This window comes from Suncus etruscus, chromosome 6 (genome assembly GCF_024139225.1).
Source record: "Suncus etruscus isolate mSunEtr1 chromosome 6, mSunEtr1.pri.cur, whole genome shotgun sequence".
Taxonomy (NCBI): Eukaryota; Metazoa; Chordata; class Mammalia; order Eulipotyphla; family Soricidae; genus Suncus; species Suncus etruscus.
Genome location: NC_064853.1, coordinates 67,541,366 through 67,613,454, shown reverse-complemented (window position 1 = coordinate 67,613,454; position 72,089 = coordinate 67,541,366). Strand labels below are relative to the sequence as shown.

The following is a 72,089-nucleotide window of genomic DNA, read 5'->3' as shown; positions in this document are numbered from 1 at the left end:
GAATTGTCCTCTTCATTCTCTATGTCTGATGCTGGCCTGCGTTGTTTCCCCATTGTCACACTTGTATTTTGGGTTTTTCTACGTGTTGTGGTGGTATTCATTGGCTATATGATGTGGGCAGCACCCTTCTCTGGCTCCGCCCTTTCTGGATGGGCGGACTTGTCTCTAAGGGAGGGGAGTCCTCTGTGGGTGAAGCCTCACACTGGATCAAATCTTAGGCCCAAGCATTCAACGGAGAAGACAGTTCGAAGAGGAATGCTTGTTTCTGTGTTATAGCTCAGTTCTTAGTGTGATTTTTTCTTTTTGTTACAATGGTGTTCTTTTCTTAGAAAAAGCGCACAGCTGCGTAGCGAAGCGGAGCGGCCGTGCTCTACTGGAGCCTCTTTTGCCCCACTCCCAAGAGTTTCACACAAGAGGACAGTAGAGAAACATTTACAAGGAGCACTCAATCTGCGGGCGCAGATTCGTGGCTTTTCCCTGCCTGATGTCCCAAACAGGGCAGCTTGCTTCTGCGAAAGCCCGCCGGTTTTCACGTTCTGGAGACCCGCCCTGGAAATGGCGTCTGGGAGAGCAGGTTTCTGGAGCCTCTTTGGCCCCACTCCCAAGAGTTTCATGCAAGAGGACAGTAGAGAAACATTTACAAGGAGCACTCACAGTTAGGCTCCACTGGGCGGGCGCAGATTCGTGGCTTTTCCCTGCCTGATGTCCCAAACAGGGCAGCTGGCTTCTGCGAAAGCCCGCCAGTTTTCACGTTCTGGAGACCCGCCCTGGAAATGGCCGAATAATATTCTATTGTGTATATATACCACAGTTTCTTTTGCCTTTCATCTGTTGAAGGGCATATTGATTGTTTCCAGAGTCTGGCTACTGTAAATAGTGCTGAAATAAATAATGGTGTGAGGAAAGGATTTTTTAGTTGTATTTTTGTGTTCCTAGGTTATATCCCTAGGAGTGGTATAGCTGAACCATATGGGAGCTCAATTTCCAGTTTGTTTGTTTTTTTTTTTTGAAGAATCTCCATATTGTTTTTCTTAAAGGCTGGACTAGACAGCATTCCTACCAGCAACGAATAAGAGTTCCTTTCTTTCCACATCCCTATCAGCACTATTGCTTTTGTTCTTTGTAATGTGTGCCAGTCTCTGTGCCATGAGATGGTACCTCACTGCTGTTTTGATTTGCATCTCCCTGATGATTAGTGGTGTGGAATAATTTTTCATGTGCCTTTTGGCCATTTGTATTTATTCTTTGAGAATTTCTGTTCATTTCTTCTCCCCATTTATTGATAGTATTAGATGTCTTTTTTTTCCTGTTAAGTTCTATCAGTGTCCTGTATATTTTCAATATTAGCCCCTTATCTGATGAGTTTTGGGTAAATAGTTTCTCCCATTCTGTAGGTGGCTTTTGTATCATGGGCACTATTTTCTTTGAGGTGCAGAAGCTTCTTAGCTTAATATAGTCCCATTGGTTTATCTCCTCTTCCAGTTGTTTGGAGAGTGTGATTTCCTCCTTAAAGATGCCTTTAGTTTCAATGTCATAGAGTGTTTTACTTATGTATTGTTCTATACAACATATGGTTTCAGGCCTGATATCAAGATCTTTAATCCATTTGGATTTGACCTTTATGCATGGTGTTAGGTGGAGGTCTGAGTTCGCTTTTTGCAAGTGGCTGACCAGTTATGCCAACACCACTTGTTGAAAAGACTTTCCTTCTTCTGTTTTTCATTTCTTGCCCCTTTATCAAAAATTAATTGATTGTATGTCTTGGGAACTTTCTCTGAATACTCAAGTGTATTCCACTGAGCTAAGAGTCTGTCTTTATTCTAATATTATGCTGTTTTAATGACTATAGCTTTGTAATACAATTTAAAGTTGGGGAGAGGATATCTCTCATGTTCCTTTGCCCTAGGGTTGCTCTAGCTATTCATGGGTGTTTATTGTTCCAAATGAATTTCAGGAGTGTTTGATCCACTTCTTTGAAAAATGTCATGGGTATCTTTATAGAGATTGCATTAAATCTGTACAATGTTTTGGGGAGTATTGCTATTTTAATTATGTTAATCCTACCAGTTCATGTGCAGAGTATATGTCTCCATTACTGTGTGTCCTAATTTATTTTATTTATTTATTTATTTTATTTTTATTTTTTTGGTTTTTGGGCCACACCCGGTAACGCTCAGGGGTTACTCCTGGCTATGCATTCAGAAGTTGCTCCTGGCTTGGGGGACCATAAGGGACGCCAGGGGATCGAACCACAGTCTGTCCAAGGCTAGCGCAGGCAAGTCAGGTACCTTACCTCTAGCACCACCACCCGGCCCCGTAATTTATTTCTTGAAGTAGAGTTTTGTGGGGTTTTTTGTATAGGTCCTTCACCTCTTTAGTTAAGTTGACTCCAAGATATTTGAGTTTATGTGACACTAATGTGATTGGGATTTGTTTTTAATGTCCATTTCTTCTATATCATTATTGGTCTATAAGAAGGCCATTGAGTTTGCATGTTAATTTTGTAGCCTGCCACATTGCTATATGAATCTATTGTTTCTAGAAGCTTTGTGGTAGAGTCTTTAGGGTTTTCTAAATATAGTGTCATGTCATCTGCAATCATTGAGAGTTTGACTTCTTCCTTTCTTATCTGGATGTTCTTGATACCTTTTTCTAATTGCTATGCCAAGAACTTCCAGCACTATGGTAAATAGGAGTGCTGAGAGAGGCAGCCTTGTCTTGTATCAGATATTAGAGGAAAGGCTTTTAGTTTATCTCCATTGAGAATAATATTTGCCATTGGCTTGTGATAAATGGCCTTGATATATTGGGAAAAGTTCCTTTCATTCCCATCTTGATTAGACTTTTTATTAAGAATGGATGTTGGTCCTTATCAAATGCTTTCTCCCCATCTACTGATATAATCATGTATATTTTATTTTTCTTTTTATTGATATGGTGCATTATGTTTATTAATTTACATATGTTAAACATCCTTTCATTCCTGGAATGAATCCTACTTGGTTGTGGTGTATGAACTTGTTAATGAGGCTTTGGATCCTATTAGCTAGAATTTTGTTGAGGATCTTTAAATCTGTGTTCATCAGGGATATTGGTCTGTAGTTTTCTTTTTTGCACCACCTCTCCCTGGTTTTGGTTTCAAGGTGATGTTAGCTTCATAAAAACCATTTGTGAGTGTTCCTGATTCTTCAATTTCATAAAAGAGCCTGGAAGGATTGGTAGTAGTTCCTCTTGAAAAGTCTGAAAGAATTCATTAGTGAATCTATCTGGACCTGGGCTTTTGCTTTTGGGAAGACTCTTGATGACCATTTTAATTTCCTTAGTAGTGATGGGCCTATTTAGATATACTGCATCATCCTTATTCAACCTTGGAAGGTTATAAGAGGCCAAGAATTTATTTATTTCTTCTTCCAGGTTCTCATGTTTTGTGGCATAGGGTTTCTCAAAGTAGTCTCTGATTACCCTTTGAATCTCTGCAGTATCTGTAGTGATCTTTCTCTTTTCATTTTTAATTCAGCTTGTTAAGTTTTTCTCTCTTTCCATTTCTTTGTGAGCTTTGCTAGTGGTTTATCAATCTTTTTTATTTTTTTCAAAAAACCAACTTTTGCTTTCGTTGATCTTTTGGATTATTTTATTGATTTCCATTTCATTGATTTCTGCTCTAAGCTTTGTTATTTCCTCTGCCTGTGTATTTTTGGTTCCTTTTGTTGATCATTTTCTAATTTTATAAGCTGTGTCATTAAGCTTTTCATATAGGCCCCTTCTTTCTGATGTGTGCTTGCAAAGCAATAATTTTTTTTAATACCACTTTTGCTGTGTTCCATAAATTCTAGTAATTTGTGTATTCATTGTCATTTGTTTCCAGAAATGTTTTGATTTTCTCTTTGACTTGATCTCTGACCCACTGGTAGTGAGCTGTTCAGTAGTGAGCTGTTTAATTTTCAGGTGTTAAAGTTTTTCTTCTGTGTCCCTTTGTAATCACTTTTTTTTGTTTTGTTTTTTTGTTTTTTGTTTTGTTTGTTTGTTTTTTGGGTCACACCAGGCAGCACTCAGGGTTTTTTCCTGGCTCTATGCTCAGAAATCACTCCTGGCAGGCTCAGGGGACTATATGAGATGACAGGATTCAAACCACCGACTTTCTGCATGAAAGGCAAAAGCCTTACCTACATGCTATCTCTCCAGCCCCATTTTGTAGTCACTTTTAATTTCATTAGTATTTATACTATTCTAAGCCATGATATCTAAACTACTTAATTCAAAATAAGTAACAAGCCATAGGCAAACTTCTCTCCTTTGATCTGTTCTATGTATTCTATGTTACTATAATTTGGAATATATTGATTTGTATATTTTCTTCTGACATGTCTTCCTTTTATTTTTTCCCTCATATGCTAAGGATAAGCCTCAGGCTTCCTTACTATACCTATGGAGTTTTATGGCTAAGGGGAAAAAATTGTCTTCAAGAGACTGCAGTTGCCAAACCTCAACAAGTTATAGATTGTGCCCAGTGTCTGAAATATTAAAGAGGAGTTGTGCATAGTGTGTGGTATGAGTTGGTGGAAAGGCATTGGGAAGTATGGGCTTCTGGGAGCAAGACTGACCATGCAAGGAAGAAAGACATGTAAGATGGAGACAGAACCAGAAAGTGACATGTGGTGTAGTCCTGAAAGTCAGTGTGACTTCACTTTCAGGTGCAATACCCGCCCTCGCTGCCTCACGCACACACATCCCAGTACACTCCACAGGGGAGGTCTTAATGAGTCTAAGAGGCCATGTCAAGATTAATTTAGGCACCATGTGGGGGAGAATTGGGGTTTTTTGAGTAAGAATTATGTTAATATGGGGAAATCAAGATACATTTATATCTTACACCCCTATGTATGTGGGCTATAATTTCCAGCAGTCACTGACAGCTCTCCAAGAACTGTTTCAGAACAAATCTGGTAACCTCTTGCACACTTGCTCTGACAAAAAGGAATTAAGAATTCTGAAGACTTGAGCATGAAGAAACTTCTCTTTGCCTGCTGCTCGACATATTTTCACAACAAAAAAGACAGCCATGCCATGGGTCAAGTCTACATTCTATAGGCTGCCTCCACTCTCACCATAGCTTTTTGTTCCATTTGTGGCTGCCCTGGTTTTTGCTTTTGAGAGAAATAGTTGAAGTTTTGAGGCAGAGAAAGTAAGAGCTGCAAGAGCATTCTGAATGCCTAAAGGAAAAATTCTTGTCTCGCCCTATGTATCCTTCATTCTTAAGTTCAGGGTAGAACTGCCTTCTTGGGGGAGAACTAGCATCTGTTTTCCCACAAACTATCCATGTATTTTGTCTGCTTAGACTATATTAGTTTTCATGGAAGCAGATAAGCCCAACCACTCAAGAAAGTTGAACTGTCTCAGAGATTTGTTCTGTGCATTTATATGAAGGGGAAAGTGGGGAAAGTCACCTCTTCCAAGCAATAAACAGTTATCAATACATAGATTTTTCATAAACAGGTCTCTCACAGCATGTATGAAAGGAGTTGGGGAAGATGAGAGAGAATAATGTTCAGGGACCAGGGAATTCCTGCCTACAACTCTGAACTATTCTCAAGAGTATACAGGGTAAATACTGAATAACATTTTTAGAGATAAAAGCTACAGAAAAAATAATGGCTTCGCATTGTCACCCCATCCTTATAGAAATAGCATGGGGGCAATAAGGGGGCTGGCTGATACAAGCAGAAGTTAGATATTAACTATTTCCTTATTAGAGATAAAAGAAAGTTTGCCATCAACTCCAAAAATGACTTTATAGAAGTGAATGGCATTAGGAGGATTCTGGGTGCAACTGGGCTAGAGATGGGAATAGTATCACAAACTAATAACTATAACCTTTTGGTCTGATGGGAGTATAATATTGATGTCAGCCATCAGAGGAACTGCTAACCCAGCTTCCTAACCCCTAACCCCTAACCCAGCCTCCCAGAATGAGTCAGAACCAGGAAGGCTGCTTCTGAGAAAATGAAGAAGGGATCATCATAAACTCCCTTGGCCCTGGTTACCCTCCTATCTCTCTTCAGCCTCATAGCAAGGCACACAATGGGCAAATCTATAGCTATGATTAAACATCACTAAAAGATACGGTTTGCTTAGTCTTCACATGGATTATTTTCTGAATAACTATCAAATGATTTCTCATGAAATGTAAATTTTGGGCAAATTAAAAAATTCAGCAAAATATGATTCATACCATCAGTTGCTCACAACCAGATGAGGTTCAAAGGCTACTTCCGCTTTAAAACATAAATCAGTTGTCCATAGTTTCCATCATACCCTGCTAGGTGAATAGCCCTGCTAGTTAAATCTATCCTGTTTACTTCTATTATTGTCTGATCCCCATATACTTTTGAGGCTCTGGCCTATGGGAAAAATCATACCTTTCATCAGAGTTTGCTATATTCTGGCTAGATATTTCTCTATAATATAGTTAACAACTCTAATCTACAGGTTTCTCATATCTAAAGGTATCATCATTTCCTCTATTAGCACATTCAGAGTAGGAGTTTGAAGTGATTTTTATGACTAAATGTAGTAGATAAAGCCAAAGAAATAGTATAAGAGTCAAGAACTTGCCTTTTATGTGGCCAACCCCTGTTCAATCCTAGCTCTGCTTATGATACCTTGAGCACTCCCAGAAGTGATCTCTGAGCATAAAGCCAGAAATAGCCTTGAGAACCTTCCAATGTGATCCCTCAAGTGATCAAGATTTTTAAAAAAGTAAAAGATAGATCTGGAGTAGAGAAAAGAACAAGAATTTTATTAGGGTCTATTAGATGTTCCAATGGATTAGATTTACTGAATTGCAATGTATATTTTCTACCCTTAATTAGAAATGTTTGTGCAACAAAGGCAGGACAGTCAAAACTGAAGTCTTCTTCAAGATGTTGATCCGAAGAGAACATAGAACGCCTAGTGAGAAGTCCTTGATAAAGGTCCTTTCTTCAGCCCTCCCTCACTGAAGTTCGTAATAAACACCTAGTCCTGAGAATAAACTATTGTCATTTGAAGCCTTTTAAATAAGTGAATCTATAACTGTGTTTTGGAGCTCATAAACTACAACCTTAATATGCCAGACTCCGTAAAGTCTGGTCTAGAGCACACTAGAATTTTACATAATCTTCTCCACATATTTTAATTCTCAAAGGAAATGTTGGTGCTTCCATTAAAATGACTGAACTTCTCAAGCCCAGACTGGGATTCTCTGAGATAGATAGGAGAGTGTCTCGCCCATACCAACTGTCTGTCTCTCAAGTGCATGTGCATAAACAAAATTTAGCTGAGCCCATCATTTTATCACCACAAAATAAACACTTACAGAAATAAACATATAATAGCTCTTCCCCCAATTCCCACCCCAGAAAGGAAAAGTTCAACAGAAGTAGCAACAAGATGGTAGATGACTTTGTTTAGCAGACACTGCTAGAGAATACATTAGGTTCTAGTAGGTAGTGGTAATAAAGGTCCCACATGGAAAGGAAGTACTACATGCTTTGTGCTTCATGAAAATGGGAATGTGGGACACTAACTTTTAAAACTATCTCTTAACTCTAGCTATCAAAGTTATTCTACTTTGGGATATATTCATGGTTAGGTCAGATATCAGCTCATTTTTATTTATTTAATTTAATCACCATGAAATAATACAGTTAAGAAGTTATTCATGATGGAGTTTCAGCCATATATTCTATCCCTTCACCAGTGCACATTTCCTGCCACCAGTGTCCCTAATTTCTCTCCCATCCACCTTCCTCCCCAGCCTGCCTCTATTGCAAAATTTTTCCTCTCTCTTTTTCTTTCTTGTTCCTTTCCTTTTTTTCCATTTTAAGCACTGTGATTTATAATATTGTTACCATAAGGGTAGCATGCATAGAACTTAATTTCCATTTAGTTTTTCTGCTTGAAGATATCCAGAAATTGTTCATTCAATCTCTTCCCTGACATGTGAAATCCATGATTTTCTCAAGACTTTTACAAAGATCTATGAATTAAAATTCTCACAAACACCTAGATTTAGAAGTGAATATTTCCCAATCTTCACTTGTTTATAGTTGGTCTTAATTTCATCTCTCCTTTTGGAAAAACTCAAATCTACATCAATTTCACTAACACACATTTATGCTGGTGAGAAACTCTAATAAAATTATGCTGGGGGAAGATCTGGGTGAGGGAATAAAATGAAAAAAAAACTTAAAATTCAATATTCCATGGACCTGCTCCTTAGAGTCTCCATTACCAAACCAGCCTGTTGCTGAAGCTGTTTATACTTTCTCTTCATCCATTTATTTCTGCTCATTTTTCTTCCTTTTTCAAAGTTAAGGTTATAATTATTTTAACTAGTATATAATTCATGCTTAGTAACATACACAAATCTTAAGTGTGTAGTTCAGTAGAGTTGGTTAAATGGACCCTTCTAAATAACCAAAACACAAGTTAAAATAATAACAATTTGGGGCCGGAGAGATAGCATGGAGGTAAGGTGTTTGCGTTTCATGCAGAAGGTTGGTGGTTCAAATCCCAGCATCTCTGAGCCTGCCAGGAGCGATTTCTGAGCATAGAGCCAGGAGTAACCCCTGAGCACTGCTGTGTGTAAGAAAGAAAAGAAAGAAAGAAAGAAAGAAAGAAAGAAAGAAAGAAAGAAAGAAAGAAAGAAAGAAAGAAAGAAAGAAAGAAAGAAAGAAAGAAGGAAGGAAGGAAGGAAGGAAGGAAGGAAGGAAGGAAGGAAGGAAGGAAGGAAGGAAGGAAGGAAGGAAGGAAGGAAGGAAGGAAGGAAGGAAGGAAGGAAGGAAGGAAGGAAGGAAGGAAGGAAGGAAGGAAGGAAGGAAGAAGAAAGAAAGAAAGAAAGAAAGAAAGAAAGAAAGAAAGAAAGAAAGAAAGAAAGAAAGAAAGAAAGAAAGAAAGAAAGAAAGAAAGAAAGAAAGAAAGAAAGAAAGAAAGAAAGAAAGAAAGAAAGAAAGAAAGAAAGAAGAAAGAAAGAAGAAAGAAAGAAGAAAGAAAGAAAGAAAGAAAGAAAGAAAGAAAGAAAGAAAGAAAGGAAAGAAAGAAGAAAGAAAGAAAGAAAGAAAGAAAGAAAGAAAGAAAGAAAGAAAGAAAGAAAGAAAGAAAGAAGAAAGAAAGAAGAAAGAAAGAAAGAAAGAAGAAAGAAAGAAAGAAAGAAAGAAAGAAAGAAAGAAAGAAAGAAAGAAAGAAAGAAAGAAAGAAAGAAAGAAAGAAAGAAAGAAAGAAAGAAAGAATATATCTGTAAGTCTGAGTATGAACCAATGAGAGGTTAAGGCAAAAAACAAGGCTTAAGAGATAGGACAAGTTTTCTCAGAACCTTGGAATACCTCAGAGTTCTGAGGTTGGACTTGCATTTTTCAATGTTTTAAAAACAATGGAGTTGCATGACTGAAACTCAATCATTAACAACTTTGTAACCACAGTATTTAAATAAAGTGATATTTTTTTAATGGAGTTAAAGCAGTTTACTTACACCCACCAGGGGGCAGCACTTCACTATGGGTATACTGAAGTGGTTGGGAATGGGTTCACCCAGAGCACAGCAAGTGCTATGTGGTAGGCCCTGGGCGTGTCAGGTCTATATAATCTTCTCAGAAGCTGCTAAATTAAATTCAGAGTTTCTGAGTTGTTTACAAAATATAGAGGAGATAATGGCCATTCTGGTGCCTATCATAGGTTCCCAGGGTGAGCTCTTGTCCTCAGTCCTACCTGAATCTAACAGAATTCATACCCAAGGTGACTGCTCCAGAATCTTTTCCTTCCACTCTTAAAATCTCCAGCATTTGCTTATCAATCTGTCCAAAGTTTGACTTCTTGTCCAAGGGCCTGAACCTTTCTTGGTGTGAAGGCCAAACAGCTCTGTGCTACAAAGACCAATGAAGACTCAGCCCATATGTCCTATGGAAATATTTCTAAGACATACAGACCCAGTTAAGGCCAGGAGACTCAACAAACCTCTACAAAGGAATTCCAGACATGCAAGTTAAAAGACGCCCTTGCTTTCAATTCCACAGACAAATGGAGTGATATTAAGTAATAGGTTTTTACATGGAATGCATGTTTATATCAAATTACTATAACTACCGTATAAGCATAACTTTAAAAATCTACTTTAAAAGTAGGCACGAAATTACAAAATGTTATGGCCTGATTCACAGATTAAAGACCACTGATATAAGAACCAACATCTCTGGGGCCAGAGAGATAGTACAGGAGTGGGGCGCTTGTCTTGCATGCAGCAGACCTGGGAGGGACCCAGTTCAATTCCGCATCCCATATGGTCCCTCTGAGTCTGCCAGGGGCGATTTCTGAGTGCACAGCCAGAAGTAACCTTTTGTGTTGCAGGATGTGGCCTAAAAACCAATCAATAAATAAATAAAGTTAAAAAAAAAAAGAACAAACATCACCTTCTGAAGTTCATATTCTTTTTTGGGGGGGGGTGGGGACCACACACAGCAGCATTCAGAGATTACTCCTGGCTCTGCGGGGTTACTTTTGGCTCTCAGCTCAGAAATCATTCCTGGCAAGCTTGGGGAATCAAATGGGATCCTGGGGATCAAACCCAGGTCAGCCTTGTGCAAGGCAAACACCCTATTACTGTGCTATCGCTATGACCCCCAGAAGTCCATATTCTTTCAATATACCATGTTGCTACAAAAACAAGCAAGCAAATAAAAGCAAGAATCTAAATCTCATTTCTCCTCATCCCTCCTGCTCCCTCTATACACCAACACATACTACTTAGTAAGCCAGCAGATTTCAAGAAGCTAATATAGTACAGTTGCTCAAAGTTTCCTTAATATATCATTCAGGAGGAATTAAAGCTTCACAGAGCAGACTCTGCCATAATCAATGCTATCCAAATAACACTCACTTTTATCTTTAAGTATATTGCATTCTGTTGTAGCTCAGGTCTGATAAAATGGACAATTTTTCTGTCTCTGTCTTTATTATGCATTAATGTGTTGAGTATCTCCCATTATGCTAAGTTATTCCAAACACGTATTTTCACCTCTACAATTTCCACTTTTAATTATTTTCACTTTCCTTCGGGGAAATTCTTTTTACTTTTATTTTGTTTTGCTTTGTTTTGTTTTTGTGAGTGGATTTTACCTTCTTTGGGATAGTGAATAAAATTCCTCTAAAATCATTGTTGATTTTAAATCTTCAAATTGGTTTCTATTGCATTTTCTTAGTACTTACTGTTAGGGTCCGGAGTCAAAGGTCAAGACCACACAATTGAAATAAAGTGAAGTAAAGCTTTATTCTACCTACCAACAAGCTACAAATTGATTACTTGGAGCTACCTCCCAGAGGAAGTGATGCCCCCGGGGTCACAAACCAGGTTATATAGGGTTAGAAGCAAGAAGTCTTGACATTTAAGTTGATTGGCTATTGTCTAGGGTGTTACTAGACATGTTTCATCATGTCCTTTTATGACTAGATATTAAGGTTGGTATATTGTAGTTTATAGGGCCTTTGGATCTGCTTCATTATTGTTGGGGATGATATATTGTGGATTATAAACCCTTAGGATCTGTGTCATTACTGTTGGAGAGAAACATAATCTTTAAATGGAAACTTAACCTTGTTAGCCTTAGATGGAAACTTAAATTTAGGTTGACAAAATGGAGTCTATTCTGCTCCAGGCACTTAATACCCTGAGTCATTTTAGGTGCCATTCAGGCATTGAGACTATCATACTGTCAAATTTATTATTTTACAAGAAAGGAGAGTGCTAATGTGTCCTGTGGAAATTCCTTAATCTGTTGGTTTTAGGCAAAAAGTAACTCTGTGGGACTCTAACCAAAATATCTTTTCCTGGCAGCAGAGAAGCCCCAGGACTGCTTTGTGATTCCCCCTCTGGGATGCCTGAAGCTGTGCCAAGGGATCAGTCTGAAAGGAAGGGACAGCGTATCACAGAATGTAGGGGCCCTTTCTGAACTTGGCAATTCTGACTTCCCAGCAACTGCAATTTCCTTGATCTTTAACCTCTGACTCTTCAAGCCAATAAGAAATGAATAATTTTTTGAGTGTTATCTGCTAAAATGGCAGTTATTTTCTTCAACGAGGAGCCTGAACAAAATGACTAATTCATAATATACCAGGTCCTCCCAAATAACTCCCATCCAAAACCTCCGAAAGCACTCCAGAAAGCATTTTTCAAACAGTCATGTTCCACTTCATGACATTTGGACTAATGGTGAATCATATGTGAAATGATAATCCAAACAGCTTTTGTGTATACTAGGTTGTATCACCTCTATTGCACTATCACACTCTGTGGTGTTCACATCATGTACAATAGAATCACCTATTGGTGCATTTCTCAGAGTATATCCATGTATTAAGCAGTACATCACTATATACTTCTCAGTTTAGCATTCTCCTCAGAGACAATGAGAGGAGGGCTGGAACTTCCAGCTCACTTCATGAAGTTCACCACAAAGAGTGGTGAGTGCAGTTATAGAAATAACTACACAGAGAACTACCATAATCATGTGAATGAATGAGGAAACTGAAAGCCTGTCTAGAGTACAGGTGGGGGTGGGATGGGATGGAGGGAGATTTGGGACATTGGTGGTGGGAATGTTGCACTGGTGAAGGGAGGTGTTCTTTACATGACTGAAACCTAATCACAATCATATTTGTAAACAAGATGTTTAAATAAAGAAAAAATTAAGATAAAATAAAAAAGAGAAGATTTTCTTTAAAAATCATCCCTCATATCACATAACAGGAAGCATCTTCTTAAAGATTATGGTTTCAAGATCAACTACAAAGTCAAAAATGAAACCTGAAGTTTTTTGGCCTCTCAGGCCCAGTTCTTGCTTTTCAATCATTGACACTATTTCTATTCAGCAATAATACATTTTCTCAGTGATGGTTGATAGGATAAACATCAGTGTAAATTCCATTTCTAGATTCAGAGACAAAGGTAGAGAGATGAACTTAGAAATGAGAGTTATAGAGCTGCTGCAGGAAGATTTCTGTGCCCTGCTTACACCCCTCAAAAAATAAATAAAAAAACAGATGTCAGTGCATGTGGCTATGGCTCTTACCCTTTCATTCTAACTGGAATAAAAACAGGTGTGAGGCTAAAGCAAACTAATTTTTCAGGGAAAGGTACATCAAGATTTGCAGAAATATTCTTCAGAGTCCTTGGAAGAAGAATGGGAAATCTCCTTACCTTGAGAACTCAAGAATAAGAAATCTTTCTGGTACCAGATGGAAAACCATCATCTGAGACATAGTTCAAAAGCTGCCATTTCCTAACCACATAATCCCCAGTTGCTTAACTTATCCATGTGTAATTGCCTGAGAAGTGGGTCCAATACTGTATATAGGAGAAGAAAGAAGACTGTATGAAGTATTTTGAGCTCAGCATAAGATCAGCAGAAGAATGGCTAGCCTTCCATTTGCATGCCTCATGTTTCAAAAGTTTCCTAAGCCTCAGTTAGAAATAATTGTATTGTTTTTAGGACTTCCTATAAGTCTGCCAGATCTAATTGGTGTAGTGGTTAAAATCATAAACTCTGAACTACCCAGCTACTTACTATCAGGCTTTGGATGAGTCACATTACTCCAAATGCCTTTTATCATCTGCAAAATATGAACCATAATACATACCCTGAAAAGTAGGGATATGAAGTAAATTAATGTGTATGACACACTTGAATAATTCATAGAATGCAATATGTACTGGATATATGTTGGTTTCTAATTTAGTATCTCTCCTAAGGCAGCTGCCACTGTCATTACAGCGATTACAACTGACTATTATTCTCATTGAAGCCGAGTTGTAGCAAATGTGTCCTCAAACTTTCCAACAGTTCAGCACAGAGCCAACAGGGAGTTGTGAGTAAATTGTCAGATTAGATAAGGAAAATTGCAGGATTCCAGTGAAACGAGAATATTGGAAAATAAGAAATCATTTTTAGTGATAATATGTCCCATGCAATATGGTAGGCTTGATTATCTTAAAACAATCCATTGCTCATCTGGATATCAAATTTAACAGAGTGCCTCTTATTTTGTGTAATTGGCTTGTTTTTCCCTCCTTTTCTTGATTTTCTGGACACATGAAATCTCTCTCACACACACACAAACACACACACACAGACACACACACAGACACACACAGACACACACACACTGACACAGACACACACACACACACACTGGAAATCACTATTCTCACTCCTAGTCTTCAGCAGGTCCTTATTTCTAGGAGCAGAACCCAGGACTTGAATTCTTACTTTGCTAAGGAGACCTGACCTTCTTAACCTAAATATTGGATTAACAGTCAAGTGCTTGGGGTTATAAGAAGAAAAGAAATATATGAATGCACACATACTTTTATCTACATACATAAATGTGCATGCATGCACATAAAAGATAAATAGGGGCCAGAGCGGTGGCACAAGCCATAAGGTATCTGCCTTGCGTGTGCTAGCCTAGGACTAACTGCAGTTCGGTCCCCCGACATCCCATATGGTCTCCCAAGTCAGGGGCGATTTCTGAGTGCATTGCCAGGAGTAACCTCTGAGCATCACTGGTTGTGGCCAAAAACAAACAAACAGAAGATAAATATGCACAGTCATGCATGTACACACACTCCTGTATAATGCCTAGTTTAGTGTTTACTTCAGAATCGGGCTACAATATCTATGTATTCTTTCTTCTAACAGGAAATTTTACTAGACATTATCTAATAATGTCCTTCTTAAATCAATTTAAAGGGGACATAAGATAAAAATGACTTCTAGAGGTACATTTGCTTCTCCTCTGAGAAGTCTTCTAATTCTCACCCTTTGGGGAAGAGATGTCTCCACCTCACCATCACTGATGGGGATGAGTCTTTTTTCATGAACCAATCTCTCATTCACTGGGATATCTGTAAATGATCTAGAAGTTCTAATCTAGAAGTTTCCTGGTGAACTTTGAACCTGACTAGATCCCATGTGGCAGGGACCTTCACTATCCCAGGTAATCCTTGAATTCCAGCTTGGCCAAAGGAAACTCAGCCAAAAAGAATAGCATCAAACATTCAATTATCTGTTCAACAGATTCTATTAAACAAATGTGCTAGGAGTTCAGATTTATTTTAGATACTGTCTCCTTTATAGTGAATCTATTAACCAGCTGGCAGCTGTTACTATTTAGAACCTTAAGCACATTCAATAAAGTTCTGAAAAGTTCCTAACAATAGGCATTTCTAAAAAAATTGTGAACTATTTCTAAGAGCTGAAGAAATGGGTACCAATATGACTCAAAGAATATGCACCTCTAAGAAATCTTTCATGGGCCAGGAGAGGCACTTAGTTCTTTAGAGACAGGACAGGGCATTCACTCAGCAGCAAGCTTCGTGGGAGGCACATCCTTGAGGCTCACCACCCCATTGTATGGAAGGAAAACCAAGCACCTTTAAATCCACTGAGATCTTGAGTTCTGATTTCACCCTGAGGACTTCAAGCAAATCCAAAGACTCATATATTACACTGTTTATGTGTTCAGAAAGCCAAGTCCATTGTGGTGAAGTGGTCTGTGATGTGTGTGTGTGTGTGTGTGTGTTATCTTAGTGACTTTGTTTGAAGAGGAGGAAGATCTTTAAAATAACAGCTGTTATCTTGGGTATTTGGAGTCTGCCAAGTATTGTCCAGATCTTCACATGGTAACAATGCAAAAATTACCAGAAAAGATCATTATCTCCCTAATATTGCTGAGATGTTTAGCAAGGCAGGATAAGGAAAAGGAAAAGGAAGATAATTTAGTACCTCCCTAAAGACCTGCCAGCCCTTCCTTTCCCCACCCAAGACCTGAAAGACAGGGAAGCATGCAAAGGGGCAGATAGACAGAAGGAGAAGTCACTTTCCCACAGCAAAACTCCACTGGCAACATGCAAATTATGCACCTGGGGTGCATAATAATAGACTGGGGTTTAGAAAATGTAGTTTCCAAGAGGAAGGGCAGGAATACAAAAGAAATAGATTCTTCAATCTCTGAATGAGTTTCTTTCTCTTCCTTATGGATTTGTCAATAGGGTTTTGATCCTCTTTTTTCCCTGGCATTTTTTTCTGACTCAGCTATCTCAAATTTTAGAGAAATAAATTTCCCTACTAAAAAATTAAATAAAATAAAGTCTCTCTCTTTTGGGGGGCACACCTAAACTCAGGAATCACTGGCAGACTTGGGGGACCATATGGGGTGCCAGGGATCAAATCAGGGCCAGCAGAGTGCAAGACAAATGCCCTTCCCACTGTGCAATTGCTTCAGCTCCAGCATAATTTTTTTTAAAAAGCACCATGATAGTTCTGAGCCAACAGCTAGAAAGAAAGGGTCAGTTAGAGAGAAAAAACTAATTTTTTATGTAAAGTTATTCTGTTTTGACTTCAAGATGATTAATGTTTACTATAACCTTTGGAGGGAAACAAATTTAAGGGGATAAAAATGGCCCTTATAATCCCACACAGAGGCAACCATGATAGGTATGAAGAATGCCTATTTATACACATTAAAATAAATAGTTCCACTGAAAAGTTGTAAGAATCGTTTACAGAATAGTCCTCCTTACTGAACTCAATCAGATGTCTACATTTTGCTGTGTAATCATTACTAGTGAACACTCAAATTGTTCTACTTGCTCCCTAAATACTTTAGTTGGATTTTCTTAAAAACGCATCCTCTTAGAGAACCACAGTACAATAATTGCAACAGATCAGTCAGTGCTACAGAGATAGCTCAATAGGCAACTCCCCCATCTGTTTTCCCCTAATATTGAGCTAGGAATAACCCTGGAGCATCATCTGGTGTGTCGCCCATAGATAAACCAGGTTAGTTAACATTGGAGACTACTAATATCCAATTCCAAGCTACCTCTGAGGTTAGCAACTGATACATTTATAGTCTTTCTTCATTTTCAGAATCCAGTACAGAATCATATACTTTTACTGTTCTTGATCTAAACAATCTCTCATCCCTCATATTGTTTGAGACCTTAAATGTTTGACTAATTGTAGCTATTAAGCTTTATGAAAAAGTTTTCACTGACATTTCCTGTTAAATTCAGGCTGGGCCTTCTGAGCAGTGTGGGCACACACATTCTGAGTGTTCAATCTCTGGTGCTATATCTCTGGGGTTTTTTTGGGAGGGACAGTTTTAGTCTGTCCAATGTGCTGATATGAGCTTCTTTTCATTGGTTAAGATGTTGTTTACCATGACTTTCTACAGAAAAGTATAATTTTCCTTCACATATACCACTTTTAATTATAGTTAAGATATGTTTTTTTAAAGTAGTATTAGTGTTTACAGTACTGATATATTATTTCACCACCACTATAGTGACACAGACCATTCAATGTCATTTTATCCACTTTATTACCTTCCTCACACACCCACTAGCTTAACAATCTTAATTCTATGATCTCAAAGGATTATTATTCTTTGATACTATCTATGCCCTATTGTTTCTATATATACCTTACATGAGTGCTATCTTCTGGTTATTTTTCCTTCTCCCTCTGGCTTATTTTACTTAACATGACACATTTTAATTCCTTCAAGTTTCATCAAACTGCATTATTTGATATTTTCTTACATTGTATGTAATATATGTGCATAGGTAAGTGTGTACTGTACATAGATATGTATATACATATACCACAACTTGTTTACCCATTTATTTGTTGTTAGACATTTGAGTTGCTTCCAATTCCAATAGTTATGGAACATTCTAAACTGAATATTTCAATACTAGAGTCCAAGAATACATTGTGGCTTTGACCCTACCATGCCAAGGATCTCTAGATATATCTCAAGCATGTTTGAGAGTCACATCCTGTGATACTCAGAAAAATATAGTGCCAAAGATCAAACAAGGGTTGTGCATGTGCAAAACATGTGACTCTGTACCCAGTAAGTTTAGAAGTGAAAATTAGTTTAAAAAATATTCTTGTTGTTTTTTTGGGGCCACACCAGTTTGATGCTCAGGGGATACTCCTGGCTAAGTGCTCAGAAATTGCCCCTGGCTTGGGGGGACCATATGGGACGCCGGGAGATCGAACCGCAGTCCTTCCTTGGCTAGCGCTTGCAAGGCAGACACCTTATCTCTAGCGCCACCTCACTGGCCCCAGTTTTAAAATTTTTAATGTATAATTGTTATATAAACATCAGCCAACAATATTAGTAAGGCTATAAACAATTTTGGTCCATAGAAACTATGTATTTTCCTTAATCTTTCAAATAAAGATGGCCATAGAAAAGAGGTGGCATTTGAGTATGATTTGCTCCAGTGTATATGCAGTGCAGGAGGAAAATAGCAGGACTCCATGCTACTTCTCCCAGTTGATCAGGCAGTTTCATGAAAGTGAGCAAACATAAACACAGTGGGAACACCTAAAAGACAAAATGTTTCTCAAAGGCTAGAGTTCTGACCTTTAAATTAGACCTTAACCATAATAGTTCCTAAAGCTGGTAAAAGCATGAATTTCTGGGTCCTCATGTGTATGATTCAGAACAACTGCAGTGAGTTCAGAAATTACATTTCTAAGTTCAGAATAGTCTGATACTGCTGTTTAGGAAATCTCACTGCCAAGAACTACTGGTGAAGATTTCTAGATTTCTTTAAAATGACAACAATTAGAAGTTGCTAAACAAATAGAGATCTATTCCTTTCAAGTTACCCTGCTCTAAACTCACAGGAAATACCATTGGCCACCACATTAAAACATGTGGCTTCAGGGCCTCTCACCATTTTTGTTTCCTATCAGTTCTAAAAAGTAACTCTTTCTAGTCATGAGATGAGATTTAGAAGAAAAAGGATCTATGATGTTAGAAACATACATAAAAAAAAAAAGTCTTCTACTTTCTGTACTTAAATTTAAAACTTTCCACGGTCATGAATTATTCCAAGTATTAACAAAATTGGTAGGCCCAAGGTACCAGGAATTCTGCCCCTGGAACAAGAGCCCCAGAAAGTATCACTCTATAAAATCTCAAAAACACATCAGCTAAACTCTTCTTAGGAGTTCACATGTTTTTGTTACAGGAATTCTTATTTGTCTGACAAGATTCTTTATTTCATTATCCAGAGTGTGGCTCTGAATTGGTGTTTATCAGGGTCACCTGGGGAATGTGTAAAATGCTGGCCTCAGGATTTCTCTCTTTCTCACATACCAAGATCTTAGGTCAACTGTGAGTCTGCACTATAGGTAATGTGAAAAATCTCTGTCCTAGAAAAATGATAGCTCTGCAAGATAAGGGTCAGGTCTTTACTCACAAATATTGACTTTCCGCATGCATTGTTAATCAAACAGAGAAGCTGGAACTTTCAGTGTAATTATGCCTAATACTATAAAAACACCTCTCCCAGGGCTGTTCCAGATGCTGCCTTTGAAGATGACTTTTGTCTGGCTTCTAGGAGATCAACAGAGATGAGCAGTGAGTTTGAGTGAACCTCAAATCACCTCCTTTTATTCTGTGTGAGATTCTATGTACAGTTTAATTGTATTAAACTATTTAGGGCATGTCAAAATTCAAAGGCCTTCCAGTGCAGCCACTACCCAGAATTTATTGCTAGCTGCTGAGGTGATGAGAAGCCATGTTGAGTGATTAAATAAATGAAATAAAGGAATGAGTGAGTGATTAAATAAACAAGCTAATACTTCCCACTCGGAAAGAGAAGGAGAAAAACTACTGAATAGCCAAGATGTAGAAAGTATCCAGGTCCACATAGCAGAACTGTGAGGTAGATAAGAGACAATAGGTCTAAACAAGAGGTTGGTTTTCGTGTATGATTGGAGGAAGGCAGACTCGAGCTTAGTAACAGACACAGAAATATTGAAAATAATGAGAAATAGGTAAATAGGTAAGTAGCAGGTAGCTATCTACTGCTGGAACACAGGGCAGAAGCTTCTCTGGTCCCAGAATTCCCAAAGTCTGGCTCCCCCAGTCCTACTCTTAAATGCTTGTTTTTGACATTTTCTAAATAAACTCTAATGCTTACCAAGTGCACCACTGACCATTTCTTACCCTCTGCTTTATCTTGGCCATCTTTTAATTTTAATCTCTCTTCATGGAGCTTTCATTTTGAGAAAATAGTTAAAATGCAAATGAGTTCACAGAGCATCCTGCAGGATGAAAATATATATGGCACTGAAGATAGTGTTGACAAACTCAGAGCCCTTTGTTTTTTATAAAACCAGCAGCAATCAGAAACCTGAAGGATTTCTGATGATAAAAAGATGCAAAGCAAGAAGAGGACAAAAATTCCCTTTTACATTCAGCAGGACAGAGCAGAGTGTTCTGGAAAGGCAACCCCCTTGTTATAAAGGTCCTGGGGATCTGACTTCCTTGTCAATATTGCCACAATTTTCTTGCTGGAGAACCAATTTAAACTCTTAAAGGGATTTCTTAAATCTCTTAAAGGGAGCACTTCTCTTTAATCTTTTTCATGGGGCTGCCTTTTCTCTGACTGCTGGGATAATTTGCAACTGCATCTCAGTTTTTCTGAGTAGGATTTACATCAACAATACATTTCAGTGACAATGCAAATGATTCTGGCACCTTCCAAAGAGCATTAACCCAGGAAGTCATTAGCAATAAAAGAAACTGTCAAGCATTGCTCTCAGGATACTCAGCAGGATAGCATAATTCGGTTTTTTGAATATTCAAAAATACATGTCATATAACTAAATGACTATTATGATGATTGTTTTCTATAGTTGACATTTGAGTCATATTTGATGACTCTTTTGAATATAAGTGATTTTTCAAGATAGCTAGCAATGATTTAACAGTTAAACAATAAATGTTGGTTGGATAAGTCTAAAATGAAGATTAAAACTATTTCCCTATCCTTTCTCATAAGTGATTCTACCCACTCCTGCTTAGCTATAAAGGCTGAACAAAGTGTGGGTGACAAATGACTCTCCTTTCTTGGATATGGCTAATGATGAATGATAAGATACAGAACCCAAGGCAGGCCAATCAAATTCAGTTTCCTGATAAACTAAAAATCTACTACAGGAAACCATTTTTAAGAGATTGAGGTGGAGAAAGCCCATACTACTCCCTGCACTATGCTCTAACTGTATGTGTCAACAATTGCACTCTTTCTTTCTATACTGAAAATAAATTATTTAGAAATTTATGGGCCGGGAGAGATAGCACAGTGGCGTTTGCCTTGCAAGCAGCTGATCCAGGACCAAAGGTGGTTGGTTCGAATCCCGGTGTCCCATATGGTTCCCCGTGCCTGCCAGAAGCTATTTCTGAGCAGACAGCCAGGAGTAATCCCTGAGCACCGCCGGGTGTGGCCCAAAAACAAAAACAAAAAAAAGAAAGAAATTTATGGGCCATCAAAAGATAAAACTTGGATGTAGACAGCTGAGAGTCAAAGAAAAATTAAGGCAAGAACTCTATTGAGATACAAATAAGCTACATGCAGAAAGTGGTAAAGATCAGAGATAAAGTTTTCCATCCTTCCTCATGTGACAATTCTCTGCTAAGCATTTCTGCATATGCACAAAGGCCATGGAAGGCCAAACTATATTTGCAAGACTGTTAGATTAGCAATAAGAGAAACTATGCCTCTTTAGAGGAAAGAGTGAATTGTTTTCTGGACAGAATAATACTTTTGTGTCAAAGGTATTTTATAGCCTATAACAAGATAAGATTTCTCAGAATTCCTCAACTCCACTGTAAAATTACTGTGTGTATTATATCCTCCTGTCCACTTATCTGGACAGAAAAATGGTCCATCTTCAGGATAAAGATCCACCTTCATCCTTGACAGGAAGCATTGGGGGACTAGGCTAGGGGAACTGACAGTAGCAAACTCAAGCCTTTGGTGTTTGAAAAAATAAATTCTTCTCTCTGACCCAGGAACCTGTCTCTTGACAGTTTCCATGGAATTCTGGCAAACTAGTTAATTTTCAAGTAGGATAAATCTCTATAACATTCTAGTTCTTGACAGAACTCTAAAAGTGGAGTACCTAATTAAGTACTCACTCTGAGCTTAAAATAATGACAGGTAGTGGGGTTGTATATAACAAAACAAAAATTCTATTACAAAACGTGGTAACTTTGGAATCCACATAGAATCAGACTTACAACGAGCTCTTTCAGCTTCCAAAGAAACTTGCAGAAATTTTTATCCTGTCTATTTTTAGGTATCTAAATTATTACTGGGAGAAGACAGTTTTCTGTATTGATACCCATATTATTCAGTTATGAAAGAAATTGAATTTTTACAACTGACATTGGGCTAAAATCATTCATGGATTCTCATAGTCTCCCTTGCATTTTGGTGGGGTGAGGACTAGAAAGGTCATATTTTTCCACAGTGCATGATAGGATAGAATGCCTAAATTATCAGCGCTTTTCCTGAAACCACAATGATTGCAATATAGATGCTTAAAATAGAAGATTCAGGATTCTATGATAAATATGTTATATACACATTCTGCAAGAGCTGTTGTCTGGACGTGTCTAACACATTGTTCTTACAATGTTTTTCTGACCATGGCACCTTACACTCTCATTTTTTTCATGTATTTTCACATTCATTCCACTGGTTGGCCTCTGGTCATATACCTTAATGCCTCCCTATACCCTTTTATATTGTTTTTACCTAGGGACATTTCTGGATATCTTGTCATATTTCCCTTAGTAGAAAAATGCTGCTCTAGTTCATTGTTTTCACATTATTTCCACATATACCACTCAATGAGAAACCCAGAAGGACAAGCTTAATTGTTCTCACTTATCTGTGAAAAGGACAATTGTTCTCACATACCTGCAAAAAAAAAAAAAAACCTGACTCTAGTTCACAGAAACAAAAAATGCCAAGAAAAAGGAGTGGGGGGGCCAAGAAGATATCACTGCAAGTAATATAGAGGCAAGAGTGAGGGTCTTCAAGCCTTTCTTTAGTGTAGAGGATAAGTATCTATATATTTGAAATCATACTAGATACAAGACTACATAATCAACAATTAATCTTTTAAAATGTTCTGTTTTAGAGTCAGATTGGGGGGTGGATTGGGAAGGGATCTAGAGAAGAAATGGAGAAGTGAGAATATTAGGTGTTTGGCTAGAAAGTAGGAGCATTATATGCCAGAAATCAATCTGTGAACTATTATGTATATTATGGTGTCTAAATAAAAAGGAAAACATTAAAAATATGGTGTATTAATCACTGAGCTGAGAACAAGGTTTGAAAAGATCAGAGGACTAGAGTGTACTCTGTGGAAAGCAACAAAAACCTGAAAATACTAAGATAAGAGTGAATCATCTCATTGCACTGAAGTTCAGTGGGGCCAGTGCCAGAGTTGGCCACCTTATCAGCTCTCTTACCAAATAGACCAGTTCCTTCCTGACTTCTGCCCTCCTATCTTCAATATATTTACTATCATATATTACAAACTATTTACTTCAGTGTAACAAGGTAACTGAACTCCCTTCTAAAAATCAGATCCCCACAGATAAAGATGCAAACCTTTTTTATAAATTTCCCTGAACTTCAGTATTCTCTTTTCTTATCTTATTGGCCAGAGTTGAGCCATATGCCCAGCCCTACAACAATCTATACTACTAAAAAAAAGGAGTTCAACTGGAGCCCATGGGTTCATTTAAAATGAAGATTTTAGAAAAATAATATTTGGGGGATATGTAAGCATGAATAAAACTTGTCAACAACACACCAGAATCTCAGAATACAAAAAATCTATTCTTCTTGGATACTTGGGTTGTTTCCAGATTTTACAATGAACACAGAAGAATACATATCTTTTCTGAGTAGAGGTTTTGGATCCTTGGGATAAATACTAAGAAGTGGAATTGCCAGATCAGATGGAAGCTCAATTCCTAAGTTTATTATTTTTTAGAACTGCTGTGAGAAAAGGTAAAATCATGTAAGTTGTAGCTACATGAAAAGATCTGAAGAGTATCATGTTGTTTGAAATCAGTCAGAAGGAGAGGGTTAGACTAAGAATGTTATTTCTCTTAAATGGTATATAAAAAAGCATAGTAGGGGAATAAAAAATGGTCAAAGTCCACAAACTAAGAACTGGTCTTCAGTAGGTTGCATATCACAGAGGAGGGAAGTTGGGAATGGGATGGAGAGGAGGAACCTGAGACAATGGTAGATGGAAGTCGACACTCTGTTGAAGGATGTTATCCTAGAATCTGTTCCACATAAACGCTATCAGTTACAGTATTTTAAACCACTATAACTAAAATTAAATTAAATTTTTAAGTTTAATTTGAAATGAAGTATAAAATTAAATTAAAAATCTTAACTTCTAGGGTCTGCAGTGATAGCACAGGAGGTAGGGCATTTGCCTTGCATGTGGCCAACCCAGGAACGACCCTGGTTCAATCTCAGTGTCCCCTATGGTTATTCGAGCATGACAGGAGCGATTTCTGCGCACAGAACCAGGAGTAATCCTTGAGCACCATGGGGTGTGGCCCCAAAACTAAAAAAATGAACAAATAACTTCTGAGATCCAAAGTGATAACACAGCAGGTAGGGCATTTGCCTTGCACATGGCCCACCTGTGTTTAATCCCAGGCATCCCATACAGTCCCCTGAGCACTGCCAGGAATGACCCCTGAGCACAGAACAAGGAGTAACCCCTAAGCACATCCAGGTTTGGCCAAAAAAGAAAATTAACTTCATTGCAGTCCCCTAGAGAACTCATGAGCACATATGTCCTACCCCCAAAGTCTATGTTTCTGATTCATGGAATGAATGTATATTTCCAAGAGGTGATAATAATGCTGCTAGACAGAGCTGCCTTGGAGCACCTAAACAAGTTCATACTCTGGAGCCACAGAAGTCAGAATTAAACTGTTTTCTTGTCTCCCAGCTTATTCTTTATTACAGGAAAAGTGAGGAAATCAGGATGCAGTGACAACCTGAGACCCTATTCCAATGATTCCAATGGGCTGAGTGATCTAACTCCAAGGAAAAAAAGCAGAATCCTCAGAATCTGAATTTCTCTGAACATTGTACCCACATCAGACCTGTGCCTTTTACATACTGACGTTTCTTCTCATGTGCCTTTTTGATTTCGTTTCTTTCAAGAAAACCATTTTGTAAGAGATTAATTCGGAAACCCTTGCTCTACTATTAAGATGTCACCTGGGACTTTGGGGGTAGATTGAAGTTGCATTATCATTGCATTGTCTACATATCACTAGAGCTCAGATAGGAATATAAAGGGGTGATTACATAAATTACTTTGACAATGCTATGCACTTGGCCCTGGGAAAATTATGCCTTCAGTATGCTAGAGGACAGAACTGATCAAAACCAAGCTGAGCTTCTGTTAGCAGCATAATGAACAGGGGATATGAGCTGCTCTCAGAACTATTGTAACATGTTGCTGAAGACCATTTCTCCTTGGATTACAGATTTACAGAAAATTCTCCCTTACTTCCCACCTCCTCCATTCCTGCCCCTAGTTGCTCTATGACCAGCTGCTCTAAAAGCATATCTAAAGTGTGGAAATGGATAAGATGTTTATGTATCCAATCCTGACTCACTCTTCAGTCATTTGTCAGCTGGGGAAATTCTGCAATGCCTCCTGCTCAGCAGCTGTTCCCAGCTGTGCTATGAGCAGATTATAGTCCCCATATCCACCACTCTATAGAGAATAAATTCTAGCTTGATGCCAGATGTTTAATGAGAAAATTCCCACAATCCCCAATATGCACACCCTGTACTGAAGGGTGAGATGAAACTACTTTATAATTTGTGTTCCTCTATATTTATACAGCAAGAATGTTTCACATAGAGAACCATGAAGGAGAACAGCTATGGGAGCCAATCGCCCAGCTTGTTTCCATGTAGGAGACACAATTCTTTCTTCGCTTTAATCAAGCTTTATAGTTTCCTGAAAAGATTCTCTAACTTACCTAATACTCTTCTTCTAACTCTTCTGAAAGGCATGAAGATTTCCATACACATGGTCTTATGCTGCCTGACTCTAGGTAATTCCACTGAATTAAATGTACCTTTGGTTTATCCCCTAAAGTACAAGGTCCATAATTCTCAGAGAATTAGGTTCTTGGTAGCCCAAGTTATGTTAGAGCCGCCCCCTTCCCTTGGTTTCTGAGACATGATTCTTCTTTTCTGTAATCAATTTTGGCAACACATTTCCTGGGCTTCTTATATCCAAGCAACACACACTTGTCACAGGACCAACACCTGCTCTTTCTGGCTAACTAATTCTGACAAAAAGCTTTACTGCTTTTTTTTTTTTTTTTTTTGCCAGTGTACTTAAGGCAAAGACCAGCTGTGACCAGATTAGAGATATAAGCACCAGAGAGCCTAGTTTAGAATGTTTATGATAATAAGTACATTGTGTTCAGTGCCAAACATAGTTTTGCTTCATATATGTCAACTTGTTCAATCAATACATCAGCCTACTTTTGATAAGACCAAGATTTATGATATTTTGTGAAGAGGAGGTGGTGTACCAAAAACCTATATCAACATGTACTAATATCACATACTGGTAAGCCCTCCAACTGGGATTCAGACCAAAGTCATGTCCTGTGACCTCCTAAATGCCTAGTTTTCAAAATGTGTTTCTTCATTTCACACTTTCAGCTATAGTAAAACTCCTAGTTTGTCAGCCTTATATATTTTCTTTATTTGTTTTTTATTTAAAGATTCAAATAATTTTGCTATTATCTTAATACAGGACATTTATTAATTTATTCTGATAACATACTGTTACTGTTCCCTTTACTGAGTTTAAAATTACACTATACAACTAAATATATATTGAGTGTTTATTTTATTCTCTACATAGTTGGTTCACCAATGATTATTGAATTTTTACGCTCTAGGCCTTTCATGGAGTTTCTTAGATGTAGTTTAGGAACTATTATTACAAGTTATGATAATTTCTTTGGATTTTCTGTATAAAATAAAAATATCTACCTTTCCTAAGTATTTAGTCAGTCATGGTTATTTGCAGTGCTTGTATAGCATTAAGAAACATGGTATGAGTAGTATTCATAAAGGAGTTCCTTATGTCTACAAGAGATGATCAGAAGAACACTCAGTGGCTGTCCATTGCAAAAATTAACTTTTAGAATTTTGTTTAACTCAAAGCAAATTTAAGTAACTAATTCTGTAGTTAAATGATTCTAATCTGTGAAAGGTCAACTTCCATAAAATTTTCTTGACTCTGAGGAAGAACCCCCACATCAGATCTGAATTTTTCCACTTCTTGGTCATGATGTCAACATGGCATCACAAAGTTGTCATAGAAAAAGAGACTCTTCTTATTGAGTCAACTTGTTTTCCTTGTGTCTCCACAAGAAGGATTAGTTATAGTAAAGTGGGTATGAAACTTTCTTTGTACACAGCCAATCTGAGTTCCATATAATCCCCTGAATAGTGTGCCAGGATTGACTCCTGGGAATAGGACCAGAAATAAGTCCTGAACAATGTCAGGTGTGCCCAAAATGAATTGACTTGGCCCACATTTCAGTTTCTCACATTCCTCTCAAGTATGGAAATATTGGAAGTGTGTTTCTGAACTGAGACTGATTGCCTTATCTGGACCTTGAATTTACTTTGAAATTTACCTTCACTATTGAGAAAGACAATAAAATTCACAAACTTTTTTTTTTCAACAGACCCTATTTCTGGAAACAGCCAATGGTGAACTCCTTGAAAATTAACCTGTTGCTTAAAATGTTCAACTTTTTTAAAACAGAGATAACATATTCTCAGTTTACTTGATGTGGTAATGAATAAAATGAAATTGGAAGCCCCCCATCATTAAAGCATCCATGTGGTCTAATTTGCATAAAACTTGGAATCTATGATGCAAACTATCTAACAGAAGTGAATTTGACTCCCCATAGAATTTGAGTATAAACCATCATCAAAGTGTAGGTCAAGTCAGAAGAAAGAGTCAGGTTATGTGAGTGAAACTTGCTTTAAATTGGCTGTATATAAATAAAATAGTAGCAATACTTCCCCCTCATATCTCAGGATTGTATTTTTCTTTGTTTTTGGGGGGGTTATACCCAGCAGCACTCAGGGTTTACTCCTGGCTCTATGCTCAGAAATCGCTCCTGGCAGGTTCGGGGGACCACATGGGATGCCAGGATTCGAACCACTGTCCTTCTGCATGCAAGACAAACACGCTACCTCTATGCTATCTCTCCAACCCCTCAGGATTGTATTTTAAATACAAGATATATATGAAAACATCATAGGTAAAACCTTATTTAATGCTAACAGTATATATGATAACGATAATGCAATCTTTGCTCTTAAGAGGCTACCTTTATTTTTTTGACACCTGAAAGTTGCTGTGAGTGTAAGACTATCTAGGCCCCAGTTGGCCACTTCTCTAGTTCCATCCTTCTAGTAGTTCTCTTCACAACTACCCAGAAAAGAATAAAGAACTGTTGGAATTCACAGAGCTGTTTTTGGGCAGAGAAGGGCTGTGCATCCTCTCAAACTACTACAGTTTGCCCTGATGAAGACTCTGGAGAGAACTAGTAGAAAGCTACTATGCTCAAGCCCATCTTGAATTTGTGGAAACAGTAGCATCGAGAAACCTATTCAACTCAGGTGATATACCTGGGTAAAGGTGGAGCTGGATTTGAAACAAGCAACTTAGTTTCAAGACCATGAAGTTACATGGGCCCCATAGGTACCTATCCTGTATACATCCAGAATGCTCTCAAGCACCCTGGTCTCTCCTTGATGCCACAGTTCTGTTAGAACTGGAGCCTGCCAGCAATTAGGAAACCAAATACATGTCACTTCTCTGGACTGTATATGTTTCCTGCTGCTTTGAAGTTTGAGGTAAGTACTCTAGGTTGCAGAAGAAATAAAAGCACTCCCAGAAGTTAGCAGTGTTAGGTATGTTGTCATTACCTGTGACATCCTACTGTCCTGCTTTGTTTGCCACATTTAAGCTCAATCCTCAATCCCCTGCAAAACCTGCTCTCTGTAAATCACCTTCCTCCCATCTTCTCTTTGTCACATAGGTAAAGCCTTTCAAAGCCCCCCAATGCTGCCACCATGGTCTCTGAGCACTTGCTTCTTTAAGATGGGGCAGTGGTGACAATTTAAGGTTCTTTCAGTCCTGCACATCACCTCAAAATGAAGGAGTAAGTGCAGCCATGTTGGCAAGGGATCTTCATTAAAATGTGTTGACTGAGTAAATTCATGAATACTGTAATACTGACTCCCTGCCCCCTCTAGGACTCAAAGATTGCTGGATTGTAATTCTTCCAATGATATTAATATGCACTCACTCATTATATTAAGCGATTCGTTGTGAATAATCATGGAAAACAGCCTTTTGAATCTTTTTTATTAAATGCTAGCTTAATTTGCTGTAAGGAAGCATTAGGAATGGATTTTATAACTGGATGCTAACACTTCTCAAGGTTCACAGGAAAGATGGGACTATAGAAAATACATTTGAGGGAAATTCTTATTTTGGTTTTCAGGAAAAAATAAATCCAACTGTACCCAGGGTTTACTCCTAGCTCTAGATTCAGGAATCATTCCTGGTGGGCCCAGAGAATTGTATATGGTTTTGTAAACTCAATCTGTGTCAATCACTTGCAAAGAAAGTGCCCTACCGGGGCCGGAGAGATAGCATGGAGGTAAGGCGTTTGCCTTTCATGCAGGAGGTTATCGGTTCGAATCCCGGCGTCCCATATGGTCCCCCGTGCCTGCCAGGAGCAATTTCTGAGCCTGGAGCCAGGAATAACCCCTGAGCACTGCCAGGTGTGACCCCAAAACCACAAAAAAAATGCCCTACCCACTGGATTATGATTCTGTCCACATTTTAAGAGAAGAGTGGAAACTATCACTAAGAGGCAGAACAGAGGACAGAAGATGGGAATCTCTAAGCATCATTCCTTCTATTCAGAAGAGGCTTTCTGTAGAGACCATAACCAGTTCTCTTCTAGATCAGGCTAGAGAATAATCTGCCTCCTATTCCAGCCATATCTCCTTGTCTCCCACCCTCTTCTAACACTGGCATCACTAAAATGACAGTGGTCTCACTCCCTTCTTCATACTAGTTTTTCTCATGGATCAAAACGAGAAGAAGCTTTTGATCATAAGAGAATGAAGAAAAGAACGACATAAAGAAGTCTGCATAAAGATCTGCTATAAATCTTATAAATGAGTCCCTTTGGAGAACAGATACCCAGTCCAAAAAATGGGTCAACTCTCTTATTACCAAGTGCCAATCACTTATATACATGCTGCTTTCCACTCCACCTTCAATTTAAAGGAAAAAAAAAAAAACTTAGATCAATATATTTGAAAAGCTAGAGTCTTCCTTTGAAAAGTCATTTACAGTTGGCGTCAAACAGTCAAAGATCTCAGGACTAAGGATCTCCTCTGATTCCCTGACCCCACACAGAATAGTGTGACTTCATGCTCTTGCCATGTGTGTTTAGTCTCTGACCGGATTCCCAGCAGATCACCTTCAGCTCTAGACTTAACTGCTAGAGTTAATTCTGTATCTCCACAACTGCCACAGAGGGGCTGTGACCCCATTACACACACACTTTTGTGTGTGTGTGCTCAAGGTTTACTTTTAACTCTGCTCAGAGATCACTTCTGGAGATGCTCTCCTTGAACTATATAGAATGCCAAGGATAAAGAATTCTGGTTGGCCACTTGCAAGGCAAACACCCCCACCTCCTGGGAGCCTCTTCTATACCCCTCAAAATGATGCTGGCACTTTGCCAGGGATTTTGTTTAACCTGGGCACAAAATCAGCTGTTAAGGCTAGAGATGGAGGCCATCTGTTGGAATCCAGTCTGAGCCCAGAAGGCACATGGCAAGAGCATGAAGTCACACTAAGCTGTGTGATGTCAGGACATTTAGAGGGTTCCTTAGTCATTCGAGTTACAGAAATGTCCCGGCCCTGCTCAGAGGCATCTGCTTTGGGTATCTGCCTGAGCACATCCATCTCCCTTCCCTGGGCCTATCCCCCACCTCACCACATCCAAATCCAACTGAAAAATTTCACGATCAAAAAGTGATGGGGTTCAGGGAAGGGCTACCTGAAATCCGGGAGCTGGAGCACTCAGCGTGATGCCTGTAGGAGTCCAGGCTCCGCTGGCTGCGTGAAATGGGGCTAGTGAGGAGACAGACGCCGCAAGTCTTCAGAGAACTAGGAGGGGCGCGCGGGGGAAGGGGGTGCAGGCTCAGAGACTGGCTGGAAGCTGAGTTCGCTCAGGCTAGTCGCCTTCATTGCCTGGTGCCTCACCCAGAACGCAGGACTCTACGGACTCTAATCCCCATCCAAGGCAGCTGGGGGTCGGCCAGAAGGATAAATGCAAGTAATTGATCTGCCAGGGCGCAAAATCAGGATCGGAAATGAAGGACTGCGGAGGGGGATGCCCGAGGAGCACCGGGTAGGACCAGAGGCGGAGCTGGATCCCCCCTAAGGTGGCTCGGGAGGGGGAGGAGTAGGCAGCGGAGGTGGGAAAACAAGGCGACCTCCCCCACGCCCCCTGGCACTGGGGTACCCAGATCAAGAGCTCTGAATGACGAGGGCGAGGTAGTGCGACCCAGCCGGGCGTTCTCAGCAGCCTAGGGGCGCAGGGTGAGTGAACTGGGGTGCGCCCCCGCGCCAGCCTGTGCACACAATTGGGGCTGGCACCGAGCTGTGCGCGTCTGCGCCAGAGCTGATCCGGCGGGCAGCCCTAGATCTGCACCTGCCCTGCCGCTTGGCTCCGGCTCCTGCAGCCCGCCGAGAGGCCTCTGGCCATGAGCCGCGGCCCGACGCTGGCCCCCTGGGGCGAGGAAGGGCTGGACATCGACCGGCCCTTGGAGACCAATGCCAGCCTGGCCCCGCAGGACCAGCAAGAGCCGGAGGCAGGGTCCGAGGGCGAAGGGGAGGCTGGCATGATCGCCATCCAGTGCATTTATGCGCTCGTGTGCCTCGTGGGACTGGTAGGCAACGCCCTGGTCATCTTCGTGATTCTGCGCTATGCCAAGATGAAAACCGCCACCAACATCTACTTGCTCAACCTGGCCGTGGCAGACGAGCTCTTCATGCTCAGCGTGCCCTTCGTGGCTTCGTCGGCCGCCCTGCGCCACTGGCCCTTTGGCTCGGTTCTCTGCCGCGCAGTGCTCAGCGTGGACGGCCTGAACATGTTCACCAGCGTCTTCTGCCTCACGGTGCTCAGTGTGGACCGCTATGTGGCCGTGGTGCACCCGCTGCGCGCTGCCACTTATCGGAGGCCCCGAGTGGCCAAGCTCATCAACCTGGGCGTGTGGCTGGCGTCCTTGCTGGTCACTCTGCCCATTGCCATCTTCGCCGACACCAGGCCGGCTCGGGGTGGCCAGGCCGTGGCTTGCAACCTGCACTGGCCACACCCGGCCTGGTCTGCTGTCTTCGTTGTCTACACTTTCCTGCTGGGCTTCCTGCTGCCCGTCCTCGCCATCGGCCTGTGTTACCTGCTGATCGTGGGCAAGATGCGAGCCGTGGCCCTGAGGGCGGGCTGGCAGCAACGAAGGCGATCGGAGAAGAAAATCACGCGGCTGGTGCTCATGGTGGTGGCCGTATTCGTGCTCTGCTGGATGCCTTTCTATGTGGTGCAGCTGCTGAACTTGTTTGTGACCAGCCTGAACGCCATCATCAACCATGTGTCCCTCATCCTCAGCTACGCCAACAGCTGCGCCAATCCCATCCTCTATGGTTTCCTCTCTGACAACTTCCGCCGTTCTTTCCAGAGGGTTCTGTGCCTGCGCTGCTGCTTCCAGGACGAGGGTGGAGGTGCAGAGGAGGAGCCCCTCGACTACTATGCCACTGCTTTCAAGACCAGAGCTGGGGCAGGGTGCATGTGCCCCCCAATACCCTACCAGCAGGAGCCCGTGGCGCCACAAGCCAGCCAAAAGCAGGTCCCCCTGACTAAAACTACCACCTTCTGAGGAGTCTTCTCAACACCCGCGTGACCACCCGCTAGTATGCTGCTTCCCTGGATGCACCTCACAAACACAGATTGTGCCCCCCACAGCCAACGCCTTCCTTATTCCTCCTAGCCTGTGTATTGAGGCTTCTCTGTGTGTCCCTTTCCCCAGGACTGGCTTTCAGAAGGTCGACTTTGGGAAAGAGGATAGAACTCTGAGAACAGAACGTCTGGCTATATTTTTCCAGAAAGAGGAAAGACTGGCCATTTGCATGTGTCTTGCTCCGGCCAGTCTAAACAGAAGATTATTTAGAGGCATCCTTGCTCTCAGCTTTGTTTTGAAGTAGGGACAGAGCAGCTATGGAAAGAGAAGAGAAGAAGATGCTTGCAAACATATGCCCTTCCCTTCTTTTTCTGGGCTTTTTTCTATGTGTGATGTGTATGGTACTTCCTGGGGTGCCAGCTTTGTGACCCCAAAACTCCTGCTTGCTTGTGTAACAAGTGATCCTGCTTCTCCTGCGCTGTTCACCTCTTGCTTCTGTTGCTGTCTCCCTGTGAGCACAAAAGATTTGAAGAAATGTGACATGTTGTAAGGTTTGCTGTGAAGCCTAAAACCAGGTTAGTAATAGAATTTCTTAAAGATATATTTATTGCCTCATCCTATTGGAATGTGAGCCTGAGATCTCATTGATGTGGCAATTTATAACATGCTATCAATGCGAGGAAAACTGGGAAGGGAAACGAGGAGCAGCAAGTGCAGATGGAAATTAGCCTCGATTTTTGAAAGCTCAGCCATTCACTGGTTAAAAATCAAAACAAAAAAAAAAACTTCATCATTGAGTAAAACATCAAGCTGGTGTATAAAATAAATATATACAAGCTGAACATGATACAAAATAAAAGCATAATGTCTGTCTGATGCTAAAGCAAGTATAAATGATCTTTTCTAATAAAAAAAAATAGTTGGTTTACAGGGAACTTCAACTGTGCCTTCTGCCAAAAGTAGAAGGAAATGGAAATAAGTGTTTGCAAATGAAAAGGACTTCCAGTTCTGATTTTGGAACCTGGAGGTTAAAAATGCTCTTAGAATATTCTGTGGGAGATCCCACCTGACTTAGTAAGACAAAGGAACATGTATGCTTGACCACAAGTCCCACTGGAGAAAGACAGAGAAGAGCAGAGTACTTACAATGAGATACCTACATTTCAATACACCATGAAACTATGCAGAGCTACGGACATCAAAATTTCCAGATAAAATTTCCCCATCCCATCACCTGCAAACTCAGAGGGCAGTGTTCGGGCCTGCCCAAACAGGCAGGTGGGATTTGCACTGGACACAGTAGAGACCGGCAAGTCTGCCTGGGAGAAGCCCTTCTTCTTGTCAGGGACAAGCAGGGAAAGCACTTTGCTTTCACATTTTTCTTGCATATAAGCAAGTGTTGAATTTGTGGGAAATAGGTGAAAAAGCTCAATTATGTCCTAGACTCCAGTGTTGTATGCATCAAGCAAGTGACTGCTGCCCAGAGTGCTTCATCCTTTGTGACATATCTACCAGCAACTTCATAGGGTGACTCACTCTGAGCATCTCACTTTGTACACTTTCTATTGGGTTTATATCCCAATAAAATTTACATCCAAGACACTTTATATCCCTTTCTGAACTAAACAAAGACCCACTTTTGCCTAAACTGACTTTGGAAACTTACCTCTCCTCATGGCTGACCAGCAGAACCATCTATAAGACAGTGGTAAGATATTGGTGTGTCTGGATGGCTGAAGTGGAGGCACAGGTCTTTAGAGGATATATATTCAGGAATCAGAGGATCTCCTTTCCTCTGTAGATAGTCAGTCTGTACTGTGTAAAAGAGACATGATTAAATTGGGATCTCTTAATGAAAGCACAGAGTACTTCAAGCTCCCAAACATTAGAGTGTGGGCATTCACAATGCAACCATGCCAACACTCAGAGACATCACCCATCTCTCTTGTAAGTACCAAGTAGAACTACCTGGGATCCTGGAGTAAACCAGTGCTGTGGTCTCTGTGGATTTTTATGTGCACATAATTTCTTATTGGACCTTAAAAATTAATCGTTTCTTTGTTCTCTAGTTTCTGGAAAATGCATCCAGGCTGATAGCAGGGGCTGAAGTGTCCAGTCCACTAAAAATGATCTGAAATAATGTAGGCTTTTAAGTCCTTGCCCTGGTGTGGTTTGGAACTCAGTTCTTTTTATCATTTTCCCAAAGAGCCTAAATGGCACCAACCAGACATTAAAATAACACTTACCTGACTCAATAGAAATGTGGGCTTTCTCAAGTTGCACAAGAGGAGTTTTATTTTCAGAAAACAAAATGTTTAAAGAATTGTGATTTTAAAAGTTACTCATAGTTTAGTTTTAGACATAAACTGTTTCAGGACCAATCCCATCCCCATGACAACCACCCTGCACCAATGTTCCCAGAGTCCATCCCATACCACTACCCTTCACTTTCAACCTGCCAGCATAACTAAGGCACCTTTTTTTAATTTGGGTCTCATGATTTCATTGTTGTTGACTTTGGCTTGAATATTTTTTCTGTATTTTTTAACACCACCAATGTATCTTTGACCCTTTTGTCTCTGTTCCCAGACATTTTATATGTGTTTTTCTCCTCAACTCAAAAGAAATGTAAGCTTTGTAACCTAATGGTTGATTGTTAAAGTGGTGGAGCAGCCTTAGGTTATGCAAAGAAAAGCCTATAAGAAATAGGGGGCCTCCTGAATTGAACCCAGGAACTGTGATTGTATGTCTCTAGGCCATAGTTTCCACTCAAAGTATCCATAAAGGAAGACTAAGTTTTGACTTTTTCCCAGCTACAATCTCTTCTTTCTCAATATCATTGGAGAGTTGTGCTGACAGTGGGAGATTAAGATGTCTTTCTTTCACATCTAATGTGCCTCAAGCACATGTTAAAAATGAGCATTAATACTTCCCTTGACTCCATATAAATAAAAAGTACATTGGAGCAGATATACATTGAAATGCCTATTGACCATTCTCACCATTCTCCTTTTTAGCTATAACAACTTCCAAAGTCTTGCTGCTTAGCAACTCAAACTTAGCAAGAAATCCTAAGCATTAGTCCAGGGACCCACTGTAGTATGCTTATCTAAGTTTGTTGCGACAGTTGGTTCCCTAAAACTCCTCATGGTTTGTGTACAGGGATTCTGAGTCACTGATGGAGTTGATGGGGTTCAGAGCCACAGATGCTTGTCACTTACTAGGAGTTCAGCTATGCAGGCATGTTTTACCTTGGTTCTCTGCTTACTGAAACTAGGGAAAACAGTTTGGGTCTTGAGTGAGAATTAAAACATTTATATCGGAAGAAGAAATCAAACTTAGCCACCTGTCAAATGCATTTGTCCAGTTGTGAGTCGCTTTAAATTTCCTGTTTAATGACTAGCTCTCTTTTCTGTCCTGTCTATTTGTTTTCGGGTGCTGAGGAAGATGGTGCTTCAATATGACAAGCAGTTTCTCCTCAGTTTATAATAAAAAAAATTTAAGCATTGTTTCTTTGATTAAAGATAAATGCTACTTAACTTTATTTCTTTCTAATTTTTTTGAGATTTTTTAAAATTATTTTTAGTGCATTTTAGAAATCGACTTTTCTTTTTTTAAAAAAAAATGTGTATTGTGACCAAAGTGAATTACAAATCTTCCACAGTAATATTTAAGGTACATAATGACAATGAATCAGGGGCCTTCCTACTACCAGTGCTGTCCTCCCTCCACCCCTGTTTACACTCAGCATGCACCCCATAGCTCCCTCCTTTGATCCTGGAATGCTAGTGTAACTGGTCCCCTCTGGGATAGCTTGTTGTAGATTGGGTATCGATTCTGTTATCATTGCCTTTGGGATTGGTGTTCAGGTCTTATCATTTTTTATTTCCACTCAATGTTCATACCACTGTTTGGTCCTGGTACCATTCCTCTCCGCTCAATTTATGAGGCAGAGTAAGATGATTCAAATTACGTGGTTCTGTTGGAAATAAAAGAACAGGAAAAGGAAAAGAAAAAATTATTTGAGCACCATGGTTACAAAAATGTTCCTGGGTGAAAGTGATAGCACAGTGGTAGTAAAAATGGCATGCATTTAGACTCAGCTGACCCAGGAATGACCTGAGTTCCCTGAAACTGAGGACTATACAGGAGGATTCTGAGAAATGGTCCTAAGAGTCATTGTTTTAGCACAGCCATTACCTTCCCTCTCCTCATCCCACACACAGTCATGGAGAGAAAGGATATAGTCAGAAGAGGCTGAGATACGTATGCAAAGGACTTTATAGGAAACAGAATTTGCAAAGGCTGTGCGATGAAAGGCAGTGAAGTGCCTAAGGAGACCAGAGCATTCTCAGAAGCAAGGCCACTAGTTGCTCAGACACCCTACTGCTGACTATCCCACCCTCACCCCCACCTTAGAACATAGAACCATGCACAGGACAGTGGTACCAGGCTCCTAGAAGAGGCTTGGGTAGAACAAACTCAGAAACTCTTGAGTCTAAGTATGTCTATCCCTATGAAGTGGTAGGTTGTAACCGTAGCATTACAACCTGCATGAATTTTGTATCAGCAGAAAGTCAGTTACCAATCCTATGAGTTGACTGACTTTGTGTCCAAAGGAAAGGGGATTTTTTTTAAAAGTAATATCTTTATTTAAACACCATGATTACAAACATGATTGTAGTTGGGTTTCAGTCATAAAAAGAACACCCTTCTTCACCAGTGCAACATTCTCATTACCAATGCCCCATCCCACTCCCCGCCTCACCCCACCTGTATTCAAGACAGGCTTTCTACTTTCCTCACTCATTGACATTGCTATGATAGTTCTCACTGTAGTTATTTCTCTAACTACACTCACCACTCTGTGGTGAGCTTAATATCCTGAATCGGTCCTTCCAACCCTCGTCTCTGGGAATTATTTCAATGATGTCTTTTATTTTTCTTAAAGCCCATAGATGAGTGAAACTATTCTGGGTCTTTCTCCCTTTGACTTATTTCACTCAGCATAATATATTTCATGTATATGCATATAGAAAAGTTTTATGACTTCATCTCTCCTGACAGCTGCATAATATTTCTTTTGTATAAGTACCACAGTTTCTTTAGCCATTCATCTGTTGAAAGGTATGTTGGTTGTTTCCAGGGACTGGTTATTGTAAATAGAGCTGCAATGAATATAGGTGTGAGGAAGGGATTTTTGAATTGTATTTTTGTGTTCCTAGGGTATATCCCTAGAAGTGGTATAGCTGGATCATATGGGAGTTCAATTGCCAGTTTTTTGAGGAATTTATATTGTTTTTCATAAAGGCTGGACTAGACAGCATTCCCACCAGCAGTGAATAAGAGTTCCTTTCTCCCCACATCCCTGCCAGCACTGATTATTCCTGTTCTTTGCTATGTGTGCCAGTCTCTGTGGTGTGAGATGGTACCTCACTGTTGTTTTGATTTGATTTGCATCTCCTTGATAATTATTGGTGTTCTTTGTGATGTGTGCCAGTCTCTGTGGTGAAAGGGGATATATTTTTTTTAATTTTCAAAAGAACTTACATTAAACATTTTCCAAGGGAATTATTTTAATGGTGTCTTTTATATTTCTTAAAGCCCATAGATGAGTGAATTAGTATTGCTCATCAATTTGTGTTTTCTCTCTCAGGCAGTTTCATTCAATAAAATATATCTTGCTTAACTAAGTAAAAGAAAAGAATAGGACAGAATTAGAGATATGCAGTTCAGAAACAGATCCCGACTACCAACCGACCCCATCTACCAACCCAGAATGGCTATAGGAAAACTACCTTCTCCTGGGAAAAGGTACAGATTGCTGGATTTTGCTACTCAACATGTGTGCAACGCCAGGATAGGGCAAATTCAATACTTATGTAATTACCAATGACAGAGAATGACCAGCAATGCTGCAGAGAATTGTTTGGGGTGTTTTTTTCTTTGTTATAATTTTGTCTTTCTTTTACCCTCCCATTCCTTCTCTTCTTCATTGCTATGGATATTGTTTATTTACTTTTGTGATGACATCATAGGAGGGAGGTGGTTGTTCAGAATTAAAGATGTAGTTTCACAAGGGTTACTCACTAGGTTATGATATGAAGCCTCATTCCCCCACCCTTTCTCCCTAGGTAACTTGACCTTACCTGCAAGACCCCGCCCATTCCTGGGAGGGGTCTTGGGAAAGGTAGATAAGGCTTTTGACCCAGAGGATTAGGCCCCTTCTGCCCTGCTGGGCTCTCTGGCTTTTGGGTCTCTGCCTTTTGGTCTTTGACCAGCATGGAGGTCAAAGGGAAGATGGCTGACAGGAGTTAAGACGCAGGGCTACCTAAGAATGGCTGTGCTTGAAAGGTTATGAGATAGGCCACACACATGTGGTGAATAGGGCATGAATAAAGTTGATGCCTCCTGATGCCTGCCTGTGAGTGAGTTCAATACCCGTTGCTTTCCTGGACCCCAGACCCTCCGGTTGATGGGGGATGAAGTCACGTAGCCGGGGCCTAAGGACAAAAGCCTCCATCCTTCACCATCCACCACCATAATTAATTATTTGATTCAACAATGATACTTGCACACTCTGATCCTGGTGATCACCAAGATTCTTTTCAATCCTTTCCTTGTAAAACTTTCATACATGCTCATCACGGTGCCCTCTCTTTGTTGAAGTACACATTTATGTGTGGTTCTGCTGAGAGCAGCATTAGTGATGTTCCTGTGCTCAGCAGAGTTCCAGATTCCTGGTTAATTCTTTGATTTATGGTGTTTGCTAAAGTGGGTCCTACCACTGTGTGTGTGTGTGTGTGTGTGTGTGTGTGTGTGTGTGTGTGTGTGTGTGTGTTTTGAGTATATGGTGCTTATAGATACTTGGTTATGATGCTGTTAGAAATGATTGTGGTATTGAGAATCACACAGTGAAAAGCTGCTGGGCTCTAACAGCACTTGTGGGATTTGACATTCTATTCTATTCTCTTCTTTTTTCTTTCTTTCTTTCTTTCTTTCTTTCTTTCTTTCTTTCTTCTTTCTCTTTTTTCTTTCTCTTTCTTTCTTTTTCTTTCTTTCTCTCTTTTTCTCTTTCTCTCTTTTTCTTTCTCTCTCTCTTTCTCTCTCTCTTTCTTTCTTTCTCTCTCTCTTTCTTTCTTTCTTTCTTTCTTTCTTTCTTCTTTTGAGCAGTCATCCCAACACCACTTGTTGAAGTTTCCTTGCTTCATTTTGTGGTTTTTTTTGAGCCTTTATCAAAGCTTAATTGATTGTAAGTCTGTTGTTAATTTTCTAAATACTCAAGTCTATCCCATTGATCTATGGGTCTATCTTTATTCCAATACCATGAGGTTTTGATGACTATTACTTTGTAATACAATTTAATGTTGGGATAAGTGTTGCCTCCCATCTACTCTTTTTTCTAAGGATACCTCTAGCAATTCCTGGGTCTTTGTTCTTCCAAATAAATTTCAGGAGTGTTTTTCCCCATTTTTAAGAAATGTCAAGGGTATCTTTAGAGGAATTGCATTAAATCTGTACAATGCTTTGGAAAGTATGGCCATTTTAATAATGTTGATCCTCCCAATCAATGAGTTAGATATATACCTTCATTTCTTTGCATCTACTTTTATTTCTCGAAACAGTGTTTTGTAATTTTCTTTTATAGGTTCTTTACCTCCTTAGTTAGGTTGACTCCAAGGTAAATGAGTTGCTATGCACTATTATGAAAGAGATTTTTTTTAATTTAGAGATTTTATTATTTATAAACCAGTTTTACAATTAATGATCACCACATATCTATGTCTACTTTAAATTTTTACATTACTTTACTCTAAATTCTTTTTTATATATATTTTATTTTAACACCTTGATTACATACATGATTGTGTTTGGGTTTCAGTCATGTAAAGAACACCCCCCATCACCAGTGCAACATTCCCATCACCAATGTCCCAAATCTCCCTCCTTTCCACCCAACCCCGCCTGTACTCTAGACAGGCTTTTGGGATTTTTTAATATTTATTTTTCTATTAATATTTGTACATAAGGTCATTGATTTTCATGTATTGTGTAGCCTGAACTTTGGTATACTAATCTATTGTTTCTACAAGGTTTTTTTTTTTGTAGATTCTTTAGGGTTTTCTAAATATAGAATAATGTCACCTGCAAATAGTGAAAGCTTAACTTCTTCTTTTCTTATCTGGATGCCCTTGATATCTTTTTCTTGCCTAATTGCTATGGCAACTACTTCCAGTACTATGTTGAATAGGAGTGTCGAGAGGCAGCAGCCTTGTCTTGTGCCAAATTTTAGAGGAAAAGCTTTAAGTTTTTCCCCATTGAGCATAATATTTGCCATGAGCTGAGGTAAATGGACTTGACTATATTGAAAAAAATTCCTTCCATTCCCATCTCATTGAGAGATTTTTATCATGAAGAGATGTTAGACTTTACCTCATGCTTTCTCTGCATCTATTGATATGAGCATATGGTTTTTATTTTTCCCTTTGTTTATATTATATTGCTGTGTTATATTGATTGACACGTGTGTATTAAACCACCCTTGCATCTCTGGGGTGACTCCTATGTGGTCATGGTGTATGGCCTTCTTGATGAGAGTTTGGATTCTGCTCAGTAGGATTTTATGAGGATCTTTGCTTCTTTGTTCATCAAAGATATTGGTCTGTAACTCTTTTGTGGTACTCTATTCTTTTGGTATTAAGGTGATGTTATCTTTGTAGAAACTATTTGGAAGTTTTCAGTTTTCTGGAAGATCCTGAAAAGGATTGGTAGTAGGTCCTCTTGAAAAGTTAGAAAGAATGTGTTAGTGAATCCATCTGGTCCTGTGCTTTTGTTTTGGGGAAGACTTGATTACCAATATTATTACCTCAATAGTGGTGGACTTATAAAAATATGTCAGAACAGCTTGGTATAACCTTGGAAGATTATAGGAGTCCAAGAATTTATCTATTTCTTCCAGGTTCTCATGTTTTCTGGCAAAGAGTTTCTCAAAATAATATCTAATTAACCTTTGGATTTCTGTAGTGTCTGTAATGATCTCCCCACTTTCTTTTTTCTTTTTGTTTCGGGGCCACACCTAGTGATGCTCAGGGGTTACTCCTGGCTATGAACTAATACATTGCTCCTAACTTGGGAAACCATATAGGATGCCGGGGGATCTAACCATGCTCCATCCTAGGCTTTAGAGAGAAAAATCTAAAGTAGAAAATTTCTACTTTGGGCCCGGAGAGATAGCACAGCGGTGTTTGCCTTGCAAGCAACCGATCCAGGACCAAAGGTGGTTGGTTCGAATCCCGGTGTCCCATATGGTCCCCCGTGCCTGCCAGGAGCTATTTCTGAGCAGATAGCCAGGAGTAATCCCTGAGCAATGCCGGGTGTGGCCCAAAAACCAAAAAAAAAAAAAAAGAAAATTTCTACTTTAGAGAAGTTTTATTATTTCCTTCCATCTTCCTATTTTTGGTTGATTTAGTTGCTCTTTTTCCAAAAGTTTAAGCTGCGCCATTTAATTATTTATGTAGGCCTCTTCTTCCTTTCTTTAAAGGCTTTGAGTCATTAAGTTTATCAGATGTTGTCTATCTGTAAAGCTGTGCCTTTGTATTTGAATATAAGTCTGGCTGGGTGAACTATTCTTGTTGAATCATTTAGTTGAGTTTTGTCACTATAGCCCACCATTGCCTTTGGGCTTTCAGAGATACTTTTGAAAAATCTGCTGTAAATCTTAAGGATGCTCTTTTGTACATGATTTTCATTGTTGATTATGCTGCCTTCAGTATTTTTTCTGTCTTGAGAGTTACCATTGTGACTGGGATGTGCAGTGGAATGTCTTTCTTTGGATCTCTTTACCCAGTACTCTTTGGCCATGTAGTATTTGGTTGGATGCATTCTTTTTTTTTTTCATATTTTTTTTGTTTGTTTTTGGGCCACACCCGGCGGTGCTCAGGGGTTACTCCTGGCTGTCTGCTCAGAAATAGCTCCTGGCAGGCACGGGGACCATATGGGACACCGGGATTCGAACCAACCACCATAGGTCCTGGATCGGCTGCTTGCAAGGCAAACACCGCTGTGCTATCTCTCCGGGCCCTGGATGCATTCTTTAGCTCTGGGAGTTTTTCTGCAATGATGTCCTTGAGTGTTGTTTTGTTTTGTTTTGTTTTGTTTTGGGGCCACACCCAGTGATGCTCAGGGGTTACTCTTGGCTATGTGCTCAGGAATTGCTCCTGGCTTGTGGGGCCATATGGAATTTCCAGGGATCAAACTGTGGTCTGTCTTAGGTTAGTGCATTCAAGGCAAATGCCCTACCGCTTGTGCCACTGCTCCAGCCCCATGACTGTTGTTGGGTTTTTTTTTGTTTTTTGGGTTTTTTTTTTATGGAGATTATCTTTCAGGGCCTCTGTGACTCTAATGATTCTTACATTGTTTCTATTGAGTTTATCTCAGACCTCTATTTTTATTTGTTCACACTCTTTAAGGATTTTTTTCCATCATCTGATCTTTGTTTTAAGGTTCTTTTCCAGCCTCTTCTGATGTATGTAGTTGTTATACCTCTCATCTTTCAGCTCACTGATTCTGTCTTCAGCAGCTGTTACTCTGTTAGTGAGGCTTTCCAGTGAAGTTTTTATTTCAGCTACTAAGATTTTTAGCCCTGATATTTTAGTTTGGAGGTTTTTATTTTTACTTTAATGTCCTCTTGATTCTTATTTGTGGTTCCTTGGTTTTCACCATGGGTTCTTTGAGTTAATCGAACATCCTCCAAATTTTCTCTCTAAAGTTTTTCTCTGAAAGTCTATGTAGGTGGTTGGTACTTGTTGGGTCTTCAGATCCATCATTCTCTAAGCATAGTGACGTTCTGAGATGCTTTCCCACAGTATTCTTTGTAGTGTGTTTTCTTCTACGTGTTGTGCTGGTGTACATTGATTGTGGAATAAGCCATGCCATGAGCGAATTGGGATCATCTGCACTCCTCTGCTTTTATGTTTCTGGATAGGAGAAATCTGTGTTCCCTCAGAAAAGGAGGGCCATTGACTCTCAGGTTAAATTTGTCCTTTGAGGGAGGAAGTACTCATTCCTCTCTTTCTCAGGGCTTCTACCAGCCTTAGCCCCAAGTTGGTGTTCCTATTGCTTTTGTGTCTCTAGGCAGGAGAAGCCTGTGTTCCCTCGTCCACCAAAATTTCTTTAGATATTTTGAAGATGCTATTACTTATCTTCTTACTACATTTTTGTTGTTGCTTATTTTCATGTAGTAAAATTTACTCTTTGTGTGGTGAAGTTTTGCGAATTTTGACAAACTTATAAAACTATGGGAAGTAATTCAATTTCCCTTAGCTTTCCTTTATGATATGATCCATGCCCTGATGAGGCCAGACGATAACTGCATGAAAGGGTGGTAGTAGACAAGGGAGCATAATTCAGGATGAGTATAGTGTTACCAAAATCCAAAGAGAGCACCCAATCCTACTTTTTCCTGAACAACTTCTTCAAGGATGGCAGAGTACATTCAGGAAACATTTTCTTCTTCATATCCTGAATTTAAAATAAAATATTCTGTGCTCCAGAACTCACTCATAAAAAATGAAGTTTGAGTATTTTTCTGAGCATTTGCTAATTGCTAAGTGACCTCATAGGCTCCTATTATTTACAGAGGGTAGTGGAAATTGGAACTTTGAACTTTTTTATGATTCTGTCCTCAGGGATCACACTTGATAGTGTCAGATCCTATTCCTGGCTCTGTGCTCAGCAGTGCTTTTTGGATTATATGCCATGTTAGGGATTAAATCAGGTTGGCTGCATGCAAGACAAGCACCTTAACCTCTATAACTATATTTCTATGGCCTCTAGCCATTATTGATTGTTATTAATATTAATCATTATTATGATGATTATAAGTATAATTAATATTAATTATTAATAATGGCCTCTAGCCATTATTCTTAGTAAGAGTTTGTAATACTTAGAGAGCACAGATGTCCATTTAACTTGATGGCTCTGAGCTCCCATTCATTAGAACCATTTCCACAGGCTGTGCTCTGCAAGTGGATTGTTGCTGACTCAGTGTCCAAAGCTCTATAGGCTTCTTGTATAGTATGACTCTGCCATTACTCTGAAAATTCAGATTTGTGAAACAGAAAAGTAGGATTTGCCTGTGCTTTTCATGGGCTTTTTTCACTTCATGTTGCTATTAGATTCTGTTCAAGATTGAAAAATAGATGAATCAGCTTCTAGTAAGAGGCACCAAAAGCATGCCTTCAATTTGGGGAGTTTAATTTTGTATTATCATTTTCAGCTGAACGTTGATAATATCCATGGATCGTGGTGAGGTTGTATAAGGCTGAAGATTTACTGAGTGGGCAGGACCCTGTTCTCAAGGAAACTTAATGATATGAAAATTGGAGGCAGAGGAAAATAGATTCTTTGCTCTATTTTGCTCATTCAATCAAGCAGCCCTGAACAAGCAGTGTGGGAAAGTGTATCTGTGGTCCTCAAACTTTTTAAACAGACACCAGTTCACTGTCTCTCAGACCGTTGAAGGGCCAGACAATAGTAAAAACAAAAACTATGAACAAATTCCTATGCACACTGCATATATCTTATTTTTAATTGAAGAAACAAAACAGGAACAAATACAATATGTGGCCCATGAGCCGTAGTTTGAGGACCACTGGTGTAAGTGCTTGGACAGAAGGAAAATTTCAGAATGCAATGTTAAGAAGCTGTCACACGTTGAACATATAAAAGAAAATGAGTTTTCATTTTGGTATAATGTCAACAATAAAATGTCCTATTTCCAATATTTATTTCAAGAAGAACATGGCCTAGGATCATGGAACCCAATGTGTTTTGTTTTCACTTTCTTTACTGTGTCCCTAAATCTTCTCTGTTCTTTGCTTCCTAATTTCCTTTGGGCATGACTTTGAGCTAATGCAGCCAGGGTTCTCATGTCTTTTGTGATCACTTTTAAAACATGCTGAAAAAGATTTTTATTCTATTAGAATTTGATGTTAAAACAACATTGTATTTCTCTTGTGAGGGGAAATCAGTTGTTGGCCTACATCTGAACCTGCTGACCAAAAATGGGAGAAAGGACTCTCTTAAAACAAAAAAGGCAGTGCTGAACCCAGAGCACAATCTGCAAAATAAAGAAAGAGCAGGGCGTTGCCTATATTATTTTATGAAGAAATGCCTGGAAAGGTCAGCACATGTGTTTTCAAGTGAGTCCATACCCCCTACTGAGACACCCCATGAAAACGTGTTTTTAATGTATTCTTTCTAACCTCCGTTTTCCCTGAAGAGATGACATCATTAACTCCTAACACAAGCCAAAGGGAACACAAAAAATTACAGCTTGGATATCTTCTGTTACCTGACCTGTCCACACCCAGGGACCTCAGGAAGAGTGTGGCTGAGTAGGGGTTTACCGCATAGGATCGAGCAGACTGAACAGTCATTTCCCTTACACGGTCCTTACTTCCTATCACCAGCTTCAAGTTCCACTTCCCAGTGGTTGCAAGATGTGGCGGTTAGCCCACTTTTATGTTTATTTACATACTCGAAGTGACTGATCTAGTTTTTGTGCAGTACAAATTCAAAATATGAGGTGAAGGAGCAGGGGACTGGGAGATAGAGGAGTCAAGTTTGTATTCAAACCTGTTTGTTAGGAGTTAGAGCAATAATAATGCAGGTCAGTCATGTCTCTAGGAAGAGATTGACTTTAGTTCCAGTCCTCAGCATTCTATGTGGTCTCCCAGTAATTCTGGAGTACAAAAACAGGGCTAACTGAGGCAGAGGTAACTGAGCACCATCAAGTGTGATCCAAAAATAAAAACAGAAACAGAACAAAATAAAATTCCATTTGTTCAAAGTAAAGAGAACCAGACCTTCTGAACTTGGCTTACAAAATCTCTTTGTGACTCCAGCGTGATAGCGTGACATGGAGGATCCTAGTAAGAATTCCAAAAGGGGTGGGTGTGGCTATGGTGAAAGTCAAGAAGGAAAGAGCCTCTTGCAGGATGTAAAGTGAACTCCAATAGTAATAGTGTGGAGAGGAGGAAGGAGAGATTCCGGAAACTTTCTGGTGTGGTGTAAGCTTTCCCCAAGAATCCAACGAACATTGGGTCGTTTCTAAACTGAACGGTGTTTCCTCTGTTGCAGATTCTTCTTCAATGTTGCTGATCTTGAGAGCCCATGTGACACTACTGAGCAAGAGAGAAGAGGGGGAGATACTACCAGTATTACTTCCCCCACAGTCACAGTTCTTGGACACACGCCAATTTTCTTTCACTTTGGCCTGCTGAAAGCCCAAAGGGTGCTTTGAGTAGCACACTCTTCCTCTAAGTGATTTTTCAGGGAGCACAATGGAAGAGATCTTGGCACCCAGATACTATGCTAGACCTTGTGACTAGGAATATCAGATCTTTACAGCAGGATTTTATAACTCTTAAAGGTTATCTTCTCCCCCATGCCAACATCTCCCTCTTGAAACTCCACTTATGCTCCAATATTCACTGTGACTGAGATGGACAATTTTTCTTTCAATTTTTCTTCCATTTTGCCTTAAAATAACCTTCGCACTCTCTATGTGACCTTAAACTTGCCCTCAAGATACTGAAGATTGCAACATACCATTTTTCTCTAGTCACTTGTTATTCACTAATTTACTGGCAATGAAGCTGACAGGTATTCGGTACCTGCTGTGTGCTAGGAAATCCCTGGCTCACCTTGTCTAATCCTCATGGAAACTATGAGGCAACACTTTTAGTAGCCAGTCTTACAACTGTAAAGGAGTTGGGTGATACATATTCACAGTGATCACTGGTGTAAAGGGAGGGTGCAAATATGACATTCCATATATGTGACACTCCACATTAACCTTGCAGGATATGTGCTGGAGAATCTTGAAGATCTCTTCCTATGTAAATAACTTTACAAATGGCTGTTACCCTCCCCAAATAGTCTTATTACTTCAACAGAATATTAGCATGCTCTTGTCAAAATTCCTTGTGTGTGATTTCTTGTTTGTTTTTATTTTTTTGGTTTTTGGGCCACACTCGGCAGTGCTCAGGGGTTACTCCTGGCTGTCTGCTCAGAAATAGCTCCTGGCAGGCACGGGGGACCATATGGGACACTGGGATTCGAACCAACCACCTTTGGTCCTGGATCGGCTGCTTGCAAGGCAAGCTGAATCTGACCCTCTTTACTCACCAGGTACCTTGTCCTCTGCCTGGGATTGCTAATGTGGGGCCTGTGCACATCATTCTTTTCATCCAACTATTCTCCCTAGAGCTGCCTTTGGCTCACCCTTGCTTTTCCTTCAAGTCTAGGGTTCCATGTCATCTCACCATAGAAGCTTTTCCTAGTCTTTTTTTGGTCTTTATTCTGTCACCCAGTTCAACTCCCCAGCTCTTAGCACTTTATGTAAGTTAAATGCACTTTTCAGCTGAGCATTTGTTTTATTTTTTCCTTCTTACTAGAGTAAAAGATTTTCTAGAGACAATGGTCAGGTTTGGGGAGCTCCATAACCACACCTATCACTATACTTGGCATAGGGAAATTCATTCTTGAAACTAACCTAATCAAAGGAGTTGGACCTGAGCATGGGCTGAAATAGTCAGAAAGCAAAATCTGACCTTTCCAAAGACAACACTTGGTCTTCTATACCAAGCCTTGTGCATACCAACTTTATTGCACATGCACAATAATTGATGAGATTTAAGATCTCCCTTAGACCTGGATGTCCAAACCTTGTGAGTAGACAGCAGAGACTGCCAAGACAACAAATTAATAAATAATTAATTAATTGTTAAGAAGTTTATTTGAAACATGTCTCCTCTGTTAAAATAGTGACTATATTTAATGGTTATACATTTATTTAAATATTTAAATTTGTATTCAAAATTTGATGCAGAAACCCAGTCCCTATTTAATAAAGTCCACCTTGACTTTAAATTCAAAAGGATAGTTTTTACAAATAGTAGCTGATTTCTCTCTCTCTCTCTCTCTCTCTCTCTCTCTCTCTCTCTCTCTCTCTCTCTCTCTATGATCTTGGCATCTTTCATTGAGAGGTTCTGTGGTCTTAGTTTAAAAACTCCCAAGTTAAGTAGAGGCTATGTATAGGTATACTGATCTTTCACAGGACAGGATGTGAGGGCAAGAGGGGAAACCCAGTTAACTTAGTCCTATAAGCCAAGAGGTACAATTAGAATTTTTTCTTTAGTCTTGAATAGTTGCCTTGGACTTTTCATGATCCTCAAGAAAATACATCTCCCTGGAGGAAGAAAGCTTAAAGTAGTGATCCTATAGAAGTGTGTTTAGCTGCTCCTTAGGGGAAAGAAAATGAAAGGCTGAGAGCAAGTTCGTAAGGTTTATCACCCATTCCTCTAGATCCTGGCAAAACTTATCATATATGTTTCACACCCCTCATTGAGTTTTTCCCTAATGAGTTCTAAGGAAGACATGGCTCTACTTATTTCACAAGGACACCACATGGAGATGTGTCCCACCTCTTCTTCCCCTTATACAACTGTTCCCTTTATCTCAGGTGGATGGCAAACTCTCCAAAATCCTCTCACATCACCTATTTCGATTTAAATAGATACGTTCAGAAGTATCCAGATGTGTAGGAATTTTAACTTTGCTCTACTTCTGACCTGGGTTAATTCATCCTCCCTAGGCAACCTGGTGGTCCATCACACCCAGGGGTGTCAATATTGATGTTGAATAGTGTGGAAACCCAATCTGCACAGTGAACTCACTAAGCCCAGAACCCCTGGACTCAAATGACCTCTGGCTTCTGACTCCCAACTAGTTGAGATTATAGAAATGAACACCATATCTGGCTATGGAATGTTTTCTTTGCTTGACTGAGTTCAATTTGACTCCAGCTTCTGCTTTATGACAGCATTCAGATCACTATAAAGTTCAACCAACTTTACTATTCCAGAAGAGGGGCTTCAAGAAATATGTGTATTAAAAAATTTCTAAACTAGGACCAAAATGAGAATGATTTAACACATATGAGACCTTGGTATGGAGAAATAACTAACTGAGCTCTAGACTGAGTCTCCTCATAACTATTGTATTTCAAAGCTCACAATGTAAAGCCAAACCAAATACAGAAGGACATATGGCTAGGAATCTAGAGATGCTCTGAGTTTCTTGAAATCATCTTAACAAGTTATCCGAGAATACACTTTGAAACACATAGGTATAAGCCTTGATTGAATGTGAAATTTCTGGAGTTTCAAAGGTGTGAAAACATCTGTGTGCACATGGATATAACATAAAACTCCTGCAGTGAAGTAATATCCTCTGAAGAGATCTCTAAAAGTTAGAGATGAAGCAAGGGCAGTTGGAGCTAGTTTTAGGATGTGGAAAGATGCCTTTGAAGCAACTATGATATTGTCATTGATAAGGAGCTCATTTACTGATATCAAAAAGAAATACCTGGGAGGAAATTTGAACAGATATACCATGAATGCATGAAATATTATTGGTTTATTTTCTACAGGTGACATCATAAGCAAGGATTTTGCTTGTGTTGTTTTATCTCCATAAATAAATAAATATGTACAAATGTGCTGAGTTTACAAAATAGTAGATATAAACATTTTCATCACACAAGATACACTTACCTACCTGATACATATTTTTCTACAGGAAGCATGATTTCTTTACTAGCTTAGTTCAACCAAACTCTTCTCTACCCTGTATTAGCAATGTCTACAAGTGTGTACCTAGTCTCTTCTACCCGAAAGCAAAGCTATAAAATAAAAATTCCTCAGTTTCTCAAAAATAAAGGATCTGGTTCAGTCTGCTACACATTACTGATCCACATTTTGTATATCCCAGGAAGTTTGGGACTGTCAGGAATAGTTGTCTTCTGGGACTGTCAGGAATGGTTGTCTTCCACCTATATAGAGTAGATAGTATCTGCCCCCCAAGATGTTATCAAAATAGACTATCTTGAAGAACATAGGGGTTAGATCCTAATTCTGCAATTCTAACTACTTTTGGGGGTTGCCCCTGCTTCTTACTCAGGCACCATATTCCAGTGCTCCAGGCTAGAATATTTCTCTAGTGGAAGTGAATAAAATTATCAAGGCCTGATCAAGGTGGGAGTCTAATGGAGCATCTGCCTAGCTCCACCCCCAAACTCCCAGACTTCCTTAAACAAGTAGATTGGATTTTATTTTGGCCTACAAATTATAAGAACAGTGAAAGCCAAAAGAGTTATTTCATGCATCCTGTAGCTCACAGGTTCTTAAACCATCTCCTGGATGGTGTTTCCTTCTCAATCTAAAAACACTAATGTGAATGTTTTCAAAACTATCAACAACAACTCGTAATAAAGAAAATAAACTGCACAAAGAGCTTAATGACAATTGCCATCTTTAAGTTCAAATCACAATAACAACCACAAACCCAGGTTCACTGTTTTAAAAAATAAAAATGAAAAACTCCTTGGGTTTAGTGCCTGTGGTATTATCTAGCAACATTAATTTAACACGTGCTTCTTAAATCTTCTTAATCTTTGTTAAATGACATTGCTTGGGAAATCTGAAAGTTCAGAATAAGTTAGCAAATCTAGTGAGAGAATTCTTCCTCTCCACCATTCTGGATTTTAGTGTTTCTATTTCCATTTCAAATAGATGTTCCACTTTGGCAGACAGAGAGTAAGATCAGACACAGGTAGTGTGACTTAGTGGGTCAGAGAAGTTTTCAGGGAGAGAAAAAGGAGGAGGAATGCTGGAAACAGAAATAGGGTTTGGCTTCAGAACTGTAAGAGGCCTTGACAAGATGTGGAGGGCCCACATATCTGATAGTTTATCTGTCATTTCACAAGTGGGAATATCTAAATACAGAGCTAAGGAAGAAGAAAGAGGGAAGAGGAGACAGGAATACAAAGTGGGTATTGGAAGCATAACAACTAGGTGGAAGGTGAAAAAAGGAAGATATTGTAAATTCCTGAAAAATAAATATTTCGGTTATCATCATTGTTTGATTACACTCACTAGTCCATCATCTATAGGCTGGCTCACAGTCTAGCATAAGGGCTGCTTCCAAGTGACCTCACCCCTCTATGGTCCAAGGTGAGGACAGGAGACACTTTGCAATCTGTGTCCTCATTGTAGAGTTCACACTGTCCAGTTTCCAGTGGCAACACAGACTGAGTTCAGTAAAAGGAGCCCAGTGACCTCTCCAGCTCCGACTTGTGCTAAGGTGCTTCAAGGGACCCAGTCTGGGAAGTAAGGTCTGCGAGGACGGACAGGGAAGCCCCTCAGAGTTTCTGAGGCGATAGATCCGTTCGCACTTGCTGCAGAACCACCTCCTTCGTTGGGGACCCACACTTGTATCCCAACTCAGCTCGAGAGGCACTTTGTTTCTTGCGCAGGTGACAGAGGAGTGCCAACAGGGCCACCACCAAAGACAGGCTGGCAATGGAGATGCCAATGAGTACCCCAGAATGCACATGCCCCGCTGAGGTGGGACTCACGGTGGCACTGGGAGCCGGGCTGATGACTGGCGGCTCTCCTGAGCCTCCATCCTCATTCGGGTCCACCTTCACTGGGTCACAGTCGCTCGCCACCTGGCCAGCAAGGGCGGTCTCTGGCCCACAGACACACTCAAAGGTGCCTGGGAGGTTCCGGCATTGACCTGGACACTCGTCGCTGTCACACTCGTTTATATCTGTGCAAACAAAACCGTCGTCACCGTCGTCCAAGATGAAGCCCTCGGGACACTGGCAGTACGCCGGATTGCTGGGGTCACAGTCGGCTTCACATTGAGTCTGGTTGCAGAACATCTGGCATTTGTGCGGATACTCGGGTATGGGAGCAAAACCTTCTGCGCAGATGCAGCGAAAGTTGGTCTGGCCCACGGGCTCGCACTGGTACTCGCAGTCGTTCCCAGTGCAGGGGTCCAGGGCCTCCACACACTCGCCGTCCAGCATCTCGTAGCCGGAGAAGCACTGGCACTCGAAGCCGCCCTGCTTGTTGACGCAGCGCTGGCGGCACAGATTTGGCTCGGACAAACAGTCGTCCACGTCCTCGCAGTGGTGCTGGTCCGCTGCCAGCTGGTAGCCCGTCTCACACATGCAGGAGTACTCACCGGACACATGGTTACTGAGCACGCAGAAGTGCTCGCAGAGTTGGTGGCACGCGTGCTCGTCGGGCTTGGCACAGGAGCGCCCGTCGGGCTGCAGGACGCTGTCAGGTGGACAGATGCATCGCGGGGCCCCGGTGCTCAGGTTGCAAGCGTGTTCACAGCCTCCGTTGTCCACACCGCAGTGCCAAGCGCCGGGCGCCTCTTGGTCCCAGTTCGCCTCAGTCTCTCCAGGGCCAGCTCTGCACACTAGCTCCACTCCGTAGGGCGCTACCGAGGCCTTGCTACCCTCGGGTAACGCCTGGAAATCGGCTCCGAGGGCGCCAAACGGGGTTCTGTAGGTGATGGAGACGTTGGCAGCCGCAGAGGCGGGGGTCTCCACGAGCAGAGGCCGGCAGGAGGAGGCGAAGTGGAACTCGCAGAGGAAGCCGTCGGCCTCGGTCGCGCACTGCTGCGCCTCCCAGGCCGGTTCTCCTGGGGAGGAAGGCAAAGCCACCGAGACAGCCACGCACAGAGGCCCGCAGAGAGGCTCTTCGTCCTCTTCCTGAGCCCACCTACTGTAGCTGGTGCGGTTGTCGCCGGTCACCCACTGGAAACCACGCAAGGGCCCCTGGTGTCCGGGGTCCCTGCAGCCAGACGGCAGCTGCAGGCCAATCCAGAGGCGCGGGCCATCGTCGCCGTCTCCGCTTAAGAGCAGGGAGATGACATCAGCTGCCACCGAGGAGCGCACGGTCATCAGGTGGCCCCGCGAGTGCTGGCAGGACTGACTGGCCCCGAGGAAGTTTTCGCGTCGCCGAAAGAGCGCAAAGCAGTCATGTTCGACGCACTGGCTGCCGTGGGGCTGAGGCTCGCTGGACGCGGACAGTCCCAGGCCGGCGGGGGCCAGGACTCCGAGGAGCAGGACACGGAGCATGGTCCAAGCAGCTCCAAGTGTAGGCTTCAGCCTCGGCGAGCTCGGGCCGGCAGAGTCCAGGGGTCGCGGGCCAGAAAAAGGCAGAGCGCCGCGGGCCACGGAGGACTAAAGGAGTGGGGCCGCGGGCGAGGCTGCTCTGACATGCCGCCTGGCCTGGCGCGAGTTTATAAGCGCGTGTCCCTCCCTCTCGGGACGTTCGGGAACGGGAAGGAAGTGCCTGGTGGGAAGGGCTGATACTGAGTTCTCGAATTACTGGGTTCTCGGGACGCCTCGCGCCCGCCCCCGCGCCCCCGGAGCACTTCGCAGGGATGAGTAAAGTCGGCAGCGGCGCCTAGAGGTCCCCAAGACCGCAAGACCGCAGGGCCAAAGGGCCCTCTGGGGCACAGCAACTCCTCTCCCGCCCCTTCCAACTTTCACCCGCTCTTTGCGCACAGACACTTCTCCATCTTCTCGTTCTCTTTTCCTTCCCAAATATGTTGTTTCCAGCCCTTTCCAGGAAAGCCTGAATAAATGCAGGGTGTTAGGAGAGGAGACCCAGATTAGAGGGGCTTTTATTTGTTGTTTTGTTTTGGTTTTGGGTCACACCCGGCAGCACTCAGTAGTTACTCCTGGTTCTATGTTCAGAAGTCGCTCTTGGGAAGCTCGGGGACCATATGGGATGCCGGGATTCGAACCAACGCCCGTCCTGGATCGGCTGCGTGCAAGGCAATGGAGGGGCTTTCAAACAAAATAGGTGGGTGAAGAAAGTGCCCAGGATCCGCAGGGCTAGCGGGAAGAGGGCTTTGGGAGGGAAGGAGAGGGTTAGGGCTCGAACTCCCCTCCTCCAAAGATGCGATCTCCTGGGAAGCGTCAGGGACGCCGCCCTGGTGAACGCAGGCCTGGCTGCGGGGCGTCTGCAAGTCCCAGAGCGCGACTGGGTGCTCGGGGAAGAAGGGAGGATGAGCGTTCGCGCCTCCAGCTCTGCTCTGGGAACCCTCGAGTCTCTGATTTTGAGCTGCCAAGGCTACAGACCTCATCTCATCACGGTTAAAAGTCAAGCCTCTAAGCGTCTGTTCCGTCAGAAGTTGCGCCAAGCAAATTCCTGCCGAGGTCCGCAGGGCAGGCGCGTTGGGAGCGCGTAGGACACTTGGGTTGTTTATGTCGTCGTTTCATAGGACACTTCATCTCGTCTGCAGCTCTGCCTCGGGAGCCAGGAGCTCCAGTCCCCAAAGCAGAGTTCACGAGTGTTCTGTAACATCCCCCCCCCCCAATTTGGCAGAGATCAGAGGATAAACGAAGTGCAGATCAATGTCTTTTTTTTTTTTTTTTAAAGCATGACAGACAGTAATGAAGCGGGGAGGACCTTTGGACCATAGGGAGAGCTGGGAGGAGGAGATGAGAATCTCTCAATGCTGATCTTTTCCACTTATTCACTTACCAGGAATGCGGAGGGGTGAGTCCCAAACATAACACGGAGAATGGCAATTTTTTTCCTGTTTTGCTTTTCTTTCTCTTTGCTTCTGTGTCTGTCTCTCTATCTCTGTCTTTGTCTCTCTGTCTCTGTCTGTCTCTGTCTCTGTCACACACGTCTCTGTCTGTCTCTGTCTCTCTATCTCTGTCTTTGTCTCTCTGTCTATCTGTCTGTCTCTGTCACACATACACACACACACTGTCTATCTGTCTGTCTCTGTCACACACACACACACCCTGTCTCTGTCACACACACACACACACACACACACACACACACACACACACACACACACACACACACACACACACACACACACACACACACCCTTTGCCTCCTCTCCGCTGTGGTCATTGACCACAAAGCACCAGGAGGCGGCGCTGTTGAATTCTAAACCAACCCTATATAGTCGGAAAGGTAAAGAGGCATCTTCCAGGGGCTTGAAATTAGCTCCACGGCAGCCTAAATGTAATGGCATGGCTTACGAGATTGTTTTTCTCTGATCCTGCAGACCCTAGGTTTGGTAAGATAATGGGAATTATGTGACCTACTCGCAGAGAAAGATAAACACCTGAACACTGGAGGCGACTCAACATAGTGACTAAGGAGGCGAGCTGGGAGACTTCCAGCAAGAGGAGGTGAATGGGTGTCCCCTACTATCCTGGACGCCTGGGGGCGAAAGCGAGAGCTGGGTCCCACAGAACAGTCTGAATTCTACTGAGCACAGCTGCTCTGGCCCAGGGAAGCAGCTGCTCCCACTCAGAAACCCAAGGCAGCACCTGAGGCTCCCACAATGGGCATTACGTGCCTCTGGGAAGAGGGCGGAAGGACGCCAAATAAATATCCTGCCTTTTCTTCTGGAGGCTAGGCAGGGCCTGGTCTGACATCCATTGAGTCAGAGACATGTGTATAGCTGGTCCAGGAGAATGCAGGGCAGAACCTGTCACTTGTGTGAAGATCCTGTGCTGGTACCCCGGCAGCCTTCAGATGTGGAAGGACATAGCTGGGGTAAAGAAAACAAAAGACAAACAGGATCAAAATAATTGACAGAGACTCTTTGTTCAAAATGTACTAAACCTGGGGCCAGAGCGGTGGCGCTAGAGGTAAGGCATCTGCCTTGCAAGCGCTAGCCTAGGACAGACCCTGGTTTGATTCCCCAGCGTCCCATATGATCCCCCCAAGCCAGGAGCAATTTCTGAGCTCATAGGCAGGAGCCCTGAGCGTCAATGGGTGTGGCCCAAAAACAAAAACCAAAAAAAAAAAAAAAAAGTACTAAACCTTTCAAACCAGTCAGAGCAAAAAAGGTGGGACCCTCCCGAACCTGGGTGTCCAAAAGGGTGGAGGGGTTTTAGCATTGGATCTTGTTCCAGGTCAGTCTGGGTCACTTCCCAGATGGGTCCTAACTGACTGGTTCATCTTGGCTGAGGCATCCTCTTCATATTTCTGAGTTCACCAAATTCAGAACAAAATAAGTAAGTCAAAGGTAAAGTAGGAAAGTCTGAGGACAACATTGTTAGCTATGTCCACGTGAGAATCTGGTGATGTTTGGAGATGGGAACTGACCCAAATAGCAGATATTGGACTTACCTTTTTTAGCATGGAAGCAGGAAACTAGATACTTGATGATGGTAAAACTGTCAGTCTTGGAGTTTCCAATATGTCATAGATAGACCAAGATAACCCATTTAGAGGTGCTCATACTAGGAGCCTTGGATGCCACACTCCAGTTTCTGTACAGCAGTAATGCATCCTGAGAACAGAGTGAAGGTGCACAGTAAGCAGCAGTATACCTGCCCTTGGAGTTGCCCTCTACCCCTCTACCTCTAGTTGTTTTCTCTTCCAGCCAGGATAGAGGGGGATGTGTGTGTGTGTGCATGCGGGCATGCATGCGTGTACACATATGCCCATCTTTTGCATTGGATGTGGACAGGTTGTTCCTTCTGTCTCTTTGGGGATGATGACCCCAACATCCAGCACTGGCCCTGCCACCCTTGCCCAGCTTTACCCCCTCAGGTCTGTCTGTTTCTACTGGAGCAGTTTCCTTGAAGAAACAAGCCTCATTTCTTAAATTCTAAAGGTAACAACTTGTTTTGAGTTTTCACCTCAGTCAATGTTTCTGTTCTATTTGCCCTCTTGGTCTATCACTGTTTCCTAGTATCTCTTAAAGCCTCTAAGACATATGCCCCAAAGCAATCTCTCTTCCCCTCCCAACTCAGGTCAGTGGCATTTCCTCACAGCTCTGTCCCTAGTCTTTACCTATCTCTTATCCTTTCACCTTAGGTCAAACTTACCCTGTAGGGGCCAGATTGATAGAACAGTGGGTAGGATGTTTGTCTTGCACATGGCCTACCCAGGATCGACCCAAATTCTATCTCCAGCATGCCATATGATCCCCCAGCCTGCCAGGAGCAATTTCTAAGCATAGAGCCAGGAGTAACCTTAGAAAGCAGTTGGGTGTGGCAAAAACAAAACAAAAAGTCTTGCCCAGAAAAAATAAGTGTCAAATCAGACTGGGAAGTAGATCCCCAAACTACGGCAACTATGTTTTTTTTTTTAATATAAATATCTGAGTCCCTCAGTGGTAAGTCATCAGCTCTGCCTCAGACTACCTGTTTCTTGGTTGTCTTTTCTTATTCTTGGCTCTTTTCCTGGCTTCATTTCTGCTTACCAACAGCACCTGAGTTACTCTGCAATGCTGCCCACCACTGAGATAAAGCAAGTTGCTTTCAATCTGTCCTCACTCAAACTTGACCCTCTGAAGATCATACTTAATGATACACTATTAATGACTGTAGAGTAGTGTGCATACAAAATATCATACTGGAGTTTGAAGACATACATGCTTTTACAGACTGCAAAAAACTGTCCCTGACTCATTTCTATGGGATCTTGCTGACTTTCAAATAATGTCTCCTGTTTCTTCTCTATTTTAGACTCTTCTTTTAAGACAGAGGTGACATGCAAATATCCTTGAGTAACCAAACCAAAAAAAGTCTGTCTAAAAGTTCACAGAACTTTCTACATGATTCATTCATCTATTATTGGACATCTAAGTTGATTCCAACTCTTAGCTATTGCACTGTGCTGTATATGTATATGTACTTTCTATATCTACTTGACTTTATATATAATCTATGTGCACATCAGGTTCTTTGTTATTCTTTTAGTTGCACTTCTTGGGAGTGAAATATAGTCCTTATGTGTCTTGGTTTCTCTGTACACCTAACAACAGATATGATCAGGATTTACTTGAGCACATGATGTTAGTATTTTTTTTTTGCTCCCTCCAATGTGACTGCCACATATTAATCTGCAAAATCAATGAAACATCTTAGCCTCGAGGATTACAAGTATGGGCTTTGAAGCCAGCTTGACTAGATTAACCCCATCTCCATCATTTCTTCATTGTGTCATATTTAGTAAGAAATCTTGCCTCTGTTTCTTAGATTGTTTAATTGCATAATAGGACTCAGTCACCAGCTTTATTCACAAAAGTTAAAACATGGAAGCAGTGAAGACACCTATTGAAAAGTTACTGGGTAAGATATGGTACATTTATACTATAATGTGCCATTTGTTATAAAAAATAAAATAAGATTTTATACAAGGGCAAGATAACTTGACTTTTATTTGATTTATTCCTGTTCAATCTACATATATGGATATGGCACTACATATATTCCCTGAAAGCAGCACAGGGTGTGATCCCTGATCAAAGAACCTTAAACAATGGATGTAGATTAAAAACAAAAAGAAAAGAAAAAATTAAAAACAATGGCATATTGCCTTTTGCAACAGATGGAAAAGGTTTAAGGGAATTTATGGAAGTTAATAATTAAATTACATAATGAATATTGAATGATTTAATTTATGTGGACAACATAGAATGTAAATTGTTTAACAGATAAAACTTAATAAGAAGCATCACTGTGGGCCAGAGTGGTAGCACAGCGGTAGGGTGTTTGCCTTGCATGTGGCTTACCTAGCATGGTTGTGGGTTCGATCCTCTGCATCCCATATGGTCTCCCGAGTCAGGAGGGATTTCTGAGAACCAAGAATAACCCCTGAGCACCACCGAGTGTGTCCCCCCCCCCAAAAAAAAAGAATCACTGGATATAGCCAAAAATGAAAAAAAAAAAAAGAAAGAATGTTATGCCAATATTCTCCTCCCAACTCTCTCCACTTTTATTCTGTAAGCAACTTCTAATTCTGCAAGAAAGTATTTTGTTTCAGTTGAAGAAGAATCTATTTAATGTCTCCATAAATTTGTCTATCCTGAAATATTTTTTGTGGAAACAGAAACACTGTGGACCATCTGTGATTAGCTTCATTTACTTAAATGTCTTTACCACAAAAAATTTGCAAATTTTTTTTCCATTTTCATAATTCAGTCCAGTTACTTTTTTGTTTGTTTTTCACCTGCTGCATTCATTAGACCATATGGGATGCCAGAGATCAAACCCAGGTTATCTGCATACAAGGCAAACACCATCCCTGCTGTGCTATAGCTCCAGCCCCCCGTTTATTTTTAATTTGTATGTGCTCTTATTGTAGGTACTACATTTTGGGGTCTTATTTTTATGCTCCTTTAACTCCACCACAAATCCCCTCTCCTCAGGTAATTTTAGTTCTATTTTCAATGGCCATTGCCCTGTAATAACATAATGCATCTCTTAATTACAGTAATTTTGAAGTGAGACCGATGTGCATAATATTTGAGAGATGAATAATAGGTGAATGTGGTTTGAAGTATTATTATTTCAATGCAGACAGTTTCTAGTTCTGCCTACAAGAATGTTATGGGGTTTTTTTATTATTATTATTTTGTAGGGACATGCTTTTTTTCTCTTTCAGCTATGAAAGGATCTGTTAAGTTTCAGGTAGAGATTCGACTAGATAAAAAAAAAATGTATTGTTTTCACTATTCAAGTTCATAGAATTCCTGAATTAATTTTTGAGTTAAAAGAATACAGAACTATCTCAGTAACAAAAGAATCCTCGACGATAATGTTTTGTCAAGATTTTTATGGTATTTAGTCTCTCTTTTACAGAATAGTTTTTCCCAGAGAACTATACTTTTCTTGAAAATACAATGCATGTTTGAAAAGAATGCTTTTCTTTCCATGAAGACATTCACAAAGGGAGCCAAAAAAATCTAAAAGTATTGCTTGAAAGATGTCAAATAAACTTTGGCATCTGACAAACATTTTCTTTGGGATGGATGAGTCTGGGCTTACCTACATATCAGAGAAGCTGAAAGTGGAACATATGCAGAGAACATGTAACTCACTTAGCTAGGAAAATAAAAGCATATATAAGTGCTATTAAACAAAGGTGCATTTAAATATATACTTTAATGTCTGACATATAAGAAATTCAACAATAAAATAAATCCATCATAAAACAGTGTACATCATCTTTTTTTAATTTTAAGGCTGAATATTTTGTTGACCTAAATTTAATCAAACAGATTTTGGAAATATGTACATATGTATCAACATATAAATATATGTTTATACACAAATATACATATACATAAATAAAATATACATATAAATATTATATATTATATACATATGTGTACATACATATACATATAAATATTATATAAATATAAAATATACATAAATAAATATGCATATACATAAATATACATAAAGAGAGATAGAAAGTGAAGGTTGTATCTGGGGATCAAAGTTGAACAACAAATAGCTATCTCTGTAGCATTTTCTGTGTTTCCTACAACTGTCATAAATTATATAAGTAAAGGGCTTCACTTCATTATAGAAATGGTAAAGTTATTTTTAGTAATAAAAAGTAGAAGTTAATTAGTAATTTGGCTAGTAATACACTGTATGATTTTTATGCCTTTTGCAAAATAGAAATTAATTTGAGCGTCTCTTCACTTACTACTTTTGACATTTTTTCATTTTGGTTTTTGGGCCACACCCAGTCGCACTCGGGTTATTCCTGGTTCTGTGCTCATAAATTACTTCTGGCAGGATCAGGGGACCACATGGGACGCTGGGGATTGAACCCAGGTAGGTCACTGCAAGCAAATGCTCTATTTGCTGTGCTATCACTCAGGTCCCATTCTTTTGATTTTTTTGTTGGTTTGTTTTGTTTTGCTTTAGAGTTACACCTAGCAGCATCAGTGGTTACTCCTGGCTCTGCACTCAAAAATTAATCCTGGCAGTCTCGGGGGAAGTTATGGGATGCTGGGAATAGAGTCTGGGTTGGCCTCATGCAAGGCTAAAATCCTACTTGCTGTGCTTGTGCTATATTTCCTGCCCACTTTTTTAATTTTTATTGCTTTATTTAAGCACTGTGCTAACAAATTTGTTCATTGTTGGGTTTAAGTTATACAATGTACACCTCCCCTCACCATGCACCCTTCCCATCACCATCACTGATGTCTTCCATTTTCTGGCCCCATTTTTGACATTTTTGATTAAAAAGAAATCTTAGTTACTGTCTTAATTACTTAAGATTACTGTCTTAATTACTTAATTGTCCTGAGGGAGCTACTTTGATGAATTTATGGTGATCCAACTTATGCACTTATTCACTAAGCTCAGTGAATACATTCCCACCCCCCAAAAAAAATTTTATAAATGAAAATGGATTCAAATGGGCTGTGAATGAGGAAAATATTCAATGCAATTTCAAAGAATTGCTTATTTCCTATTTAATTGCCTTCTTGCTGTGAATTGCAGAAGACAGACAATATTAATGGGACCGGAGCAGTGGTGCAAGTGATAAAGTGTTTGCCTTGCACTTGCTAATTTAGGGCAGTTCCATCATCCAGCAACCCATATGATCCCCCAAGCCAGGAGTGATTTCTGAGCGCATAGCCAGAAGTAATCCCTGAGCATCATTGGGTGTGGCCCAAAGAGCAAAAAAAGGAAGGAAGGAAGGAAGGAAGGAAGGAAGGAAGGAAGGAAGGAAGGAAGGAAGGAAGGAAGAAAGAAAGAAAGAAAGGAGAGGAGAGAAAGAGAGAGAGAGGGGGGGGGAGGGAGGGAGGGAGGGAGGGAGGGAGAGAGAGAAAGAGAGAAAGAAAGAAAGAAAGAAAGAAAGAAAGAAAGAAAGAAAGAAAGAAAGAAAGAAAGAAAGAAAGAAAGAAAGAAAGAAAGAAAGAAAGAAAGAAAGAAAGAAAGAAAGAAAGAAAGAAAGAAAGAAAGAAAGAAAAGAGAAGGGAGGGAGGGAGAGAGAAAGGAAAGAAAAAGAAAGTAAGAAAGAAAGAAGAAAGAAAGAAAGAAAGAAAGAAAGAAAGAAAGAAAGAAAGAAAGAAAGAAAGAAAGAAAGAAAGAAAGAAAGAAAGAAAGAAAGAAAGAAAGAAAGAAAGAAAGAAAGAAAGAAAGAAAGAAAGAAAGAAAGAAAGAAAGAAAGAAAGAAAGAAGGAAACTACCAATTAAGATTTAAATATGCAAAAATACATAGTAAGGGCTTAGAGAAGAAGGGTTGCAACCCTTTTCTGTAAAGGGTTGGGGAGTAAAAAGCCAAATTTTTCCGACTTTGCAGCACTTAGATTATAATGACTCAACTCCCCTGTTGTGTGAATGTATTCTACAGTCTGATAAAATTATCTATGACATGTAGAAAGCTTTCTAAAATATTGTAATAGGAACACTAGAAACACTGAAGTTTGAAACTTCCTTTATCTAGCCAAGTTGTCATTGAAATCTTGTTCCAGGTTCTTTTAGCAACATGTGTAAGCTGGTTTAGTTGGACTTTCATCAATATCTGGCTCTGCCAGGGTTAAAACACCCAACACTACAACTAACCTTTGGTGATAACCACAGGCCTGCTAAATAGTTTGACAGTTCTGAGTAATCTGCTTTCCAATGTTTTCAACTTGCTAAGGGACTGTGTCTCCTTCTAGGAATGAATACAGAATAGCCATCGAGTAAGGAGCTTTACTCTGGCTTTAACAAATGTCTTTGGCAATGAGATGCATATAAGTGCATCACTCAGAAATCACACTCCTGGAGCCGAAGTGATAGCACAGTTAGTTGTTAGGGCTTTTGCCTTGCGCATGGCCTACCTGGGTTCATTCTCTTGTATCCCATATGGTCCCCCAAGCCTGCCAAGAGTGATTTCTGAATGCAGAGCCAGAATTAATGCCTGAGCAGCACTGAGTGTGGTCCACCCCCCAAATAATAATTATAATATAATAAAATAAATCACACTCCTGTGTGTGGACCTTTGGGTTTGGGCTTCATTGAATCTTATGAGAAGAGGCAAAGAAAAAGTTCCCCATAGGAACTAGTTCAGTCACCACACATCTGCGCTCAGAGCAATCTGCCCTCCATTGGGGTTCCTAAAAAAAGGAAGAAGAAAGAGCATTTAGTCTGAGCCCAAGTCATTTAGAATACTCCTCAGAGTGGGAGATTTCGAAAACCCATGTTCCAGAGAAAGACTGGCAAAATTTCTTTCAGATAGTTCTCTTTGGAAGGAACTTTGTGAACACTTAGTAATAAAACCCAAGTCTTTCAGGATCCTAAGAACTTTCCAGGAAAGAGACACCATGGAACCTCTGCTTATCTTGTATCCTACAGCAAAAGTAAAAGGTGCTTCTTTCCTGAAACCAGTTGCCATCTTTATATTTCTCACACGAAACCTACTGACTACTAAAGAGCCTTGAAAGAAGAGTTGCAGGTGAAAATTCTGGCAGCAACATACATGGCACTAATTTAAAACTCACATTGGATATATTGCAAACAAGATAAACACGGCTGATCATCAGTCAATGCATTACTTGAAATATGTCATAGAGGTACTTATAACTGTTTCTTTCATAGTTTCATACTCATGCTCTTTTCCTGTAACCTAAGTGTAGGCATCATTTTTGTATTTATTTTGCAGCTTAAAAGGTATTTCAGTGGGAAATACAGCCTCTACATATATGAGAAATGATTAAAATAAAGCATTTGGCTTTCTATTTTCCAGAAAGTGTTCTGGTTTTATTTCTGGCTCAATGTTTCTCTCCAAAGAGTTGAAAATATTATTCAAATGAGTTAGTCTCCCAAAGCTCAGTAGAAGCAGACACCTTGCTCTAGAATGTTTTTGAATTGCTGCCCCTAGTGCAATCGAGACATGTAGGGATGGAAACAGAATAACTCAGCTAAACTTGCCAACCTAGGAAGTCCCCTGCAGCCTTGCCTTTCAAGAATCCCTAATGAAAAGCTTCATCAGGACTTGTAACATTTCTGGCCTCATCCTACACTGCTTAATTAGAATTGTTGTAGACGCATTCTTTTCGTGGGATTGTTCCTGGGAAAATATTAGTTGGAAAACAAATGATCTTAACTGAGTGTCTTATTGAGAGCCTTCCACAGAAAAATGAATTCCCTGGCCCTCCACCAGATCTCCATTAATGCTTCCAAGTGTAAGAAAAAGAAGTGTCATCAGCATCATGTTATTTATTGTTTCTGTAAAAAAACAGTGGCCACACTGCAGTTTATCAGAAACCTAGATTTACACAATTATAAACTCTAAAGATTGGGCCAAGCCATCTAGGTTTGAGCAAATCCTTTTGAGAATTATGATACACAAGCATGAGGTGAATGTGTGAGACATAAAAGATATAATCTGCAAGACTGATCTTTCTACTCCATTTTTCTTCTGAAATTCTTTGGATTATAACTTTTCGATCCTTTAATGGAACCCTGTCTATGAGGTCATAGCTATGCCAGATCTTATCTGATAAGATAATGAAAACATATTTTATATCAAGCTTTCCCAGACACATATTGACAATATATGGACTTTTTGATAAGGAGGATAAATTATTCCATTTGTTTATATTACTATAATTGAATCCCTTTGCCTACAACCTACTTAGCAAGTACAAATTTGAACAAATTAAAATTTATCATCTTGGAAGAAGGGTACTTGCCTTTCATGCTGCCTACAGGGGCTTGATCTCCCAAACTCCACAGGTTCCTCCAAGCCCAGTCAGGAGTGATCCCTGAGCACAAAGTAGTAATACATCCTGAACACTGCTCACTAAATGTAGCCCCAAAACCAACAAACTAATAAATATGGCATCGTGAATGGCCTTTTCATTTAATTTCTTTAAACTTCAAAGATTGACAAGTCAGAAATTTGCAGGTACAAGATTGCCAGGTTCAATGAACAACTAGAGAGAGACAAGATTTGTATGTAAAAGACAGGGTTTGATCCCCAGAACCACACAAATTCCCTAACCACCCCTAACAATTACCCCCACATTCAAACACACGCAAGCAACAAGCTTGGAGTAGTCTTTGAGTACACTGAGTGTGACCAAAAATACTATGTAATATATTATATGTATAAAAGATATATATAGTAAATATAAAATAAACACCAAGGCTTGAAACCTATTTTAGTCAAATAGCATCATTAAATGCCATCATAATATGCCATTATAAAGGGGCCGGCATGGTGGCGCTAGAGGTAAGGTGTCTGCCTTGCCAGCCCTAGCCTAGGATGGACCGTAGTTCCATCCCCCGGTAACCCATATGGTCCCCCAGCCAGGAGCAACTTCTGAGCGCATAGCCAGGAGTAACCTCTAAGCGTCACCAGGTGTGGCCCAAACGAAAAACAAACAAAAAAAAATGCCATTATAACATAGGTAATATGTAATAATATATAATAAACACCAGAGTTTGAAAATTATTTTAGTCAAACACCATCATTAAATAATATCCTAGCTAGTTCATATATCTTAGGCTAGCAAACAATAAAAGCAATAGGTATTTAATATTTTAGCATAACAGATAATTTTGTCCTGTTCTTGTAGCATAAAAGCAACTCTGGGGGCCACAGCAGTGGTGCAGGGCAATTTCTGAGCACATAGCCAGGAATAACCCCTGAATGTCAGCAGGTGTAGCCCAAAAACCAAAAAAAAGCAACTCTGGTTAATATTTAGACAAAATAATACATATATCATACACTTATGAAAAATGTAAATAAATAGAAGCACTGTCTTGATAGAACTTTATTTGTGGGCTAAATTTACATAATATTTTCATGTTATAGATTTTTTATTTAAATTTGTTTCCAACAACTTACATATATATACACTATTTTTAGTTCATCTAGTGCAAGGATCTCTAGGTTGGCCTGGTAGAAAATAAGAATTTTCACTGTTATTTGAATTTCTCCAACATATGACTTCCAGTTAAGTACTAAATTAACAGATAATGTCCTATTAACAGACAGGCAACTTCCCCAAATTGGGAAAAACTGTTTTTATCCTTGGCTACATCACCAATAAATAAGTATTGAAACATGTGTGAACGGCATTTCGGTGCTGTTAGCTAGTTGGTGTAAGACAAATAAATGGGGAACAGAGGTCACTACACTGCAGATGTTGACTGGTTCAAATTCCATTTGTTGGATTCTTTATCTATTTGTTTTTCAGCAAGTGTTACCTTACAGAGCAGATTATTTAAAATAAAAATTTGAAGAAACTTGTTATGTATACTGAGTGCCTTACTATTTATTGTCAGAAACTGTGTCTATCACACTGCTGCTTTTGCCAATTATTTGCAAATACAAGAGGTGAGAACTCCAAAATCAATGCACTGCAGGGCTGAGTTTCTGAAGAATCCAAAGGAGAATTCTTTTCTGTATGTTTTCAACTTGTAGAAGTCATATGAACTTTTTGGTTTGTAGCCAGTTCCTTTACTGTATTTTTAATTTTTAATTTACTTTTATTGTAATTTGAGACCATACCTATTATAAGTTTACTCCTAGTTCTGTACTCAAATATTATTTCTGACAGTGCTTGGGGGATAATATATAAAACTGGGATAACCCTGGGTCAGACAGAAGCAAGATAAGTGCCCTACTTGCTGTACTATCTCTCTTACCTTCACTTAGTTCACTTTCAATTTAATAGTACAGCATCCACAATATCTCCCACTAGCTCTCCTCTGCTTCTATTGTTACATATCTTAGTCTGACTCTTCAGCTTCATTCATCCACCTTTTAGAGACCCACTACACCCTTGAGCCTGCCATATTAAGGCCAGTCAAGGCTCAAAGACAATAAAAGGAACAATAAAATAAGGCAAGAAATCTTCTATTTTATTTTATTTAAACCATTGTGATTTACAAAGTCCTTCATATTTGGGTTTTAGACATATAATGAATCAGAGTCAATCCCACCATCAGTGTCCACCTCCTGCCACCAATGTTCCCCAAGTGCATCCTATACTCCCCAACCCCCAGCCTGCCAGTATTACAGGCCCATTTTAAGTTTAGATTGCTAAAGTTTGGGTCTCTTGATTTCATTGCTGTTGGCAATGTTTTGTCCTTTTTTTAAACATTACAAATGCACCTGAGACCTTAGGTCCCTGGCCACCAACCTTTTATAGTTGTGTTCTCCTCTTCTACTCAGTTTTTTTTCCTTCTCTTTGTTATACTCTGGGATCAAGGGTGTCTAAGACAACTCCAATTTAGACCCTTGCATTTTTTTTTTTTTTTTGCTTTTTGGGTCACACCTCACAGTGCTCAGGGTTTACTCCTGGCTTCATGCAGGAATTTGAACCACAGTCCATCTGCATAAAAGGCAAACGCCTTACCTCCATACTATCTCTCTGGCCCTAGAACCTTGCATTTTTTATGAAGTTATTCTAAATGCTGTATATCAGTGGTATCATTCTGTATTTAACCTTCTTCTGGCTTACTTTATTTAACATGTCTTCCAATTCTATCCATGTAGCTGCAAATTGCATGCTTGCATCATTACTTACAACTATGTAGTATTCAATTGTTTATATGTACCATATCTTCATGATCCACTTGTCTGTTGTTGGACATCTAAGTTGATTCCTAGTTTTGGCTACTGTATTGAGTGCAGCAATGGTTAGTGGTGTGCCTACATCCTTGTTTTATAAATTATTTTCTGTCCTGGGGATAGATACCTAAAAAAGGGGCTGATGGGTCATATTTTTGAATATCTTGAATTTTGAATTTACTGAGCACTATCCATACTGTTTTCCATAGGAGTTGGACCAGGCAGTATTCACACCAGAAGTGGAGTAGAGTTCCTTTCTCATGACATTTCATCAACAGAGATTTTTCCTATTATTTTTTATATGTACCATCCTCTCTGGTATAAGATGATATCTTATTGTTATCTTGATTTGGATTTCCCTACTGGTAAGTGATGTTTTCATGTGTCTGTTGATCATCTGTTGGTTTCACTCAGAAAAGTGTCTGTTCATTTTCTCTCCCCATTTTTGATGGGGTTTTAAGTTTTGTGGAGTCAACCTTTGTGAGTTCTTTGTATATCTTAGATATCAAAATTTTATCTGATGTGTTGAGTGCAAAATTTTTCTCTCATTCAATTATCTGTCTTCTCATATTAGCCTGTGTTTCTTTTGCCATACAGAAACTTTTTAGTTTGATGTAGTCCCACTTATTCAATGTGATGCAATAGCCCTTGCCATTGGCATCCATCGTATCATTCAAGACTTCTTTGAGGTCTAAATTTTGGAGTGTTCTGCCTATGTTTTCCTCAGTGAATTTTATGGATTTGGGTATAATCTCAAGGTCTTTAATCCACATTAAATTGACTTTTGTGTGAGATGTGAGATATGGATTTATCTTTAGTTTTTTACCTTGGTTATGCAATTATCCCAACACCACTTGTTTATTTTTCTTTTCTTTTCTTATGGCTTACATATCTTTCACAGTAGTATTTTAGGTACATATCAACATTGAATCAGGGGAATACTCATCACCAAATTTGTCCTCCCCCCATCCCAGTTCCCCTTCTGTAACCCATATACCCTACCATCACCCCCTGGACTGCTTGAGTAGGTAGTCCCCTCTTTGTCCTGCTCACTATTAGTGATCATATATCTGTTTGGTCCTGGTACCCTCCCCTGTCTCCCCCTCTATTTAAGAAGTGGAACTAGATAAATCGAGTTATGTGGCTTTGTTTGAAGGAAAGAAAAGCAATATATTGGGGTACAAAATAAGAGGGAAAAAAAGAAGTTAAATATGCTGAAAATAGGCAGAGTCCTTCCAGAGGATTTCAACCTCAGTTTGAGAGAGGATGTGAAAAAGGCAATTGAAACACCACCACAATACAGAAAGAAATATCAAATTAAATATCCAGTGAGCACCACAGCAATAAAGACAAGCACCACACAACAGTCTCGGTTCTGAAATCAACTCATGCTGAAGTGCAAAAAGAAAGAGAAAGATAAGATAAAATAAAATAATATTGGAGATATCAACTTCAATCTCTACACTAATATAAAGACGTCAAAAAATTCGATCAATCGATAAATAAATATGTGGAAAAATGATTGTTTTGTGCTTTTTTTTCCTTTTAGTGAGGTCTATCTATATAGGTGTTTACCCTTTGCAGTATTGTCCACAGTGCCCTATATGTCAGCTTTTCTTTCCTATAGAGGGGATAACCGTGTGATTTTTATTGGACATAGGTTGAATTGATGGTAGTGAGGAGGACAAGGTCCTTTCGTCTTCTGGCTTGCTTCGTTTAACATAATATGTTCTAGGTCCATCCACGTTGCTGCAAATTTGTGATTGTATCATTTCTTACTGCCATGTAGTATTCCATTGTGTATAGATACCACATCTTAATGATCCACTCATCTGTTGTTGGACATCGAGGTTGGTTCCAAGACTTGGCTATTATACTGAGTGCTGCGATAAATAGTGGGGTGCACACATACTTAGGGATGAATGTCCTTCTGAGTTGGGGGTAGATACCTAGGAGAGCGATTGCTGGGTCAAATGGGAGCTCAATTCTTAGTTCCTTGAGCACTCTTCAGACTGTTCTCCATAGGTGTTGGACTAGGGGGCATTCCCACCAGCAGTGGATGAGAGTGTCTTTCATACCACATCCCCGCCAACACAGATTGTTCCCATTATTATTGACGTGAGCCATCCTCACTGGTGTAAAGTGGTACCTCATTCCAACATCACTTGTTAAAGAGACTGTCTTTATTCCATTTCAAGTTCTTGCCTCCTTTTCAAAGATTAGTTCCCACATCGCTGAGGGTTTATCACTCGATACTTTATTCTGACCTATTGGTCTGAAAGTCTGTAGTTGTTCCAATACCATGCTGTTTTGCTCTCTATGGTTTTGTAATAGAGATTCAGTTAGGTAATGAAATGCCTCCCAGTCTCTTGTTTTTCAATATGGATTTGGCCATCCTAGGTCTTTTATGTTTCCACACAAACTTTATAATTGATTGTTCTAAGTGCTTAAAGATTGTTGTCTGAGAGGCCAGAGTGGTGGCGCAGAGGTAAGGCTTTTGCCTTGCACGTGTCTGACCTAGGACAGACCATGGTTCGATCCCTCCAGCATCCCATATGGTCCCTCAAGCCAGGAGCAATTTTTGAGCGCATAGCCAGGAGTAACCCCTGAGCATCACCAGGGGTGGCCCAAAATAAAAATAAAGAATGTTGTCTGAATTTGAATAGTAAAGAGCAAAGAATCTTTTTACCTAAATTGACATCATTTTTGCAACATTTCTGATGTAGGAGGTGAGCTAATAGCATACTTGAATTGCCTTTTATAAAATCTTAAATAGTTTTCAAATGTCATAATTCAAAAATACCAACCACCTCTTTCTGAAGTGAATACTTTGTTCCCAGTTAAAATTCCCTTTTTAAAATTAGAATTCTAAATTTCATTATTTGTTCAAATTTCATATTTAAAATCATAGAATTACTATTATTTTCTTGGCGTCTAATATGAATGATGTACAGCGATATTCATTAAAGAAAATTTATTTTTGTTGTTGTTCTTAGGATGCTTTTTTTCTGTTTTGGGCCATACCTGGTAATAATGCTCATGGTTTATTCTGGCTACACATTCAGAAATTACTCGACATATTTAGGGGACCATCTGGTATGTCATGATTTAAATCTGGGTCGGCCACATGTAGGGCAAGTGTTCTATTCACTGGACTATTTCTCCAGTCCTTTAAAAAAATTTTCTTGACCAGTCACAATTCTAGTACCCCATGCATGGTAACAGATGTATGGCATTGGAAATGTGTGCCCTCCTTTTTAGTATAAATAAAACTTAGCTGGAAGTAGCAACAAACCCATAGAATGCCAAACCTCTTGAATTAATTGTCAAGGATGCCAAACCCAAATTTAAAAGTCAATAGTATAACAATGGTAGTGAATGAGAAAAATAGAATGACTCTCTTAAATATAGGCAGGAAGTGAGGGAGGAGGGAAATTGGGGCATTGGTGGTGGGAAGGTTGCACTGGTTAAGAGGGGGGTGTTCTTTTTTATAAATGAAACTCAACGACAAACATATTTGTAATCATGGTGCTTAAATAAATATATTATTAAAAAGAAGCTTTGGACTTCCAAAAATAAAATAAAAGTCAATAGTTTATATATAATTTCTCCTAGTCCTTTTATTAACAGGGAAGGGGAATGAGGAAATAGATGAAAAGCTGAACATAGTCCTATGCAAAGTTCCTTCCCATGCAAGGTGTTTTTTTTTTCCTTCTCCCGTACTTTCCAATAAACTTTTCTACATTCTAAGAAAAATTAAAGTTTTGTGGGGTTTTTTGGAAGGCCACACCCAGCAGCACCCAGTGGTTACTGCTGGCTCTGCACTGAAAAACTGCTCCTGG

At 40.1% G+C, this 72,089-nt stretch overlaps 2 protein-coding genes across 2 annotated transcripts; one reads left to right on the top strand and one right to left on the bottom strand.

Annotated features, from left to right (window-relative positions):
* The first annotated feature begins 31,747 nt into the window (after positions 1-31,747).
* On the top strand, positions 31,748-47,988 carry SSTR4 (somatostatin receptor 4). The gene is made up of 2 exons (XM_049775252.1): positions 31,748-33,576; positions 47,147-47,988. Exon 1 carries the CDS (start codon positions 31,814-31,816, stop codon positions 32,978-32,980), a length of 1,167 nt encoding a protein of 388 aa, XP_049631209.1. The 5' UTR covers positions 31,748-31,813; the 3' UTR covers positions 32,981-33,576; positions 47,147-47,988.
* Positions 47,989-51,471: 3,483 nt separating this feature from the next.
* Positions 51,472-54,134, bottom strand: THBD (thrombomodulin). The gene has a single exon (XM_049775251.1). It carries the CDS (start codon positions 54,006-54,008, stop codon positions 52,272-52,274), a length of 1,737 nt encoding a protein of 578 aa, XP_049631208.1. The 5' UTR covers positions 54,009-54,134; the 3' UTR covers positions 51,472-52,271.
* Positions 54,135-72,089: the final 17,955 nt, after the last annotated feature.

What these genes read in the sequence shown, in the direction of transcription:
- SSTR4 (XM_049775252.1), top strand. Translation starts at nt 31,814, where the DNA reads ATGAGCCGCGGCCCGACGCTGGCCCCCTGGGGCGAGGAAGGGCTGGAC.
- THBD (XM_049775251.1), bottom strand. Translation starts at nt 54,008, where the DNA reads ATGCTCCGTGTCCTGCTCCTCGGAGTCCTGGCCCCCGCCGGCCTGGGA.